Below are 72,089 nucleotides of genomic sequence, written 5' to 3' on the forward strand. Positions count from 1 at the left end.
ATGAGTCCGACGAGTAGTTTTACTTCCATCTTCTTTAGACGTTAGAGCATTCCCTTTTTAGTCTTCATAGTGGATATCTTTCTTTTGACTGTTTAAACGACTTTACTTCAATTAGACTTTTCTTCTGAATGATGAACATTTTGTTAACGTCGATTTCTTCTAATCCATGACATGGACCAATGTCCATATATCCAAATTCATCATGACTTGTCGATTTTCATGAGAAGTAACATAACACACGGCTGAGAATTCATGACGTGTACAAGGCCGCGTGGCCTATCCTTTGACCCGTGATGTTCAGTCCCCAGTGTGTTATTTTCCTCCGCTCTTCGGTATCGATCTTTGAAGCCTAGGGTTTCAGTGAAACTCGTAACTGAGTTGACTATATGACTATCGCCTGATATATATATCTTCAAGACTCCAAATCTATGATCCACGCAAATATTTCTTCCATTCCTGAGTCAGTTTCATCGTGCAGAGAAGTTTTGATCCTACCCTCTTGCCGTCATGTCGAGCAATAGCATTTCTTCTCAATGATCTTCAGTCGAAGCGTGAAATAGCAACGTCTATCTCAGTAAGTTGTACACTTCTTCTTCTTCTTTTCTTGTCTTGTTCAATCGAGATTGTTGATCACAAGAGAATGATTTGTCGTAGGACTGTAAGAAGAATGCTACTCCTCATAATGCAAGGCCTAAGCGGACTGTTAGAGCTCCTGCCCGGTATGGATCGGCTCGTGCTGAAGCTGGATCGTCTGTAAGTAAACCTATGACTCTTGAGATGTACTGAGTGGGATTAACACTCCTTCGTTTCATCGTAGGCGGATGTCCGTGTCGTCGTCGATGCTAGACGAAGAAAGAGTGGAAAGTCCGTGACCGTGGTTGAGGTTGAGGAAAGCAGTAACCAGGCATGTGAAGATTCTGCAGGATCCGTGGAGACTGGAGACAGTGTCCATGCTCGTGAATACCCAACCGCTGGACTTTTATTCGAACCCCATTGATTAATACCTTCCCAGACAATGAAATGGTCGGCGGATTCGTGATTCCCAAATGTATGCGTCTCTGTACACCAAGATCTGGAAGAAGTATGGTCACATTGCTACCACAGAAGTGTGGAAAGGTTTTCTTCCAACCCTTTTAACCACGGTAGCGGGGCTATTGCCGATCATCGAGGAAATGAATCAGATGCACTTGCGAGACGTCAAAACCATGAACTGCACCAATGGGATGAAATGATCTCGAATTGTGAGATATTGCGATTCAATGTAAGCTGGCTCCGTCGTCGTCTTGAGATAATCAAGGTTCATAAGGGCAGAGGCTGCTGATGCAATTTCCATGAATGCAGCTTTACTGGATGAGGAGAGGATACTGGCTCTGGAGTCAGCAAGGGTTGAGAAAGCGGTCGAAGACTTGAAGGCAAAGACCAAGATTTTTCAGAAGAAGCTTGACGAGGCTTCTTACAGGGATTACCGTTGCTGGATGGTTTGCTCTGAGTGAGCATTTGTGGTTGTTGTTTTTTGAGTAAATCTGAGTTTCTAGTTAGGTGAAACAGTTGATCATGGTATGAACGAATTTTGCTCATTTATGAAATGTTTAATGAACAAAGGAGCATTCGTGCTCTTTGGAGGAATGAAATTACATTTTTGAAAATGCTTGAAATGATGAAGGTAGTTTGTTTCATGGATCAGGCATAATAAGCTTTGAGCCATTTGCCATTGATGATGTTTCCTTCCTTTCCTCCATTGATTGCTAAAATTTTGTAGTATCCGCTAGACACTGCTTTGATAACAACATATGGCCCTTCCCATTTAGGAGAGAACTTAGGAGAGGACATGTCTTGTTGAATGTGCTTTGCCGTCTTTAATACCAAATCTCCTACTTGAAATGTTCGAGGTCTTACCATTTTTTGTAGGCTCTGGAGATCCTCTGTTTGTAAGCTTCCACATATTTTTCCACCTTGGTTCTCCTTGATTCCAGCATATCTAGCTCAGCGATTCTTGATCTGGAGATTTCGCCTCATCCCATTGTACACCACTGGATGCTAATCCTGGCTGAGGGAACTTTGATTTCTGCTGGAAGTATGGCGTCGGCTCCATAGACAAGGGAATATGGCGAAGTACGCGATCGAGATCCTTGGTGCAGTTCTGTAAGCCCATAGAGCCATGGGTAATTGCTCATGCCATGATCGAGGATTGTCATCAATCGTCCGACTGATAATCCTGACCAAAGTCTTGTTGGTACTTTCTGCTTGACCATTTCCTTGTGGATAGTAAGGCGTGGAGAAGATTTGTTTGATCCCATATTTATTGAGCAGCTTCTCAACATCTTGATTGGCAAAAGGAGTTCCGTTATCTGTGATGATATGCTTAGGAACTCCGAATCTGCATATTATGTGCTCTTTGATGAAGGCGGCAATCGTAACTCCAGTGGTGCTTCGAAGAGGAATAGCTTCGACCCACTTGGTGAAGTACTCTGTCGCAGTGATGATGTATTCATGTTGTTTTGAAGATGCTGGATTGATTGATTTCCCAATGATATCTAGTCCCCAGAAAGGCCACGGACTATTCACAGAATTCAACGGAGACAAGGAGTGTGGATGAGATTACCATGGGTTTGGCATTGGTGACACCTCTGAACGTGTGCGGCTGCATCATCTTCCATGGTTGGCCAATAATATTTCTCATGAATTTGAAGAAATAGTTTCCTCTTTCCTTGATGTTCTCCATCATGTACTTCCTTCAGGATTGTAGGGATTTCATGTTCGGTTAAGCACCTCAGTAAATTCCCACAAAGCTTTTGCGGTATAAGATCCCATCGAGATAGACGAATCTCTTAGCTTTCTGAATGAGTTTGACTGCTTGCTTCTTTTCCAGTGGTAGTTCGTTATCCCGGAGGTATTTGATGTAAGGGCCCTTCCAGTCCCCAGTGGTGGACTGTCAAAACCTCCAGGTGATGAGGAGGTGTTTGGCAATCAGGACAAGATCCTTGTAAATCTCTTGATGAGTTTCCATAGATGGCCAGTGTATCCCTTCTTTGAAGCTTTCTGTAAAGTGTTACCACTAAACGTTGCCCGCAAATTTCTTCATGTATGCGCTTGAGTTGTGCTTCCGCTTCGTTGCTCCCAAGACATCGTGATAGAGATCCATCAGGGTTTCGATAGTATAGTCCTCCATGGAGCAATAAGTAGTTCTTCAATTCTTTGAGGCTGACTTGGCCTTCTGAAACAAAGCTGCTCAATTCATGAATGATGGGTGCTCGCCAATCGTTTGCTGGAATGTCTTCTATCTGAGTGAGCCAAGTTGAAGATACAGTACGCCTCTGTACAGTGATCGTTTTTCATCTGCCTTCAAATTGCAGCTTGGAGGCGAGAGTGAGGTTCTAGGCAATAGCATGCCTATTGTTAGTCCGTCCAGTATGGACGATCGTTGCGTCAGCAAAATGGTCACACAGTCGCTGAGCTTCGTTCTAAATGGAGAAAGTGTGATTTCCTTGAGAGAATACGTTCCATTCATCTGGTTGACCAATAATTTTGAATCCCCCCTTATCTCAAGGTGTGTTTCTCCTTCTTGCTTGGCCAAGGATAATCCTAATAGGAGGGCTTCATATTCTGCTGAGTTGTTGGTGTAGTGGAAATCTAACTTGAACGAATGTGAGAAAACTTCACCAGATGGAGACACCAGTACTATGCCCGCTCCTCCGGTGTCACTACTAGGGGTGGCAGATCCATCAAAGTATAGAAGCCATGTTTCTTCCTTGATGACCAAGATGTCTGGGAGTTCGTCGGGCACTTCTTCATGTAGTGTTGTTGTGTCTTCCCCTGGAAAAGAAGCGAGCAAGTCTGGGACCGCTTGACCTTTGATGGCTTTAGGTGGCGTGCAAGCTATGTCAAATTCTGACATCTGGAGTAGCCACTTCGCTGGTCTCCCTATCAAGGGTGGCTTTGATAGCAAGAACTTTATGAGATCAGATTTGGAGATGAGTACGACCCTGTTAGATAGTAAGTAATGTCTGAACTTCTGGATTGAATGTACCAATGCCAGGCATGCCTTTTCGGCCTTTGGATATCGAAGTTGAGCATCTCTCATTGTGCGGCTGAAGTAGTAAATCGGTCGTTCGACGCCTTCGTCGTCTTCCTGAGCGAGGAGTGCACCGATGGCGACGTCACTGGAGGCTGTGTAAAGAATCAGAGGTCGTCCCTGCAGTGGAGACTTCATGACGGCCGGTGACAATAATATCTGTTGTATTTTATGGAAAGCTTCTTGTTGAACAACTGTCCAGGTGAAGCTTGCTCCTTTCTTCAGCAGAGGTGTGAACGAAGCAATGCGTTGAGCTAATCCAGGAATGAAGCCTCGAATATAATTTACCTTGCCCATAAAGCTCTGTAGTTCCTTCACGGTACGTGGAGGAGGCATGGTGGTAATAGCTTTTTCCTTGTCTGGGTCGACTTTGATCCCTTCAGCCGTGACCAGGAATCCTAAGAATTTTCCGGAAGAAACTCTGAATGCGCACTTTAAAGGATTCATTTTTAATTTGTATTTTCTGCACCTTTCAAACACCTGCATTAGAACTTCGAGATGAGATGCTCGAGTCTTCGATTTTACCACCACATCATCAACATAGTCTTCTACTTACTTGTGCATCATGTCGTGGAATATGGCAGTCATGGCTCGTTGATAGGTGGCACCAACATTCTTTAATCCAAAGGGCATTACAGTGTAGTGAAAATTCCCAATGGGAGTACGAAACGCAGTCTTGTTGGCGTCATGTTCATACATCTTGATCTGGTTGTACCCAATATAGCCGTCCATGAATGAGAACATACCGTGACCACTGGTTGCATCGATGAGCATGTCAATGTTGGGTAGAGGAAAATCATCCTTTGGAAAACATTTATTCAAGTTCCTGAAGTCGACACAACATCTGATTTGACCATTTTTCTTCTTAACAGGTACCACATTTTCTAGCCACGTTGGATGAAGAATAGGCTTGATGAACCCTGCTGCCAACAGTTTCTGGATTTCGACCTTGATTTTCTCCTCGACTTTGTGTCTAAATTGTCTGGGCGGTTGTTTGACAGCTTTGGAACCAGGGACGATGTGCAGGTGATGGGTGACGAGTTTTTCATCCATACCCGGCATTTCTTCGTACGTCCAGGCGAAAACATCTTGATATTCTTTCAATAATTTTACAGCTCAGTCCGTTCCTCTGGTGATAGCACTAAACTGATCAAGATTGGCCTTGGATCGTCAGTGGTAGAGTCAGTGCCGTCCTGTAGTTTTCGTGGGGCATCTTGGACTTCTTCTTCAAGTGATAGCTCACTCTGATACGATTCTTCATGGTGGGGAGACTTTTCATCGTTCTCCCCGATTAATTGTTAATCTTTCCGTCGGTGATAAATGACTCTCCCTTCTACGTCTCGATCGGTCGTGAAGTTTGTCCCTGGAGGTGAGACTTGATCATTATGGCGTTTAGTCGGTGTAGTAGGTGACTTGATCATTTTAGCAGCTGAGGATGACGGATCGTTATCAACCTTCTCGATAGTCTTCCAGCTTGGAAGTGGAGTACTGCGAATCCTGCTTGGAGGTTCCGGGACGCCTTTTTGAGATTCAAGGAACTCAGTATCATAGACGGGAGCATAAGGAGATGATGAAGCCGGAATGCGAACGATCTTGTTATCAAGCAGGGCCTTCATGCATTGATGGTATGTTGAAGGAACCACCTTGTTATCATAGAGCCATGGGCATCCTAGTATTATATGGTAGTCAGGTTCTTGCTCGATCACATGAAACTTTGCTTTCGATCGAATCGGCCCCACCCTCAAATCTATGTATGCATATCCATATGTATGGCTCTGACTTCCTTCAAATCATGTCATTAGGATGGGATAGCGAACGATTTTACCTTGTGGGAATCTGGCGATCCTGAGAGTCTTCATAGTGACAATGTTGGTAGAAGCACCGGTGTCAACAAGAGCTCTTCTAAATTCGGTGCATTTGATGAAACCAGTGACATACAATGCTCGGTTGTGTCCTTCATCTGTCATGCGATCTTCTTCTCCAAAAGAGATTTTGTCGATCGAATGCCCAGGCACTAGGGATACTTCTTCAACTGATGGTGTTGTTGCGTTATTTGCACGTTGGATGATATCTGGTTGAGTGCTGAAAATGTGTTTGTGCGCTGATCCCTGGAGAATTGCAGGAGTTCACATATATTTTCAATCAAATGTGTGACCTCTTGTTCCACCGGCTTCTCGTATGTGGTGAAGCTGTTGATTTGAGGGTCATATGACGCTTCAGTCCCCGGTGTTGAGGCTTCTGGAACGGAGATACCGCCTAACTCGGACGTTAATCTGATGAGAAAGTTGAGGATGTGGTTTATCGTCTCCTTCATCAGGTACATGTTCCTGGTATGGACCTCTAGTATTTGAGCCAACTCTGCCAAAGTCTGGATCCCTCTGCCTTCCATGCAGCCAGGTGTAACATGAGGAATGTTTCCGTTTGAAATATTCTGATATGAATTAGTTGAAATAGCCCTAAGACCAACCATCTTGTGAGATTGTTAGATTGCAACCGAGAGAATGACCTCCCACTGTGGTCGCCAATCTGTAGATGGGGAAAAACGATTTGCTGGTTTTTAAGGAATTGAGGAGACGACCGTACGGAGGAGACTCCTCGAACCGAGCGAAATGTTAAACCTCACACAGATGCACCGCTGCAAATGGGGTGCTTTAGATTCGAGAGATCAATCTTTAGTACTCCGGCCTAAATCAAGACAATGACCGTTCCAGAATAAATTCAGTCACAAGATAGGATGGGTTGATCTGTAGGAGGGAAGCTGAGAAATGTGTGGAATCAATGGTAATCAAAGATTGTGGGTGTGTGAATTCTGAATACGATAAGCTCTGAGTAATTGAAATTGCTCAATTGAGAGTAGTTGCTCAATTGATGAGTTGATGATCTCGTGTTGTCAGTTTGACGTGAGATTGATGATACTGATGATGCCGATGATTCAATCATGATTCAGAGACTTATTTATATTGCTGGAATTGTAGACACCATGATTCCATGAAGTGTGACAGTTGATGGAATCAAGGAGTGGGGAAGTGGAGATCGTGTTTGAAACCAGTTGCTCAACGTGTGGAGACTTGGTCGATTTTCCACCCACTACCTCGTGAATTCCTTCAACTGATTGCACGACTTGCTCACATTCCATCGTGTGTTTGAACACACGTGTCGTAGACCGCTAGACCAAAACCCTAAGTGATATCCCCCAAGTGACACGATTTACGTCTCGTGGTTTGTTAGTCAATTGATGACTTCGTGGTTTGATGGGACGACGAGCCCATGTAGTTTCTGAGTTGAACATGTCATGAGATAGAGGTATAGTTCTTACGATGAAGTGAGAAAGTATTGCTCATTCGATGGATCGTTGAATATTGATTTTTGAACCAATATCCCTTGGTTTGAGCAAATATTTATCATCTGAGCAAGTGTTGCTCATGTGATGAATTGTTGAATATTTGATCGTCTGAGCATGTGTTGCTCATCTGATGGATTATTGGCAGCATACCAAAAATATTAATTAGAATACTGGTCGTTGAACCGAGCATAATTAATAAAATTAATGACCATGAGGTCGTCGTAAAATTATTAAGGTTGGAATCTGGAATGATGATCCTTGGATTCAGAAACCCTAATTTGATCAATTGATGATCAATTCATGGTTCGTCAGAATTTCAACCATGGGACGAAGGAGGGAGCGACTACATGGGACCGTGGATCAACCATATAGTGTCCATATGCTCACGTGAGCAAATACGAAGAACTCCTGAAGAGTTGACGATTTGTTGGTGGAAGAATGATTAAATGCCGGCTTAATCATTTATTCAAAATGCCGGCTTAATCATTTATTCAAAATACTCGTCTGAGCCTTAGGCGAGAAAACCTAATTAATTATGACGAGGCGAGTGACCGACCATGGAGTCATGAAACCGGCCCTAGGTTGTCACGTGACCGCCTGACGATCACTTCATGAAAATCCAAAGTGTTTGGAAGAGTTTTGGACATAATACGAGCAATTGTGCAAATTAGGTCAAAACTGTGAAAATTGATGGGATCGGCACCCGTGAGCCAATCTTGATCGGTCAAGATAGTGTGCCCGTGTCCCCAAGGCGTCCGCATCTCAGTCCTGAGAATTTTGATATTTTCTGGCGTGCAATTGAGCATCCATTCGAGAAAATATGCCAAAATTAGGGTTTCAACGAAACTGAGGAAAACACCATGAGATGATGAAAAATAATTATAAAATAAGGAATGAGGAGGCGTGGGACCGCCGTGGTCAAGGCATGGTCGGCTGGTCGTGACCACGGTCCCGTGGTGCCTTTTCCTTAATTTTATAATATTTTGATGATTTTATGAAAAATTCATGAATTTTGAGAAATTTGATGAATTTAGGGAGTTTCCATGAATTGAAGGAGTTTTCATGAGTTCAGGGAAGCAAAAAATATTAAAATAATAAAAACAAGGGCGTGTGGGACCATGGAGGTGCGGCCGGCCGGCTAGGGTCCGGTCCCACGAGTTTCCCTAATTTTTTAATATTTCTAGGTATTTTGATGATTTGAGGGAATTTTTCCTAATTTGAGAGAAATACCATAAAATCAAGGAATTTGATGAATTCAAGGAAAAATAGGATAAATAATAATAAAATAATAAAGCAAAGGGCGTGTGGGACCGGCTAGGGCATGGCCGGCCGGCTAGTGGCCTGGTCCCACAAGTTTTTCATAATTTTATTTTATTTATTATTATATGATGATTTGTGCAAAATACCATGAAATCAAGGAGTTTTTTCATGAAATTAGAGAAATAATAATAATAATAAAATAATAAGGAACCGTGGGGTGTGGGGCCGGTTGGGACCAAGGCATGGCCGGTTGGCCAATGGTCACGCCCCACACTCCTTTCTTTAATTTTATATTATTTTTTATGGTTTTATGGAAGTACCATGAAACCGAGGAGTTTCCTCGAGACGAAGGAGATTTGATAAAATGAGAGAATTTTCATCAAATCATGGAAAATTATAAAAATGCATTAAAAATATAAAACTGGCGTGGGATTGACCACGACACGGTCGGTCGGTCGTGTGTCCGTGCTCCCAACACCCTGGTTAATATTTTTAATTATTTATTATTTTCTTCTCTATTTTGCATAGGTTCATCGTTTCGTTGTATTTTTGAAATACTCGTTCGTGCGTTGACTGTTAGTGTATCGTCGTTGAATACACCTTCACCATTTGAATCGGGGCTTACTTAGAGGTAGCTCAGACGCCCGGTTTTTTATTATTTATTACTAATTATGGAATTCGGTGGAGAATAATTCACAAAACTGAGCAGTAAGATGTTTATTATTAATTCATAAGATCAGCTGAGGATTCGACTACGAATTCAGAATAATAAAGTGAGCATTACCATTCCATGGGATCGTATATTCGATTGTAGAATCGGAGTAATTAAGATTTATCTATTACCATTTATGAGACCAGTTGTGGATTCGATCATGAAATCGGAGTAATGAGATAATATAGTTATTGCTATTCTATGAGATCAAGCTGTGGATTCGATCATAGAATCAGAACAATTGTTATTGCCATTCCATGGGACCAGTCGTGGATTCGACCATGGAATAAGATAAATAATAGATGATTCTGGGAATTCAGTAGTGAATGTCACGGCAGAATTAATCTTAATTAGGAATAATTAACTTTGTGGCTCTATACTAGCAGAGCAAGCTTTCTAGGAGCATTATTATCCCGATATGAACTTGTCCGTAAGTCATATCCTTTATATAGTCAGGGTAAACTTGTTGTTTGTTCCTAAAGAAGTTATCGCTCTATACTAGCAGAGCAAGCTGTCTAAGAGTCGTCCATCTCGTGATACTATATAGAAATAATCACCGAAAGTATTCATTATTCATGAGATATGTCGTTGTCCAGTCGTGAGACTACATATATACATGTACTCTGAGAGAAAGTACTCTCCGTTGAGAATTCGATGAGAGACCCGTATCTCGATACTCACGTCTGATTACTGAATCAGAGCTTCGTATAATTATGAGTTTATGATTTTATCCTTTGTCAAAAATCCACCATCTACACTCGTTTGCGTGTTTAGTCCGCGAACCTAGTCCGAGATTTTCTGCTGAGTTTGGAAAACTCTGCCGGTTGCCTTAAGTCCGCGAACTTGTTTGCGTACTTGAGTGGGTTATGATCTAAAGATGTGCTCAGAACATGAAACTTAAATTACTAAGAAATGCAGTATGCAAACCGTGGCTAAAGTTCATGAGCCGATTCAAATCGAATCGAATCATCTTTGTTTCAATTGTGTCTTGTGTAGTTACATAAGATCTCATAGCAATTGAACAACTCTCTAACTAGTTCATTTGAGTCAATTGAACTAGTTATGGTGAAGAAGATCAAGGTTAATATGAAATTCTCATATGGTTAACCTTTTGGGTTACTATGTTGAACCAACATACACGTACACGTTTGGGCACAGTTTTCACAAACCCAGTAAACGTATATCTCAAGTGTGTGTGACAAGCTAAGTTTTCGATCTAACGGTTGAGAAATATTAGCTTGAATCTAAATCAGGTTTTCATCTAACGGTGAATATTGATTGCTTTGTACCTAAGGCAAAACCCTGATTTGAAGACTATATAAAGGAGACATCTAGCATTGGGCAAAACTAATCCCCACACGTCTGTGTGATACTAGTGCGCTCGCTAGAGTCGATTCTCCTCTAACCTTTGGTTTTCTTCTCTAAAACCAGGTTAACGACTTAAAGACTTCATTGGGATTGTGAAGCCAGACCGATATTACTTTTATCGTAGTTGTGTGATCTGATCTTGCATCTTCTATCGTACGAGTACAATCTTATTGATTGGATTGAGATCGTGAGAGTTCTCCGATAGGCAAGATAAATAAGTCATAAACATCTTCGTCTCACTGTATGTGATTCCTCGACGTACTCTTGTTTATACAAGTAATACTATTGTGAGGTGATTGATTAATCTAGGCTGTTCTTCGGGAATATAAGACCGGATTATCAATTGGTTCCTGTTTACCTTGATTTCATATCATAAGACGGAACAAAAACCTAGTGTTCTTCTGTGGGAGACAGATTTATCCTTTGATAGACTTTTCTGTGTGAGATCAGCTAAGGGAATCAAGTGCGAAGTATCCTGCTGGGATCAGAGGTGTAGGAGTGCAACTGTACCTTGGATCGGTGGGAGACTGATTGGGGTTCAACTATAGTCCAGTCCGAAGTTAGCTTGGAGTAGGCTAGTGTCTGTAGCGGCTTAATACAGCGTGTATTCAATCTGGACTAGGTCCCGGGGTTTTTATGCATTTGTGATTTCCTCATTAACAAAACTTCTAGTGTCTGTGTTATTTATTTTCCGCATTATATTTTTTATATAATTGAAATAATACAGGTTGTGCGTTAAAGATCATCAATTAGAAATTCAACCTTTGGTTGTTGATTGATATTGATTGATCCTTGGACATTGGTCTTTGGTACCGTCCAAGTTATCTCTCTTTGATAAAGACTCGCAGATTTCCATTTGCTTGAGTAAAGATCAAATCGAGAGATTGAGATATAAACTCTTTGATATATCTTTTTATTGATTGATTTTAACTGTCTAGTTGATTCTCATAAAAAGTATATTGGAGTTTGTCCATACAGATTGCTAAGCGAAATATTGGGTGGTGTTGTTAGACCCCCACTTTTTCAATTGGTATCAGAGCAGGCAAACACGTTTAAGACCTTACAAGTCTGTGTTTGTAGCGATCTGACTCTATGGACAATAGTGCTATCTCAATAAATGCACCACCAGATCCAGGGATTTCAGAATTCTCTTCCATGACTGATTTAATAAAATCTGGAGAATAATTCTATCTAAACCTCCAACAGGTTTAAAATCCCTTGGAGTGTTTTCAGGGATTGAAAAGAAGCTAGAGAGCTCATCTCTTGATGTTGAGTTATACCTCCATAAAGAGCAAGAATCTCTTGATAGGATAAATCAAGTTATGATGAATAATATTCATGTTGAGGTTGATATTGATTTACTAATCAGTGAGAGCAATGCTCCTCCTCTGCGTAATCCAATCAGTTGTGATAAACTAAATGAATAACAAGAGGAGTTTAAATCTCAGTTATCTGAGTGTATCACCTTAAAGCATGAATTGATTCGTTACTCAATTCCTGATACGTCCTATCAAGATAGTAGCATTGTCTTATTTTATGAAGAATCTAGGACGTCTCTTTTTATCAAAAGAGTTTCGCAGTACTAAAAACTATCTGCAGAAGTTGTTGTTTATAAGTTGGAAAACAAGAAATCAGAAACACAAATCTTTTTGGGTTCTCTTGAAGTTCTTTGATAGACTTATAAAAACAGTTCCTTGGGTGTTTCTCAACACTACAAGATTTAAGAGTTTTTGGAAAGAAACTCTTTCGTGGTGCAATGGTGAGCAAGACATTGTTCACCTGAACACAACTTGTTTGTGTTGAAAGTGCATCCTCACCAATAAATGCCCTGCTATGTATACGGTGACGGAATCACAACAACTGGGGCGCACAGATTATATTCGGTAAGGATGTAGAATTCAATTGGACTTTTCTAAAAAGGTATGTCTATAAACTTGAGAAAGTTTTATGTTTTTATTACTTGTTTGAGTACTTATAATGATCCATGTACCTTGATTATCGTTCATTTCTACCTAACTTGATATGTGTTTAAGGTTCTTAAATGTTTAGGTTTGAAAACATTAGTTCGGGATGTTTGGACTTCATGGTACACATACCAAGTATGGATAACATCATTTAAAACCAAAATCCAGGGGTTTAAGTTCGCAAACCCCGTCTGCATACTGCTCCAGGATACGAAAATTCGTTTGCAAACCCGTATGCATACTTGACGTCGATATTCGGTAAACTCATTTTGGCCGTAACTTCTTCGTTCGAACTCATATTTGCCTCATTATTTTTGCAATCTCTTCCTCTTTGAATTCTCTTCAAAATGCTGATGAGAAACCTTGGATTTGGATGAGTTAAGATTGGTATTTGTCCTGTCTCTTTTTCTTGAGTATTTTGCTCCGTTGCGTTGCACTTGTTCCACTTCTCTTGAACTTGGGCACTTGGATTCTTGGAATACTACTTTTCTAAGATAATTTGTAGCTTTTACAATAATGTTGTTGGTGAATCACAAAGAAGGAAGTTCAAGAATGGAAAGTAGTACGTAGTGCTACGGAATTCTTGAATGTTCACAATCATCCTTTGTGAACTATGGTGCATAGTCGTTATTGACTTTGTATGTTCTTCTTTGTTAAGAAAATCTTTTTATACGCCTTTGGTAGCTATTGTTGGTGTAAATCCATGCGAAAAAGATTGATTCTACCCTATAAGGACAAATCATTTTGTATGTGCATTACGAGTTTGTCTTGTTGCCTAGGAAACTTCTTATGAGAATTTATTCTTATTTTTGAGAAGGATTACTAGAGTTTGGAATAGCCATTATTGTGATTACACATTGCTATGTCCAACGTTTTCATCTTCATGTTTTCAGTTTTATTGGTTTAAACTCTAAACTTGTTTGGAAGATGATTTTTGCAGTATTAATCTGTTTGATTTTGAAGTATTGCAATATTTTTATGGGATATGTATTGTTTGCGTCCGTGAACTTGAAGGTCCCATATGTTGTCAAAAGTAAAGTAGTTCATAAATTGGTATTTGTATTGATGACAGGACGAATGGACTTTTGACAAATACAAAAGTTATGCCTATGTTTATAAGGGTTTAGATTATTCCACTACAACCACAGTAGAATCTATGTGTACAGGTGGGTTTGAAAACCAAACAGTTGATGATGTGATGACATTTTTGAATGAAATCGCCGAAAAGACCCAACAATGGGAAAATAGTAGGGAACCCCAGTAAAAAAATTCTTTTAGGCAGAGGAAACATTAATAGGGTAGAAGGAAATTTTGAATCAGATGCCAAAATTGTTGCTATAACATTAAGGTTAGAAGCTTTAGAAGTGGGTCAAACTAGTGGTTTTCGGATCATTATGTAAGGGGGAGTGGTTTCCATGTGAGGTAGAGTATTGACTAACGGGGAGTGATACATATCACCATAGTATTATTGTTGAAGTTGTGATACAATTGGACTTTGACTCTGTGTAATGATACTATGGCACTGTATAACAATGATTGAGAACTATTGCTTTCTTGTTGTTATAGCTACGGATTTTAAACAACGATGATGCTAAACTTACAACCTTTGGGATCATTGTAGTACTTGGAATTAACGAAGATTTCGAGTAATGTTAAAGATTAGGCATGTGGAATAGGAGCTACAAAAGTTAATTTATTTATATTTTGTATTCCATATGTATTAATAGTTTTGCCACTAAAATTGACAAAGGGGGAGATTGTTAGAGCATTGCTCGGTCAAACTCGCATGCGTTGCTATCTCAAGCATGTTTGTCAATGTTAGTGATCAAAACTATAAGTCTTGATTTCTAGACTACATAGCTAAAGGTCTCGGACTAGGATAGAAAGTGTAGTTGAGCTCAATACTCCATGGCAATCAGATTTGCGTCCTAATAGACGATGTTTTGTGCCTAGGGAAAAACTTGTTCAAAAAGGCAGATGTAAGTTGTTCATATTTTTCGATTGACCCAGAAGCCAAACTATATAGCCACGATTTGGCTTTATTTTTCAAGGAAAAAGGGAATAACCTAAGTTTCAAAGCATTATCATCGAGGTTTCTAATTTTTAGGGTACTACAAATTTCCTCAAAGTCCCTAACATGGAAATAGGGGTTTTCATTTTTCTTTCCCTAAAAATATAGGGAGCATCTGTAAGGTCCCAGGTTTAATTTCATAATTTGCTTCCGTTTCAGCTAACCTGATATACGAGGGACGAGTAGTCCTAGTCGGATTCAACAAAGCTTTCAAAGTTGCCATTTCTTGCTCTATCAGAGTAATATGGATTCTCTCCTCAGTAAAGAGGAGGTTCAAAAATGGATTTTTCAAAAATCGGACTTTCTAAATTAATGTAATCGAAATTCTTAGAATTAATAAATCGTCCTAAAGAGTCTCTTCTCCGTTCTGGCATACAAAAGAATTTCCTAAATTGGAAGGGTAAGCAATCACAAATCAAGGACGACTCAACCAAATCAAACCTATTGATTTCTAGCTAACAAAAATCATGATGGATCCACTTAGATTGTTTCTAGACCAACTTATACTCTTCCAAGAGGCGACTAGGTACAATTTTAGCAAACCTTGTAGGACGATCCGAATAAAGTAAGTCGAAAAGAAGCAGGAGAAGCTCTGAGGAGCTTTGATACCCCCACCTCTTTGGCAAGGCGGATTCAACAAAGTGTAGTTGAACTTTGAGCCAGTAATCGACTTCCAGTAATCTTCCTGAACTTTGAGCTAGGCTAACAAGATACCCAATACGATCCTTTTGAACGACTTTCCTATAAATCTTTCGACTAACTCCGAAATACTTTTCTAGAGAATCAACTAGACAGTCAGACTCAATCTAGATAAAAAGTATCTCAAGGAGTTATTATCTCAATCTCTCGATTTGATTTCTACTCAATAACGAGTCTTTATCAAAGAGAGATAACTTGGACGGTACCAAAGACCAATGTCCAAGGATCAATAAACTACAATCAACAACCAAAAGTTGGATTAGAGAAGTTGATGATCACGAACGCACAACCTGTATTATTTCTATTATATAAAATATAATGCGGAAAAGAAATAACACAGACACCAGAAATTTTGTTAACGAGGAAACCGCAAATGCAGAAAAACCCCGAGACCTAGTACAGATTGAATACACACTGTATTAAGCCGCTACAGACACTATCCTACTCCAAGCTAACTTCAGACTGGTCTATAGTTGAACTCCTTCCAATCTCCCACTGATACAAGGTACAGTTGTACTCCTACGCCTCTGATCCCAGCAGGATACTGCGCACTTGATTTCCTTAGCTGATCTCACCCACAACTAAGAGTTGTTGCAACCCAAAATCATAATAAACGAATCTGTCTCACACAGAAAAGTCTATCGAAAGGATAAATCTGTCTCCCACAGATAAACCCTAGGTTTTGTTCCGTCTTTAGATATAAAATCAAGGTAACATGAACGAATTGATAATACAGACTTATATTCCCGAAGAACAACCTAGATTAATCAATCACCTCTCTAAATTCCTTCCTTACTAAACAAGCGGATTGTCGAGGAATCACAAACAATGAGACGAAGATATTTGTGACTTCTTTATCTTGCCTATCGGAGAACTATCACGATCTCAAGCCAATCAATCGATTATACTCGTACGATAGAAGATGCAAGATCAGATCACACAACTACGATAAAAGTAGTATCGGTCTGGCTTCGAAATCCCAATGAAGTCTTTAAGTTGTTAACTCGAGTTTAGAGAAGAAACTCAAGAGTTAATGGAGATCGACTCTACCGAGCGCACTAGTAGCACACAGACGTGTGGGGATTGGGTATGCTCAATGCTAGATGTCTCCTATATATAGCCTTTCAAATCAGGGTTTTGCCTTAGGTACAAAGCAAACTCTATCCACCGTTAGATGAAAACCTGATTTAGATTCAAGCCAATATCTCTCAACCGTTAGATCGAAAGACATAGCTTGTCATACACACTTGGGTACACGTTTACTGGGTTTGAGAAAACCATGCCCAAACGAGTACACGTATGTTGGTTCAACATGATAACCAGAAAGGTCAACCATATGAGCATCTCATATTAATCATGTTCTTCTTCACCATAACTAGTTCAATTGACTCAAATGAACTAGTTAAGAGTTGTTCAATTGCTATGAGATCTTATGTAACTACACAAGACACAATTGAAACAAAGATGATTCGATTCGATTAGAATCAGCTCATGAACATTATAGCCACGGTTTGCATAAAGCATTCCTTAATAAATAATTTTTCATGTTCAGATCACATCTTTAGATTATAACCTCTTAAGCTAATAAACAAGTTCGCGGACTTAGCTAATCAGTTGAGTTTTCCAAACTCAGCAGAAATTCTCGGGTCGACAACTTCCGCCAGTTCGCGGACTTAGCACACAAACGAGTTTTGGAAATCCCAGCAGAAATTCTCGGTCGAGAACTTCCGTCAGTTCGCGGACTTGGCAAACCAATTCCACAATCCTACCGATTTCTCTTGATCAACAAAGTTCGAAAACTTCAGTTCAAGGAATATATGGTTATATAATCTAAACTCTCATTTCAATCATTGAAACATTCTCAAAGGGCGATATTCAGTCGTGAAGAACAACAAACCTTTCTCGTCAGAGCAATTTCCAAAGTGATTGAAACTTTCATGACCTTCGTCACTAGGTGAAGATAAACCTGATCAAAGCGAAACTCTTTACCATCACATGATTTCGAGTAAAACATAAGCAATGAATACTCAGCTCGAAATATCAAGTGTATATGATCTAGTCTATATAGCATACGACTTTTGTCTCATAAGAAGTATGAGAAGAATAGATAGACTTTCGAGTGATAGATAAGTTCAAGTCTTCACATACATTTTTGTTGATGAAGTTCCACGGTTCCTTGGTGTAGATCTTCATCGTTGTCGTTGAATCACCATGAAGTCCTTGAGCTCAACTACACTTTTCATATCCTAGTCCAAGACTTAGCTAATAGGCTAGAAATCAAGACTTTATAGTTTTGATCACTAACATTGACAAAGATGCTTGATATAGCAACGCATGCGAGGTTGACCGAGCTACGCTCTAACAAGTCTGGAACGGCCATTTCTTGGTTTAGGCCAGAATTGTACAAATTGATCTCTCGAATCAAAAGCACTTCCGTGCAGTGCATTTGTTTAGGGTTTAGATTCGTTTCTCATCCACACACCCCAAATTACCAAAACCAGCGGAAATAGTTTTCATCCATAAACAATCTCTAGCTTGTTTGTCAAGTGTAGGTGATCAAAACTATAAGTATTGATTTCTAGTCTACTTATAGCTATGTCTCGGATTAGGATGGAATGTGTAGTTGAGCTTTAGACTTTACGGCATTCACCGATTGAAGACGAAGATCTACTGAGGAGAGCTGGGAGGATCTTCATCAACAAAAGGTATGTGGAGACTAAACGTTATCTATCACTTAGGAGTCTAATCTATTATACCTCATGTTGAGACTAAGTCGTATAACTATATAGGCTTTTACATTATACACATTTGATATTTCGAGATGAGTTTAAGTCACTTATATCTTTCTCAAAATATGTGTTGGAAGCTTTTTCCTTTAGCTACATTCATCATTATTCTTGACTAGTTTAGTTGGAAACAATTTATTTGTTGGAAACTAAATAAAGAGTCAAAAGATGATCATGTGAAAATTTCCTTGAAACATCTTACATTATTTGTGTGAGACAGTCATTTGATGTAGACTAGGAGTGTTTCGTATTGATCATTTGATCACTTGAAAACTTCTTATAAGTTAGTAGTTTGTGTGAGACAACTATTATCGTCTTCTAAGGATGTTTCAATGATTGAAATGGGAGTTTAGAACAATTAATCATTGTCTGGATATAACACAGTATGCATACCAGTGCGCAAATTGTTGTGGTATGATTCAGGTCCGGAAACCAAGTTTTCATACCAGTATGCGAACGGTTTTAACTGTTAAAAGCGCGGGTACTCTGTTCAGCATAGCCAATTGTGGAGAGATGATTAATGCTTTCTACAGGAAATACTTTTTTTTTTATGAGCAGATTACTCTTTCTGACTTAGGAAAGATGGCTCAGAAAACTACTAAAAATCCAAATGAATATGTACAAAAATTCAGGATTCAAGCTTTGGATTGTCACGATCCTAATGTTACTGAGCAACAACTGGTGGACTTGTGCATCAACGGAATGATTCCAGTTTATAGAGCCTTGTTGGAAAATCTCTGATTTCAAACCTTTTCAGAACTTCATGAAACGGCCAAGATCTCTGCAACCACTGCTCCAGCTTTGTTAGAAAGAACCAAAACTGTCAAAGTCGAGGAACCGAACGCTCGAAGCAGCACCAACAGGCGTTTAATCAACAAGCAGTACAACGTTGAAGCTTCCATGAATGTTTTTGAAGGGAGCAAGAGAAAAGCTGGGGCACAACAACACAAGAATGCTCCTTCAACGTCACACAAACGAGTTTTGGAAATCCCAGCAGAAATTCTCGGTCGAGAACTTCCGTCAGTTCGCGGACTGGGTCTGCGGACTTGGCAAGCCAATTCCACAATCCTACCGATTTCTCTTGATCAACAAAGTTCGAAAACTTCGGTTCAAGGAATACATGGTTATATAATCTAAACTCTCATTTCAATCATTGAAACATTCTCAGAGGGCGATATTCAGTCGTGAAGAACACCATACCTTTCTCGTCAGAGCAATTTCCAAAGTGATTGAAACTTTCATGACTTTCGTCACTAGGTGAAGATAAACCTGATCAAAGCGAAACGCTTTACCAATACATGATTTCGAGTAAAAGATAAGCAATGAATACTCAGCTTGAAATATCAAGTGTATATGATCTATTCTATATAGCATACGACTTTTGTCTCCAGAAATCAAATAATGAACAGGACAGAACCAACTCTAACCAAGGCAGATTTCACGCTCTTGTTCCGCAAAAAGAGCAAGTGTCTGATGGAGTTGTGGAAGGTATGTTCCTCATCCATAACAAGCTTGGTAGGATCTTGTTTGATTCTGATGCAACCCATTCTTTTATTGCTACGACTTTTGTGAGTGAATTAACCATTAAAGTGATGCCATGTGAAACCCCTTTGTCGGTAATGTCACCTTTAGGAAAAACTACCTTGATTGATCAAATATTTAGGGGATGTAATGTACAGTTAGGGAGTTTAGATTTTCCCACTGATTTATTTGTGCTTGATATGGTTGGTTTTGATGTTATTTTGAGGATATATTGGTTATAGGCGTATCATGCAATGCTTGATTGTCTAGGGAAATCCATAGTATTTTCCATACCAGATCAGCAAGGTTTCTTCGTTGTTACTACTAAAAAGGAGGCTCCTCCTAAAGCTTACTTCTGTGGGGTACATGAAGAAGACTGTACTGTTCAGGTTGACCCCTTGTATTCTTTACCCGTAGTGGCAGATTTTCCAGATGTTTTTGTAGAGATTCAAGGGTTACCACCGCACCGAGAAGTTGAGTTTTGTATTGAGTTAGTGCCAGGTACAACACCTATTTCCAAGGCACCATATCGTATGGATCCCATTGAAATGCGTGAACTTAAGGAACAGATCCAACAATTGATAGACCAGGGATTTATACGCCGTAGTACTTCACCTTGTGGAGCACCATTGTTGTTTTTCAAGAAGAATGACGGTTCACTTCGTTTGTGCATCGACTATCGTGAGTTAAACAAGGCTACAATCAGAAATAAGTACCCGTTGCCGCGGATTGAAGACTTATTTGATCAATTACGTGGAGCTTGTTGGTTCAGCAAGATCGATTTAAGGACTGGCTACCATCAGCTGAGAGTTAGGGACAAGGATGTCTCTAAAACAACATTTTTATCAAGATATGGCTCTTATGAGTTTTTGGTTATGCCTTTCAGACTTACTAACACACCAGCTGTATTTATGGATTTCATGAATAGGGTGTTTAAGGAACTTTTGGATAAGTTTGTCATTGTCTTCATCGATGACATATTAATATACTCTTCTAGCCGTGAAGATCATGCTAAACATCTACAAATGGTATTTCAAACTCTTCGTCATCACCAACTGTATGCTAATCTCTCTAAGTGTGAATTTTGGCAACAAGAAGTTCAATTTCTTGGACATGTTGTATCAAAAGAAGGCGTAGCCGTGGATCCACACAAAGTTACCGCGGTGTTAGATTGGAAGCAACCTACATCTGTAACAGAAGTGCGAAGTTTTCTGGGATTGGCTGGTTATTACCGTAGATATCCTCCATCAGAACCTATTACCATTTCTGAGGTAGTTTCATTCTTTACTTCTTCAAGTTTCAGTTGACACCATGGGTCTTTGGCTTGAGTTGAAATGATTCTCTCGATCAAATTTGGTTGTACTAGTAACCGTCCTACAAATGTTTGTTCTGATTTTCCTGAGGACAAAATGAAATCAGCTTGTGCGACCTCTTGCAATAACTTTCATTCAAGAGACATAAGAATAGCGACAACACCACGCAGTTTTCTACTTAATGCATCAGCAACAACATTTGCTTTCCCAGGATGATATTCAAGAGAAAACTCATAATCCTTTAACAATTCCATCCACCTGGACTGTCTCATGTTAAGTTCTTTCTGAGTAAACGGATATTTAAGGCTTTTATGATCAGAAAATAACTGAAATTTCTCCCCTAATAAATAATGTCTCCAAACCTTTAAAGCAAATATTATTGTTGCCAACTCCAGATCATGAGTTGGGTAGTTTTTCTCATGTACACGTAGTTGTCGAGATGCATAAGCTATGACTTTACCATCTTGCATAAGTACACAACCTAACCCATGGAGTGAAGCATCTGTATAAACTGTTAGACCACCACCATCAGTCCGTGGAAGTGCCAAGACAGGAGCAGAAGTCAGCCTCACTTTTAGGGTGCTAAAAGCTTGCTCACATTCATCTTTCCAAACAAAGGGAACCCCCTTCTTAGTCAGATTAGTCAACGGACATGCTATGCTTGAAAACCCTTGAATAAAGCTCTGACGCGGAAGATGATCGACCTTTCGAGCATTTGGGAAAAGTCGAAGCCTTAATGAAACTCACACAAAAACCTGGGGAGAACGCCCATGAATTCGTCGGGAGGTTTCGCACTCAGGAAAGTATTATTCCTCATGATGCATATGTGTTACCAACTTTCAAATATGCTACCCTAGTCCGGGGACTTGTTCAAAACCTAGCTTCCTCCGTCGTCCCAGTGATGGGGTTTAGCTCATCATCATGGAAACACACTCAGAATATGATTTCATTGCTCGAAAATGGTTTGCAAATGATGAAAAATGGAGAAATGATTCAAAATCGGGTTGCAACAATTATGTATCCCATGCTACTGGTCCAGTTTAAGGTGACAAATCCACTCATTTGAGAATTATTACAACTAGACATTCCTGTTAACTCAGGTATTAGGTTTTGAATGTTATTAGCTTGCCTGAGTAAGGAACCTTTTGACAAATTCATGTGTGCTTTTCTCAGGTTTTTGTGTGAGTTCCATCAAGGCTTCGACTTTTCCCAAATACTCGAACGGTTGGTCATCCTCCGAGTCATAGCTTACTTCAACGGAAAAATGTGCAACTGAAGATGAAGATATCACAGCTTTTCCATCATGAGTCCATGATCTCCCAAGAACCATGTCATATCCCGGATTCTCTAGACTCCATGATAGTATTCAACCCTATGTTAGAAATTTCATACCTCACAACCATAAACCTATGAGCACTAGAATGCTCAGGATACCCTACAAAAACACAATCAGCGGTTTTGGGTCCTATCTTATTTGTCTTAGGAGGAGGGATGGCCACCTTTTCCAAGCACCCCCACACTTTGAAGTAATCATAAGATGGTTGTTTGCCTTTCCATAACTCATGCATAAAGTACCTCATGGAACAACAACATAGATAATCAAAAAATAATCAACTTGGTTGTATAATGCTCAACATAGCATTACATACCTAGCCGATTCTGATCCTCATACTTATAGAGAAGCCATGACTTGTCCTGAAGCTCCATGGTGGAAAGAAGATTCCTTTAATGAAATGGATTCCATCCGAGAAAACGGTACTTTTGAACTTGTAGATTTACCTGCAGAGTGTAAGGCCATAGGTTGTAAATGGATTTTCAAGAGAAAACGTAAGATAGATGGAACTGTTGAAAAATACAAGGCTAGGTTGGTAGCTAAAGGCTACAGACAAATACAAGGTATAGATTTCTTTGACACATTTTCACCAGTGAGTAGAATTAGCTCCATTAGGATGTTAATTGCTATAGCTTCTGTCCATAATTTAGAGATACATCAAATGGATGTAAAGACAACGTTTCTTAATGGTGAGTTAGATGAAGAAAATTATATGGAACAACCTGAGGGCTTTGTAGTTAAAGGTTTTGAAAAGAAAGTTTGTAAACTGGTTAAATCTTTGTATGGATTGACACAAGCACCTAAACAGTGGCATGAGAAATTTGATCATGTGATGATTTATAGTGGTTTTAGAATTAATGAATCTGATAAGTGTGTTTATACTAAACTTGTCAAGGATGCATGTGTGATTGTATGCGTGTATGTTGATGATATGCTTATACTAGGTACAAACATGGATGTGATTAATTCCACTAAGAAACTGTTGAATGAGAACTTTGACATGAAAGACTTAGGCCCCGTTGATGTCATATTAGGGATGAAGATTAGAAAACTTCTAATGTCTATAGTCCGAGTCAGTCTCATTATGTTGAATCCATACTTAAGAAATATAATCAGTTTAACTGTAAACTTGTGTATACTCCTTATGATTCTAACTGTAAACTCAAGAACAATAAGGGTGTAGCAGTTAACCAACTTGAATACTCGAGAGTCATAGGAAGTATGATGTATTTGATGAATTGTACTAGACCAGACATTGTTTATGTTGTGAGTAGGTTAAGCAGGTATACTTGTAATCCAGGGAAGATACATTTGGATGCACATATTAGAGTGATAAAGTACTTGAAGTACACAATGACCTTTAGTTTTAATTACGAAGGATATCCGGCCGTCCTTGAGGGATTTTGAGATGCAAACTGGATAACAGGATCAAAGGATTCTAAGTCTACGAGTGGATATGTATTCCCTCTAGCAGGTGCGTCTGTATCTTGGAAGAGTTCCAAGCATACATGTATAGCTCGTTCCAATATGGAATCGGATTTTATTGCGTTAGATAAAGCAGGAGAGGAGGCCGAATGGCTAAGAAACTTTTTATAAGATATTCCTCTCTGGCATAGGCCTGTGCCAGCTATATCTATACACTGTGACAGCAAATCTGTGATAGGTAGAGCTAAGAGTAGCTTCTACAATGGAAATTCTATACATATTCGTAGAAGACATGATACTTTGAAAACACTAATCTCAACAGGCGTTATTTCCATAGATTGGACGCAGTCCAAGGAGAATATCGCGGACCCTTTGACGAAAGGTTTGTCCAAGGAGATAGTTAATAAAGCATCAAGGGGGATGGGGCTTAGGCTCAATAATTAAACTTGCCATGAAGGATACTCAACCTTGCTGACTGGAGATTCCAAGATCAAGGTTTCGAATGAGACAACTAATTCATGGTGGGTAAAGGTAAACACTATCATAGAATTTCATTCTCTGTCCCTTCCCTATAGTGTTGATGTGATAGTGTGACTGCATGTGGAGGATGAATTTTAAATAAGTCTTAATGAGTTTCATAGTTTCAATTTAAGATTGAAGTGGGGTGTAGCAGTAAACACTCTTGATGGAACTCACTTATATGAATGTGGAAATGGGGCCGCTTCCTTTGAGAATTGAGCCAATTCTCTCGAGCATTCTGAGAAACATGATATGTCTAGGGACAAATTGGACAAAACGACACGAACTTAGCAACACTAGGAGAATATCATGCGTGGTTGTTGTCGCGAATTACACCAACACTACCAGTTCAAGACTAGGTTCACTGTTTAGCGAGTAGTTCCGGTAACTTCTCACTAAGTAAGGGTTCAAGACCTCATGGACACCTTTGCCTAAATGGTATTTTCCTTACTCTGATTTTTTCGTTTTCCGAGATTTCATTCATGTGGGGTATTGTTGGAGAAAAATGAGTTTTAATAAAAAATGTTTTGGAACCGTGGCTATAAAGTTCTTGAACTGATTCGAGTGAATCAAACAGATATTGCTTCGATTGTGTCTTGTGTAGTTACATAAGATCTAAGCAATTGAACAACTCTCTAACTAGTTTATTTGAGTCATTTGAACTAGTTATGGTAAAGAAGAATATGGTTGATATGAAAGTAATCATATGGCTAACCATTGGTTAATTATTGTTGAACCAACAAATGTTAAAGTTTGGGTACGGTTACATAAAATCAAAATTTAACATTTCATTTGTGTGTAACAAGCTAAGTTTTCGATCCAATGGTTTAGAAATATTAGCTTGTATCTAATCAGGTTTTTTCATCTAACAGTGAATACTGAATGCTTTGTTACCAAGATAACATTGGTTGCAAACCCTGATTTGAAAGACTATATAAGGGAGAACTCTCGCAACTGGGAAACCTAATCCCCACACATTCTGTGTGATACTAGTTGTGCTACTCTAGAGTCTATTCTCCTTTAACATTTGGTTTTCTTCTTCTAAAACCAAGTTAACGACTTAAAGACTTCATTGGGATTGTGAAGCTAGACCGATACTACTTTTCTTGTAGTTATGTGATCTGATCTTGCATCTTCTATCGTACGAGTACAATTGTAACAATTGGTTTGAGATTTATCTCCAATAAGAAAGATAGAAAAGAAATCACAAACACTTCGTCTCATCGTTTGTGATTCCACAATATCTTTTTCGCTGCGTCGATTAAGATTATTGTGAGGTGATCAATAATACTAGGCTGTTCTTCGGGAATATAAGACCGGTTTATTGATTGGTTCATGTTCACCTTGATTTATTAAAAGACGGAACAAAACTCTTAGGTATATTCGTGTGAGACGGATTTATATATTACCGTAGACTTTTCTGTATGATACAGATTTTTTTATTAAATTCTTCGACTTTGGGTCGTAGCAACTCTTAGTTGTGGGTGAGATCATCTAAGGGAATCAAGTGCGTAGTATCCTGCTGGGATCAGAGACGCAGGGAGCGCAACTGTACCTTGGATCCGTGTGAGATTGATTGGGGTTCAACTACATCCAGACCGAAGTTAATTTGGAGTAGGCTAGTGTCTGTTGCGGCTTAATACAGTTTGTGTTCAATCTGGACTAGGTCCCGGGGTTTTTCTGCATTTGCGGTTTCCTCATTAAAAAAATTTCTGGTGTCTGTGTTATTTCTATTCCACATTATATTGTTTATCTTTATAATTTAAATAATACATGTTGTGCGTTGAAGTTCAATCAATTAGAATATCCGACCTTTTGGTTGTTGATTTAAATTGATTGACACTTGGATATTTGTCTTTGGTACCATCCAAGTTATCTCTCTTTGATAAAGACTCGCAGATTTCTATTTGCTTGAGTAAAGATCAAATCGTGAGATTGAGATATAAACTCTTTGATATACTTTTATCTAGATTGAGTCTGACTGTCTAGTTGATTCTCTAGAAAGTATATTGGAGTTTGTCCATACATATTGCTAAGCGAAATATTGGGTGTGGTTGTTGTACCCGGCTTTTTCAATTGGTATCAGAGCAGGCAAACACGTTTAAGACCTTAAAAGTCTGTGTTTGTAGCGATCTTGAGTACTATCTCTAGTAAACGCGTCACCAGAAATAAAGGCTTTGTCTTGTCTATTTCTATTAAAGAGAAATATTCTTCAATCTCTAATATAGAAGAACCTTGTTATCAATCTAGACAGACAGAATCTGACATGTGGTTTTCCGATCTTCCTTCAAAAGACTCCTTCTCTCTAATTGAACGAGAATGTGAATTTATGTTAAATCATGTTAATGTTCAAGCAGATCGGTTGAAAAAACATGTCAAAATTCTTCTTGGAGAAATAAGAGACTATGATTCCAAAAACTCTAAAGCTTTGTCTTTTCTTAAAGCAAGTCTTGAAAGAGATATCTTGGAAGTTAAACATCGCTTGAGCAAGCTCTCTATTCAAGGATGTTTCAGAAAGTTCACTAGGCCTTCGTCATCAACTATTACCGTGACTAAGGAAGATCCAGGAGAAAAATCAGTGTCCTCTTCTTGTGAAAATAACATGCCTGTACCCTCTTGCCAAAAATGGTGCACATCACATGAAGAGAGGAAATCCTCATAGAGTGTTGAGATAGTACTTTCTAACGTTCAGAAAGTGTGTCCGTGTCATGTTACAAGAGGACCAGTCAGGCAAATGAGAAACTTCGGGTTGAGTAACAATCCCCTTGTTCATCTTCAACCTACCTTTGATGTAATATTCAAAGGGATAACTGACTTTCATATGTCTAAACCAATTGGTTTCAGTACTCATCCTGTGTATCCTACCAGGAAAGTCAGTTCTATGATTTCCTTAAATGCTCTGACCCAGAAAAAATGTCTTAACAATCTAAGAGAAGATCAAAATATTCCTATCTTAAAAAGGGGAGCTAATGATACTTTCTATGTGAACAAGATATCAGGAAAAAGCCAATTTCCTTCAAGTAAGAATCAATTCTCTGGGTCATATTTCTATAAGGATGAATTTTATGATTTCCATTCACATCATAATGGTTTTCCTCCAACAGTTCGTAAGGAAAAGGATAACCAAGAGCAATGTTCATTTAATGAGCCAATGGCTCGTACTTGTGTTAAATAATCCCAAGGTTGAAATCCCACTTGTGAAATCCTAACTAAATGAGAATTGATAGGTATACTTCTTGTAAAGTGTCACTGATTATCTAGCTAATCTCTTATTGTTCTTAGATGGATAATTAGTCAAACACTTTTACATGAGTATTTTTGTTTTCCTTTTTCTTGTTTTTAGCTTTGTTTTCAAATGCGGTGTTGAATTCTAAAAGGCATGGACTTTCTCATGTGGGCTTTCTGAACCATCCTCTTACGGGTACGCTAACGGTTTTGAGGTCTCTCACGGACCAAGCTTGTGAACCCTAAGTCTCTCGAATCTTATTTATATACCCATCCTGTTGAGTTGAACTTCTCACTCTAGGCTTATTATTATCAATGGCTTCTTCTTCCTGCTCTTGGGATTTACCTGAAGACCTTGTTGATAATGCGGTATATTTCGAATTCGATAAAGAGAAGAGAACCTTTGTTGAAGTCGAAGGATCTTTTTCTCAATCTCTTGATTCCTATTCGGATATAAAGGAGGTTGAAGAATATTTCGTCGGATATAGTTCTCGACTTCCTAAAAAACTTTGAGGATGCAAAGCAGCAACTTGTTGATACATTGAAGTATCTTGATGTGGTAAGAACTGAGTTGAAAAAGGTTAATTCTTACCTTGTTCTCATGAAGACCTGTGTTAAAGAACTTCCCAACAAGGATATTCTCTCCAAAGTTGCTGAAGATGCTGTCGTTCACAAGATCGAAAATCTCAAGACTCATGAGGATCCAGAACCGTCTGTCTGACATTAGTTCGTGTCCGGTTTTGGCATAGGAGTCTGTTTTCTTGTTTTATCTTTGTTTCGTTTATTTTCCTAGTAAATCTTCTATTTTCTTGTTTTTGTTTAGAAGAATAACTAGAGTTAATAATAGCCATTATTGTGATTACACATAGCTATGTCCAACGTTTTCATCTTCATGTTTTTAGATTTATTTGGTTAAATTCTAAATTTGTTTGGAAGATGATTTTTGCAGTATTAATCTTTATGGTTTTATATATTGCAATATTGTTATGTGATATGTGTGTTTACGTCCGTGAACTTTGATGGTCCCACACCTTGTCAAAAGTAAAGTCTTTCATATGTCGATATTCCTATATTGATAAAAGAATGAATAGACTTTTGACAAATACAAAAGTTAATCCTATATTGCCAATCATTGATGGAAGATAGGTTAAAATCTTTTGTTTTTCAAAGATTATGTCTATTTTGTGTCATTGTGCAAATGGTGATGAAAAATAGAATGAATCCTTGTGTATTCCGCAATATTGATCTTCCCTGATCCATATTTTATGTATTACTGTGAGGCTCTATAATGTGTCTTATGTTGATCACTAAACAACCAAGTTGATTATTTATGATTAGCTTAGTTGTTGTTCCATAAGGTACGTTATGTCGAGCAATTACCAACTAAATTAATCATCTAGTTTGGTTATTTAGTTGTTACTCCGTAAGTTTTCTTATGTTGAGCATGACCAATTAAATTGATTACTCTTTTGTGATCAGTTTAGTTGTGCATTCCGATTATATTAATTATGGGTTTTCTTGTGATTAATCTAATTGAGTATTTTTGAGTCTCCATAAGTTTTCTTATGTTGAGCATTACTAGTTAAATTAATCATGAATCTTCTTGTGGTTAATTTAATTGAGTTGTTGGATGCAAATTCATACTTGTATGTGATTTGTTATGTCCAAATAAATCCTTCTTTTCCTTCGAAATTAAAGTCACTCGTGTTGTTCTCTCAGGAATGACATTTTATGGGGGAGAGTTCGTCTTGAACTTGGGCTTAATTGCCAAATCTTTTTGGGGGTGGAATATTGTAGGGGTTATCTTGTATCTTTATAGACTCCTTGATGAATGCATTTAGCTTCGGATTTATGATTGCATCTAAACAAGATGATATATTTTTACTTTCTTTTGGTCAAGAAATGTCTCTTACGGAAATTTCATTAGGATCCCGTTTTTGTACCTTTGCCAATTTTATTGACAAAAAGGGGGAGAATCAATATGTAGTTCACACTACAAATACATATGGTTTTCGAATCATTATGTAAGGGGGAGTGGTTTCCATATGAGATGGAGTATTGACTAAGGGGGAGTGATGCATATCACCATAGTATTGTTGTTGAAGTTGTGATACAATTGAACTTTGACGTTGTGTAATGATACTATGACACTGTATAACAATGATTCAGAACTATTGTTTTCTCGTTGTTATAGCTACGGATTTTCAACAACGATGATGCTGAACTTACAACCTTTGGGATCATTAGAGTACTTGTAAATGACGAAGATTTCGAGTAATGTTGAAGATTAGACATGTGGAATAGGAGTTAAAAAAGTTAATTTATTTATTTTTTGTATTCCATATGTATTAATAGTTTTGCCACTAAAATTGACAAAGGGGGAGATTGTTAGAGCATTGCTCGGTCGAACTCGCATGTGTTGCTATCTCAAGAATGTTTGTCAATGTTAGTGATCAAAACATTAAGTCTTGATTACTAGCCTACATAGCTAAAGGTCTCGGACTAGGATAGAAAGTGTAGTTGAGCCCAATAACTCCATGGAAATCATCATACAAGACGAAGGACTACTCAAGGAACTGGTGGATCTTCATCGACTAAAAGGTATGTGGAGACTTGAACTTATCTATCACTCAAAAGTCTATCTACTCTATCTCCTACTCTTGAGACAAAAGTCGTATTGATATATAGACTTTCATTATACACATTTGCTATTTCGAGCCGAGTTTAACTCGCCTATGTATTTCTAGAAATATGTGTTGGTAAGCTTTCGCTTTAGCCGAATTCATCTTTACCTAGTGACGAAAGTCATGTTATGTTTCAATCACTTTGAAAATTTCTCTGAAGAAAAATGGTCTGCGAATAACGGATATATTCGTCCTCTGAGAATGTTTCAATGATTGAAATGAGAGTTTAGATTACATAACCATTGATAGGATATAAGCATTGTTGTGGAAACACATATATGTATAAGTCCTTATTCCTTGAACCAAAGTTTGCGAACTTTGTTGATCAAGAGAATTGGAAGTGGCGTGAGCCAAGTCCGCGAACTCAGTCCGCGAACTAGCGGAAGTTCTCAGCCCGAGAATTTCTGCTGGAGTTTGTGAACTCCTTCCATGAGCTTAAGTCCGCGAACCCAGTCCGCGAACTTGAGTTGGTTATATCTAAAACTGGTTGTTCTTGAACTAATATTTAAATAAACTAAGGAATGCTTTTGCAAACCGTGGCTATAAAGTTCATGAACCGATTCGAGTGAATCAAACCGATTTTGCTTCGATTGTGTCTTGTGTAGTTACATAAGATCTAAGCAATTGAACAACTCTCTAACTAGTTTATTTGAGTCATCTGAACTAGTTATGGTGAAGAAGAATATGGTTGATATGAAAGTGATCATATGGATAACCATTGGTTAACTATTGTTGAACCAACAAATTTTAAAGTTTGGGTACGGTTGCATAAACCCAAAATTGAACATTTCATTTGTGTGTAACAAGCTAAGTTTTCGATCCAACGGTTGAGAAATATTAGCTTGTATCTAATCAGGTTTTTCATCTAACGGTGAACATTGATTGCAAACCCTGATTTGAAAGACTATATAAGGGAGAACTCTCGCAACTGGGAAACCTAATCCCCACACATTTTTTGTGATACTAGTTGTGTTAAGCTAGAGTCGATTCTCCTGTAACCTTTGGTTTTCTTCTTCTAAAACCAGGTTAACGACTTAAAGACTTCATTGGGATTGTGAAGCCAGACCGATACTATTTTTCTTGTAGTTGTGTGATCTGATCTTGCATCTTCTATCGTACGAGTACAATTGTAACAATTAGTTTGAGATTTATCTCCGATAGGCAAGATAGAAAAGAAATCACAAACACTTCGTGTCATCGTTTTTGATTCCACAATATCTTTTTTCGCTGCGTCGATTAAGATTATTATGAGGTGATCAATAATACTAGGATGTTCTTCGGGAATATAAGACCGGTTTATTGACTGGTTCCTGTTCACCTTGATTTATCAAAAGACGGAACAAACTCGTAGGTATATTCGTGGGAGACGGATTTATCTATTACCATAGACTTTTCTATGTGATACAAATTTGTTTATTAAAGTCTTTGACTTTGGGTCATAGCAACTCTTAGTTGTGGGTGAGATCATCTAAGGGAATCAAGTGCGTAGTATCCTGCTGGGATCAAAGATGTAGGGAGGGCAACTGTACCTTGGATCAGTGTGAGATTGATTGGGGTTCAACTACAGTCCAGACCGAAGTTAATTTGGAGTAGGCTAGTGTCTGTTGCAGCTTAATACAATGTGTGTTCAATCTGGACGAGGTCCCGGGGTTTTTCTGCATTTACGGTTTCCTCGTTAACAAAATTTCTGGTGTCTGTGTTATTTCTATTCCGCATTATATTGTTTATCTTTATAATTGAAATAATACAGGTTGTACGTTGAAGTTCAATCAATTAGAATATCCGACCTTTTGGTTGTTGATTTAAATTGATTGACACTTGGATATTGGTCTTTGGTACCATCCAAGTTATCTCTCTTTGATAAAGACTCACAGATTTCTATTTGATTGAGTAAAGATCAAATCGAGAGATTGAGATATAAACTCTTTGATATACTTTTGTCTAGATTGATTCTGACTGTCTAGTTGATTCTCTAGAAAGTATATTGGAGTTTGTCCATAAAGATTGCTAAGAGAAATATTGGGTGTGGTTGTTGTACCCCCGCTTTTTCACTATGTGACTTAAGTGATTTACCATTTTATCTCAAACTTCTCACGACTTGACATCGCATGTGTACAGTTTGTAATGTGCGATTTTCTGAAAGATATGCATGTATGTAGGTCATTTTGAGATCTTAATTAGTTTTAGCATATTGTTTTGTTGGATTTCTTTGTTTAGTTATTTTCCTTTCATTGTTGCTTCTAATTTAAATAAATGCGTAAATGCAGATGGTAGACTAAAGCTATTAGCCGGTTCAAGGATGAGCTATTATCCAAAAGGGCTTACAGTTGTTGATGATAGAGGGAACTAGAAGTTTTCACTCCAAAATTTTTTGAAACAAATTGAAGTTGATGATCTAGGAAGGATTTTTCTCCAAAAGGTGTAATATCTACGCTCTATTAAAATGTACATATACTGTATTTCAGTAGTGGATTTTAGTTTGATAATTGGTTCTGAAAAAGCGGGGGTCAAACAACACCACCCAATATTTCGCTTAGCAATCTGTATGGATAACTCCGAAATACTTTACTAGAGAATCAACTAGACAGTCAGACTCAATCTAGATAAAAAGTATCTCAAGGAGTTAATATCTTTTCACCTGTTTTGATTTACTCAAGCTAAAACAATAGCGAGTATTTTTAATCAAACACAAGGAATAACTTGGACGGTACCAAAGACCAATGTCCAAGGATCAATCAATATCAATCAACAACCAAAGGTTGGATTTCCAATTGATGATCACGAACACACAACCTGTATTATTTCAATTATATAAAATATAATACGGAAAAGAAATAACACAGACACCAGAAGTTTTGTTAACGAGGAAACTGCAAATGCAGAAAAACCCCAGGACCTAGTCCAGATTGAATACACACTTTATTAAGCCGCTACAGACACTAGCCTACTGCAAACTAACTTCGAACTGGACTATAGTTGAACCCCTATCAATCTCCCACTGATACAAGGTACAGTTGTACTCCTACGCCCCTGATACCAGCAGTATACTGCGCACTTGATTCCCTTAGCTGATCTCACCCACAACCAAGAGTTGCTGCAACCCAAAATCACAGACTTGATAATAAACAGATCTGTCTCACAGAGAAATGTCTATCGAAGGATAAATCTGTCTCCCACAGATAAACCCTAGGTTTTGTTTCGTCTTTTGATATAAAATCAAGGTGAACATGAACCAATTGATAATCCGGTCTTATATTCCCGAAGAACAGCCTAGATTAATCAATCACCTCTCTACAATCCTTCCTGACTACACAAGCGGATTGTCGAGGAATCACAAACAGTGGGACGAAGATGTTTGTGACTTCTTTATCTTGCCTATCGGAGAACTCTCACGATCTCAAGCCAATCAATCGATTGTACTCGTACGATAGAATATGCAAGATCAGATCACACAACTACGATAAAGTAGTATCGGTCTGGCTTCACAATCTGAATGAAGTCTTTAAGTTGTTAACCTGATTTTAGAGAAGAAAATCAAAGGTTAATGGAGATCGACTCTAGCGAGCGCACTAGTAGCACACAAACGTGTGGGGATTAGGTTTGCTCAATGCTAGATGTCTCATTTATATAGCCTTCAAATCAGGGTTTTGTCGTAGTTACAAAACAATCCATATTCACCATTAGATGAAAACCTGATTTAGATTCAAGCTAATATTTCTCAACCGTTAGATCGAAAACTTAGCTTGTCACACACACTTGGGTATATGTTTAATGGGTTCGTGAAAACCATGCCCAAATGTGTAAGTTCATGTTGGTTCAACATAGTAACCCAAAAGGTCAACCATATGAGCATTTCATATTAACCTTGTTCTTCTTCACCATAACTAGTTCAATTGACTCAAATGAACTAGTTAAAGAGTTGTTCAATTGCTATGAGATCTTATGTAACTACACAAGACACAATTGAAACAAAGATGATTTTATTCGATTGAATCGGCTCATGAACATTATATCCATGGTTTGCATAAAGCATTCCTTAGTAATTTAATGTTTCTTGTTCAGAGCACATCTTTAGATCATAACCTCTTAAGTTCACAAACAAGTTCGCGGACTTAAGTTAATCAGTTGAGTTTTCCAAACTCAGCAGAAATTCTCGGCAAGAGAACTTCCACCAGTTCGCGGACTGGGTTCGCGGACTTAGCACACAAACGAGTTTTGGAAATCCCAGGAGAAATTCTCGGTCGAGAACTTCCGTCAGTTTGCGGACTGAGTCTGCGGACTGGGTTCGCGGACTTGGCAAGCCAATTCCACAATCCTCCCGATTTCACTTGATCAACAAAGTTCGAAAACTTCGGTTCAAGGAATACATGGTTATGTAATCTAAGCTCTTATTTCAATCATTGAGACATTCTCAGAGGACGCTATGTAGCCGTTATTCACAGACCGATTCACGTCAGAGCAATTCTCAAAGTGATTGAAACTTTCATGACTTTCGTCACTAAGTGAAGATAAAATTGATCAAAGCGAAACGCTTTACCAACACACGATTTCGAGATAAAAGATAAGCAATGAATGCTCAGCTCGAAATGTGAAGTGTGTATGATCTAGTCTATATAGCATACGACTTTTGTCTCATAAGAAGTAGGAGATAGAATAGATAGACTTTTGAGTGATAGATAAGTTCAAGTCTCCACATACCTTTTTGTTGATGAAGTTCCACGGTTCCTTGTGTAGTCGTCGTTGTCGTTGAATCGCCATGAAGTCCTTGAGCTCAACTACACTTTTCCTATCCTAGTCCGAGACTTAGCTATGTAGGCTAGAAATCAAGACTCATAGTTTTGATCACTAACATTGACAAACATGCTTGAGATAGCAATACATGCGAGGTTGACCGAGCTATGCTCTAACAATCTCCCCCTTTGTCAATTTTAGTGACAAAACTATTAATACATATGGAATACAAAAAAGATAAACTTTAGTGGCTCTTATTCCATAGTCTAATCTTCAACGTTCCCTGAAATCTTCGTCCTTCCAAGTACTCCAATGATCCCAAAGGTTGTAAATTTAGCATCACCGTTGTCGAAGATTCGTAGCTATAACAATGAGAGAAATCGATATTCTCGATCATTATTATACAGTGTCATAGTACTATTATGTAACATCAAAGTTCAATTGTATCACGACTTTAACAATAATACTATGGTGATATGTATCACTCCTCCTTAGTCAATACTCCATCTCGATCATGGAAACCACTCCCCCTTACACAATGATCCGAAAACCATATGTATTTGTAGTGTGAACTACAATATTTCTCCCCCTTTTTGTCAATAAAATTGACAAAGGTACAAGAACGGGATCATAATGAAATTTCCACAAGAGACGTTTCATAGACTAAAAGAAAAATACATACCAACTTAATTTAGATGTAATCATAAAGCCGAAGCTAAATGCATTCATCAAGGAGTTTTAAGATACAAGATAACCCCAATAAAATTCCACAGCCGCACTCCCCGCAAGATATTACCATTAAGCACAAGTTCAAAAGAACTCTCCTCCATTTGATGTCATTCCCGAAAGAACAACAAGAGTGACCTTAATTTCGAAAGAAAAGAAGGATTTTTACTTTGGACACCAAAAAACATAGGAATGATTTTCTATATCCAAAACTCAACCAAATTAATCACAAGTAAACCCATGATTAATTCAATTGGAATACGCAACTAAATCAAACCACAAAAGTGATCAATTTAATTGAAGGTGCTCAACATAAGTAAACTTACGGAGCTACGACTAAGGTAATCATACGAAGACGACTAACTTAATTGTTCACATACTCAACATAAGGAAAACCTTACAGGAATATACGACTACATCAACCAATAGAACATGATTAGTATAGCCGTTCATATACTCAACACAAGAATTTGTGGAATATATGAAAACTAAACTAGACTAATTACAAGAGAACCTATAATTAATCCAATTGAAAAAAAAAATAACCAAATTAATCACGAAGTAATCAATTCAATTATTTTGGGCTCAACACAAGAGAACTTATGGAACCCCGACTAAGTTCATCATAGAGTATGACAACCTTAACCGTACATGTACTCAACATAAGAAAGAAAACTTATGGAATACAAACTAAATAACCAAACTAGTTGATTAATTTAGTTCCTAATGCTCAACATATAGCATCTCATGGAACAACCAACCAAATCAATAAGAAATCGAATTAGTCGTATCGTGCTCAACATAAGACACACAACGGAGCCTTCACGGTAAAACATAATAAAATGGATCAATGAAGATCAATGCCGTGGATAACATACAAGGATCTATTCTATTTTCCATAATTATATGCATAACAATATAATAGACTTTATCCTTGTCAAATAAAAGATTTTATCCTATTTTCCATCAAATACATGATTACATAGGTTTAACTTTTGTATTTGTCAAAAGTCCATTCGTCCTTTCATCAATACGAATACTAATTCATGAACGACTTTACTTTTGACCGCAATATGGGACCTTCAAGTTCACGGACGCAAACAATACATATCCCTTAAAAATATTGCAATATCACAAACCATTAAAATACTTCAATAAACATCATCCTCCAAATATTTTTAGAATTTAAAACCAATAAACCTAAAAAAATAACATAAGAAGATGAAAACAAAAATATCTATGTGTAGTCACAATCATCGCTATTTAAAGCACTAGTTATTCTTCCTACTAATCCAAAAACAAGACATCCTAGGAGACAATGCCTTTGAGAAATTCAGCATCATTCCCGAACTCCTTGTTGTCAACAACCATTGGAACATACGGTTCACGAAGATAGGAGTTTATATCAACGAACTATCTTGGCTGATTATGTCGTACCAGGGCTCTCTGAATTTCTAAGGACTTTGATACAAAAGCCTTTATTTCACGAATCTCCTTTCTTACTTCCTTCAACTCATCAAGAACATCGGAAAACTTCTGAGAGTTAGAAGGCACATCCCTGGGATTTCTTGTATTCCTTCTTTTTCTTTTCGGGGACTTGGAAACATGAGATTTTTCTTTTTCCTTGATTGAAGATTTAACAATCATGTTGACATCTTTCCATCTGATGACATGGTGCTTTGAGAACAGTTATAAACAACTGGATTTGTGTGATTGAATCACTTAACTCAACAAGCAGTCTTATATAGGATGTCAAAAAGGAAAAAGGAATGCAGGGTTCGAAACCTAGAGACAGGTTCGTATACGCCCAACTCTAAAGCCCTATAAAGAGTAGAATTGTCGATAATAACCCTTTCTTTTATTTGATAGACAGAAAATAAGAAATCTAAGAAAAGAAGGAAAAACTTTAGGGATAATTGGTGTTTAGTATTCGGGTTTTGGCCAACACTAGGATTTGGTCTAACATTTGTCCAACGTTAGTGCTTGGTACCTAGACCAGACCTTGACCAATGTTGACTCGGTTAAATACTAACTTCTATTTAGATATTATTAAAAAAGTAAATAAATAAATAAAATACATAAATTGATGGCCTATTTACTATAATAACCTTCACTTTCCACCTTTTCCCAAGCACCACCATCTCCTTTATTTCACTCATCCGCTACATCAACTCAGCACCACCACCTTCTATGAAGCAGCATCTTCTGCAACACATCACCCAGAACCACCACAACATTCTTCAATTAAACCACATACCCAATCTGCCAATTTCAATTCAAAGTCCTCTAGCACCCTTTGTACACAATAATGGAAGCAATACATCACCAGTTATTCTTCTTCTTTCTGTGTTCATCACCATCTCAAGCAGCAACTTCAAATCCTCCCTAATTCAACTCAAATCGAACCATGTTACTGCCCATTTCAGGCTCGAGTTTAACCCAAGCTTCATCTGATTCTTGTCTATGAATTACCATTTCCACCATAACTACGAACCCATGATAATCAAATAGTCAATTTAATTCACAGTATCATCTATACTTCAATTAAGAATCAAACCCATCACAAATTGGAATCAAACCCATCATAAATTGATCAATTTCACATCAATTTCCTATCTAAACATCAACCAATTGAAAACCCTAATTCAACTTACCATTTTTAAGGAGAAGAAAATCAGGAAAAGATTGAAACCTAACAGGAAAAGGGAGGAGGAAGTAATCAAATCACCACCAGCAGAACATCAACGAGATTAGAGTTACGAACAACAACACAAGTAATCAATCACCTAACTTGTAAACCTAGAACATCACAGATTCAACTCTAACTCATATGAATTCAAATCCAACCTCATATGTATTCTTCTCAGTTCTCAAAGAAGCTTCAATTCAAGTATAAAACCATGTCTTCTCCATCGATGCTTCAATCATCAACTGCAATTTATCTTGCTCGATCTTCATTTTCCTGTCTGCAATGCATAAACCCCATCGGCCTAAAGCTTCAGTTGCATCTATCACTCTCATTTGGGCTTCTATTTACAGAAGTTAGGGTTTTGATTTAGCAAATTAGGGGTGGAAATTGGAATTTTGGTTTTGATTCAATGAATTTGAGATTATGATTTAATCAGTAAACAAGGGTTTTCTTCGATTGGGTAAGTTGGGATTTCAATTTATTGAAATTGAACTTTTGATTTTGGAGAGTAATTGATTCCATGGTTTTGTGACTGAAGAAATCAGGAAACAAGTTAATGGGGTTTGTGGCTGTGTTCTTGATATATGCGGAGCTAGAAGACGAAGATTGAGATGGGGCGGAGGAAAAATAGTCAAGTATATGGTTATTAGATTTTGCGTCCCATCCATAGATTAAATGATTTTCTTTGGAACCATTGGATGTTAGACCCACCTCAAGGCTAGACTTGTAATATCAATATTTTACAGATTTTTAATTTACAAAATCATTTAAAGTTAGGTCATAGACAGTCAACTCCGGTCAACATCCAGTCCAGGTACCAAGCCCTAACGTTGGACAAATGTTAGACCAAGGCCTAGTGTTGGCCAAAACCTGAGTACTAAACACCAATTAGCCCAAAACTTTACTGAAGCCTGAATCATCACTCGATCTCGTCTCTTTTCGATCAGGCACGTGAGACAAGATTTTCCCAACAACACAATCAAGTTGTGTTGCGATGAACAATGATTTTTCCATCTTTTTCCTCAAGGGAGGAATCTTCAGACTTTTGTCTATCAAAACGATTCGACCATATTTTCTTTTAAAATGGTCTTACTCTATCCCTGGAAACCAACTTCTTAGACGAAGATAAGATCCTACATACCTCGGCGGTCTTCTGAGCAAGTTTCAGCTTCCTTGATAATCGATTTGCTCTTCGTTGAAGTTTGCTGGCGTGCCTTATTTGGTGCTTGTACTTGTAACACCTTGATAGTTCGTGTCCCTTCATCGAACAAAACGAGCACGTCAAACTTGGATAGTATTCATGCATCTGAGATGTGCAAGCAGCTAGACATACAGTATATTCTGAAACATTACTAGCAGGGTTTCCAGTTAGAGAATCTTCCATCTTGATTGGGTTTCCTTATTCTCCGAACCCATTGGGGTTGATATATGTATTGCTACAAGTATCAAAATCGATGTTTTCACCAAGGAGCCCTACACTTGATTTCCTATCTTCATCGGAATCATAGGTTTCAGACATTTCATCAAGTGTTACAGCTAGACCTTTATTCCCAGTGTATTTTCTATGATTTAGGCATTCGTTAGCAAAATGGCCAAAACCCTTACACTTAAAGCACTGAGGCATGTCCTCGTCATCAGCCTCGTCAGCATCCCTGTTTTTAGGAGGTACGCGATCGTGAGGTTTGTCTGATGACCTAGGTTTGTCTCTTGAAAACCGTTTACTTCTCTTCAACAGAAGATCCCTAAACTGTCTTGTGATCAAGGAGACCGACTTGTCAAGGTCTTCATCTGAAAAATCATTCTCAGACTGATCATCCTCAGAGACATGAACACTTTTACCTTTGGGAAGTAATTTAGTGCACTTCTGTGCTTTAAAGGCAACATCCTTACCGACTTTGGATGTATGCTCATGGTCAAAGATCTTTAGCTTCCCAACCAAGGTGTTTCTGGAAAGATTATTGAGGTTATTCCCTTCAACGATGGCATGCTTCTTAGACTCGTATCTAGATGGCAGCGATCTGAGAATTTTCATCACAATGTCCTTTTCAGGAATAGTCTTACCCAATGCAAAAGATGCATTAACAATTTCAGACACTTTGTGATTAAACTCATCAAATGTTTCTACATCTGTCATACGAAGGTTCTCCCAATCGGAATTAAGGTTTTGAAGCCTAGCTTCCTTTTCACTGGAGTTTCCTTCAAATACGTTTTTTAAGATATCCCAAGCATCTTTAGACCTAGTGCAATTAGACACATGGTGTTGAAGACTTGGGGCAATGGCATGTATGATAGCATTTAACCCTTCAGAATTCTGCTTTGCAGCAAGAATCTCGGCAGCATTATATTCACCAATATTCTTGGGAACAGTTTCATTTCCAGCTGCAACAACGGGCTCATCATAACCATTCACCACATATACCCATGATTGAAAATCACGCGATTGAAGAAAAGCTCGCATAGGAATTTTCCACCATAAGTAATTGGAGCCATCGAAAACTGGTGGTACGTTAATAGAGATAGCACCTCTGTCCATAGAGTAAGATCGCTACAAACACAGACTGAGAGGTCTTAAACGTGTTTGCCTGCTCTGATACCAATTGAAAAGGCGGGGGTCTAACAACACCACCCAATATTTCGCTTAGCAATCTGTATGGACTAACTCCGAAATACTTTACTAGAGAATCAACTAGACAGTCAGACTCAATCTAGATAAAAAGTATCTTAAAGAGTTAATATCTCTTCACTTGTTTTGATTTACTCAAGCTAAAACAATAGCGAATCTTTTTAATCAAACACAAGGAATAACTTGGACGGTACCAAAGACCAATGTCCAAGGATCAATCAATATCAATAAACAACCAAAGGTTGGATTTCCAATTGATGATCACGAACGCACAACCTGTATTATTTCAATTATATAAAATATAATGCGGAAAAAAATAACACAGACACCAGAAGTTTTGTTAACGAGGAAACCGCAAATGCAGAAAAATCTCGGGACCTAGTCCAGATTGAATACACACTGTATTAAGAAGTTATAGACACTAGCCTACTACAAACTAACTTCGGACTGGACTATAGTTGAACCCCTATCAATCTCCCACTGATACAAGGTACAGTTGTACTCCTACGCCTCTGATCCCAGCAGGATACTACGTACTTGATTCCCTTAGCTGATCTCACCCACAACCAAGAGTTGTTGCAACCCAAAATCATAGACTTGATAATAAACAGATTTGTCTCACACAGAAAATTCTATCGAAGGATAAATCTGTCTCCCACATATAAACCCTAGGTTTTGTTCCGTCTTTCAATATAAAATCAAGGTGAACAGGAACCAATTGATAATCCGGTCTTATATTCCCGAAAACCAGCCTAGATTAATCAATCACCTCTCTACAATCCTTCCTGACTACACAAGCGGATTGTCGAGGAATCACAAACAGTGTGACGAAGATGTTTGTGACTTCTTTATCTTGCCTATCAGAGAACTCTCACGATCTCAACCCAATCAATCGATTGTACTCGTACGATAGAAGATGCAAGATCAGATCACACAACTACGATAAAGTAGTATCGGTCTGGCTTCACAATCCCAATGAAGTCTTTAAGTCGTTAACCTGATTTTAGAGAAGAAAATCAAAGGTTAATGGAGATAGACTCTAGCGAGCGCACTAGTAGCACACAGACGTGTGGGGATTAGGTTTGTTCAATGCTATATGTCTCCTTTGTATAGCCTTCAAATCAGGGTTTTGCCTTACTTACAAAGCAATCCATATTCACCGTTAGATGAAAACCTGATTTAGATACAAGCTAATATTTCTCAACCGTTAGATCGAAAACTTAGCTTGTCACACACACTTGGGTATACGTTTACTGGGTTCGTGAAAACCATGCTCAAACGTGTACGTTCATGTTGGTTCAACATAGTAACCCAAAAGGTCATCCATATGAGCATTTCATATTAACCTTGTTCTTCTTCACCATAACTAGTTCAATTGACTCAAATGAACTAGTTAAAGAGTTGTTCAATTGCTATGAGATCTTATGTAACTACACAAGACACAATTGAAACAAAAATGATTCGATTCGATTGAATCGGCTCATGAACATTATAGCCACGGTTTGCATAAATCATTCCTTAGTAATTTAATGTTTCTTGTTCAGAGCACATCTTTAGATCATAACCTCTTAAGTTCACAAACAAGTTCGCGGACTTAAGTTAATCGGTTGAGTTTTCCAAACTCAGCAAAAATTCTCGGCAAGAGAACCCGCCAGTTCGCGGACATAGCACACAAACGAGTTTTGGAAATCCCAGGAGAAATTCTCGGTCGAGAACTTCCGTCAGTTCGCGGACTGAGTCTGCGGACTGGGTTCGCGGACTTGGCAAGCCAATTCCACAATCCTCCCGATTTCACTTGATCAACAAAGTTCGAAAACTTCGGTTCAAGGAATACATGGTTATGTAATCTAAACTCTTATTTCAATCATTGAGACATTCTCGGAGGACGCTATGTAGCCGTTATTCACAGACCGATTCACGTCAGAGCAATTCTCAAAGTGATTGAAACTTTCATGACTTTCGTCACTAAGCGAAGATAAACTTGATCAAAGCGAAACGCTTTACCAACACACGATTTCGAGATAAAAGATAAGCAATGAATGCTCAGCTCGAAATGTGAAGTGTGTATGATCTAGTCTATATAGCATACGACTTTTGTCTCATAAGAAGTAGGAGATAGAATAGATAGACTTTTGAGTGATAGATAAGTTCAAGTCTCCACATACCTTTTTGTTGATGAAGTTCCACGGTTCCTTGTGTAGATCTTCGTCGTTGTCGTTGAATCGCCATGAAGTCCTTGAGCTCAACTACACTTTTCCTATCTTAGTCCGAGACTTAGCTATGTAGGCTAGAAATCAAGGCTCATAGTTTTGATCACTAACATTGACAAACATGCTTGAGATAGCAACGCATGCAAGGTTGACCGAGCTATGCTCTAATAGGTTCTTTGTTCTATATCAAACTAGTATAACACGCACGCGCGATGCGCCTGCCTTTCCATTTCAAGACCAATTTTCTTTTCTAACGTGTCAATGGATACCCCTGTTCTCGTTGGCATATGTTCCAAGATAGGGATCCCCGTTCACCTCATATCCTCCTTGCATACTGACTAATTACCAATTAAAAATCCACTATTAAAGAAAATTATCTATCAATCCAATCCCATTTCCAAGTACAAATGATATGTTCATAATCCCTCCTTGGAGCATTAATATCTATTTAATATCCCTAACAAATAAGTAAGCAAAAGTAATAAACCAAATATATTATACCACGATCGACCACTGTACGAATAGCAATATAGCATTTGCTGCTGCAGTTCGGGCTCAAGCTTGTAACAATTTATAACTCAATGAAATGACTGAAAACCACTTCCACCAAATTATTTTGAAAATTGAGAAATTCTCTTGAGCAACTATTGATTGTTGCACCATTATGTTGGGCAGTATAAGTTTTGTATCCAATTTCCAAGATCAATCCATATTATCCAATATACATTGTTTGTTTACCTCATGTATGTACCTGCAGTTTATATGTACGCCTGTTAGAACCTCAACGGGATTAGAAAAGAAAAACTACAAAGGAACATTGTAATAGTAGTAGCAGTAGTGAAAATAAGTACAAAGGTTTGTAGCATCTACCTAAAGTGAAACATAACAACAGTAGTAAGAGTAACTAGCAAAAGGTTCTTAACGCAAAAATTGGGACATGCATTCAAGAGTAAGAGTTAGTAAGAGTAGCTAGCAAAAATTTCCTAGTAGTGTTTTTATTTGATTTTGGATTGAATAACAAAGTGTGAAAGAATCAAATGTCTTTCCAGTATTGACATTTGATTGACTGTAATTGTTCATAAGAAACTCATTGTTTTGTATTTGATGAGGACTGGACGACTAAAGTAGGCTTCAAATTATAGGTTTACAGTGACTATTCAAGCCTCATTATAACAGGTAGATGGTTTCTTGTTGGAAGATGGAACTAATCTCAATCCTAACGGGCAAACACAATAGTCTAGTAAGTAAACAAGTGGGATAAGAAAGTGAAAATTACACTAACTCTCATTATCCAATCAATTGCAAAAAAAAAAAAAGTTAGGCGAAATTTCATTTCTGATTATGTATGGAGAGAAAATTAGGATTCTCATAATCATGATATTTTAATGTAATCCAACACATAATTGAATTGGTTACATAAAGGACGATTTGTTCAATGGATGAATCAATATCTGCATTGACCAAGCAAGAATAGTTTAATCATAAAACGAAATTGTGTAGCCATGTTTGCGAAACTATCAATAAATCGATTTCTGCAGTGGTCAGGCAAGAATGGAAACTTTATTAATATCAGGAATTGGTACTGATCCAATAAGCCCAAAAATAAAGTAATTTTTTTAATGACAAACATTGATTTTATTCATTCAAATATTTCTACACAAACTACTACCAAGTTTCTACCAAATTTTCTAGATAATCGAAACTGGTAGATGGTTTTAGTCATTGATTTTGGTGACAATGGAAAAAGAAACTCAATTGGTTCCATGGTATATTTTCAGTCAATCAAGTTTCTTTATGCAACACAAATGTAACCCTCGCTATAACAGGTACATGGTTCCTTGTTAGAAGTTGGAACTAATCTTAATCCTAACCGGCAAATACAAAATATCAGTATTATTGAGTCACTATTGAATTTAACTAAAATTCCCTACTGATTTCTGACCGGGATTCAACTTATTTGAGTTTCTTTATGCAACACCAATATCGTACGTCTTAAGCTTCAAACTTAATTTGATTAAGGAACCAAATTTGAACAGAGAGTATGTTAAGGAAGAGAAATTGAAACCAATATTCTAAATTCAACTAGTATGTTAAGGATGAGAATTTTACTAACCAATTTAGCAGAAGACAATGAGCATTGTGAAGCCCTTTGAAGTGGAGAGAATAACTTGCGAAACCCTAACCCCAAATTGAGATTTCCAACTTTTCTGTAATCGAAGAAGTAAGTTTCCAATTGACTGTAAATTTAATTCAATCAGTTTACCCCATTTTCTCAAACTCTCTCAAAATTTTGGGTTCTAGGTTTTGATTTGAACTTTTGGAGTATTTGTTGTTATGAGAAGATGATAAAAATCTAAAACAAACTAGAATCAATTCAATCAATTCATGTTAGTGTGAGGAATTGATGAAGGTGATAAAAATCAAGAACAAAGAAGAGGTTACTATCGAGAAGAATGAAACCGAGGAAGAAGAGGGAAGAGAATTTTAGCAGAGAGAAAACATGAAGATATCATTAACTGGAATATGATGTTGAGAAAATTGTTCTCAATAGGATTCGAACCTAGCGTCTCCTAACATTATTAATGCGCCGAATGACAAATTCACCCTTTGCACTCTTTTATCATTAGCTCCTGCATATTGTCATTTTGATTTTCAAACTTTATATTCAGAAATTATGTTGGTAATTAAAAAAAAAGCTTCACCAAAAAGGAAGGTTTCACCAAAAATACCTCTTTTCTTTATAGTGGAAATTGAATTATCAATATACTATGACACAGTTGCCTTTTTGGGAGGGACAAAGAGCGGCCAGGATGGGTTCTGGAAACACAACTAGAGGCCCTGATTTCGTGGTCCAACAGAAGGAAGGTATCCTCCGTCTGTTTACTTAGTTGTAAACATATCCACCGTTCTTTGTTTTTCTACGCCATACAGAAGGGTCTGAAAAACGCTGCAATTGACACATACACGTATTGATCCTTAACCGCTTGCAAAGAAAGTAGGAGTGGTTTTTCTAACTTACTTATACATAACCGATCCACTATATATCATCCCCATTTTTGATTAAAAGCAGTTTCAAACTCTCCATCTCTATCTTCCTCTATTCCCAAAATTCTCCTTTTAAATTCAATTGTGGTAATTTCTGCCTTACAATTTGATGATGATATTGAATTGCTTTTCCATTCAAAGCACCGTTTTGGTAAAGTTTTCTGTTTTTCTGACATTTACTTTTAAAATCTCTTTGTTCTTTGCAGGTGTGTAACTATCACTGATCTCTCTCAAGGTTCATAACTACAACTATTAACCCGGTTCCTGCTCTTGATACCGAAGGAAGGACGCAGTTTTCTAGGACTAATGGATGTCAAATGTAGGCATGGCTGGACAACGCACCGGATGACAGAAAAAACGACTTCCTCTTTAAGAATTCTACAAGGAAAAGTTCGTCTACCATTACTCCGTGAACCACCTACAGCCTTGACAGAAATATATGACGGTAACGACGCCACATCAACTTCGTTTCGGAAACACATTCCAGAGTATGATGCAGCAAATGCATTTTCCAACCTCGGGTGCAAATTAGATACAAAAGCTTTGAAATGAAGAGGTTCGAGACTTCAACACCAGTAATATTTGGTCGTGGAGAATGAAATGGATATTTCATAAAACAAAAATGTTGGAATTCTATGCCAACAATATTTTCTTTTCCTATACTTTTAATATTTGTGGGTTTTTACTGTTGAATACGTGTCATGTTCATTTTCTCATGTCTTCTACTGTTGAATACATGTCGTCTCTGGATTCTTCGTTTTCTCTTCCATCCATTCTCTTTTCATTTTAGTTTGAAGAGTATGTCCGATGGCAAGTGCAAGTGTGCAAATAAAGTGAGTTTGCATTCTCCTGGTGCGGTGACTTATTGCTGGGAGGAATTATCAACTTCAAGGGATTGTTCATGCATTTTTTTCACTGTATATTATGAAAGTATTCATTGAGTTAATCTTTGCAGTTAAATGATTTTACAGGTTTGATCTTCCTTGAAATCCCGTGAGGTTTCTTTGCGTTATTTTACGCAAAAAAAGTTATCTTTTGCACGAACAGTTCATATCTCAATAAATTGCAATTCTATTTGTTATATTTTAAAATACGCAAATTTATTCTTAGTTTGTTTAATTGAATTGAAGGAATTGTTATCACCTGCTCAACCGTCACCTGTGTAGGATTTCTTCCTAATCAGTGAAAGATGATCACTATCAAAATATTACCGAATCTTATCAATTGCCTATGTCGATGTTCACATTATGTTTTTTTTTTCATTTTTCATATGCATTTCAAATTTAATGTTGCATTATGTTCCGAGTTGTTTAGTGAACGCCTGTGTAAAATTAAGTTACTAAATAGTGGACCTAATGTTTTGGACAATAATCTTCTTTTCTCGGCATTAAGTGATGATAGTAAATACGTAAAGGGAAGAGATTGTGGAGAATGAGGTGACATTACGTGGAAATAATAATAAATTATTTGTAATTAGTATTAAAAAGAAAAAATGACATTACACATTGTTAAGATTTCTCTTTTAATAATGAATCAACTGTGTTTGATGTTGCCATGAATGTGCTTCTCCTTGCCATTTTTTTTCGTTGTTGTTGTTGAATTGAATTGGACATATAATATACCTGTACTGCGGGTGCTTTCATTTCCGTTTGAAATATTCGATTAGTACCGATAGTTTACAGCGCAGTCTTGGATGATAGAATCTGTCTTGCTATTAGAGCCGGTTAAGACTTGCTCAAACTCTTCGAAGCCGGTCAACACGTGATCGCCAGATTGTTATACATTATGTGATCAGACGAAGTTTGCTGGACCAAGTAACCAAAATAATATCATTTTGCATTGAATTAGAAAGTTATTCATATTTCTTTTGTAATCAAAAGATATTAACAACTACAACAAGAATGCAAAACGACCAGCAAAGTTATCAGTTTAATTTATGGAAATCAATATCGAACAGGAAAGGGCTACCGAAATATCGAAGGCGCGGCAAAATCATGAAATTCATCGCGGCATGACTATTAACAAAATCATAAAGTCCGTCGCGGCATGACTATTAACAAAATCATCGCATACGCGTTGCATATGCGATGACTATTAAAAAATCACATGGACAATCGGTGAAGTATGTGGAGATTGATTTACGTAGTCCAGTATTTAGCCATGGTCAGCTATATGTCGCATTGTCTAGGTGTACTGCTGCAAGGAAAATTACTTTATTGTTGCAAAATGAATCAAATGTGTTTTTAGGTCCGGTAAAAAAAAATATAGTGTATCCCGAAGTATTATTGTAGAATTTGATGCTTCTTTTAATTTTCTAGATTGTATCGTACATGTAATTTATAATATTTCTTTACATTGGATGGTTTTATTAGTTTGTTATTGTAGTATTTCGTGAAAAAAAAATCCCCTCATAAGAATATCCCCAATGCTTGCACCAATCCGGGTTTGGTGAAAACACAACTATTGAAAACACAACCATTGTTAAGATTTCTCTTTTAACTATGACACGGTTGCCTTTTTTGGAGGAGACAAAGAAAGGCCGGGATGGAGTCTTGGAAAGAAAAATAGTGGTGTGGATGAATTTTGAGCTCATCCACCGTTCTTTGTGTCATTAAGAAAATCTTGATCGCTCATCACTAATCTATAACAGACTGGTTTTTTGGACCATCCACGTATCTCCGCAACTCCCATTTCGGTTACCATTTGTTTTTCTGGATTTTCAACTCCCCATAATTCCCTTACGAAACTACCTGAACCTCCAAGCCTATTTTTTCTTCTCAAAAATTTTAGTGAGATTTGGGAAACGCAATTTCTTCTATCAGATCTTCTCTCAGATTTCTTCTCTCACATAAAACTGCTATCCAAAATTAATTTGTTTTCGAACATCCCAGAACAGCATCAGTCTCACCAATTCAACATGTAAGTTTCGCCTCCCTTCTAACTTCCGTTTACAATTTTTGCCAATGGTGGTTGCCGATTGATTCATGCAAAGTTGATTAGAAGAAATCGATTCTTCTTTCATTGGGTTTTCAATTTCGGTTTCCATATTAGCTACACGTTTTACGTATGAAAATGCCTCTCATTTTCTCTGTTTATTTTAAGTTTCGATTTCCCTTTTTAATGCTACCGATTAATTCAATCAATTGGTTCTTAATGGTTTGGGTGGAAAGTAGGTTTTTCCCATCACAGAAGAATCCTTATTCTGTCAAATAATTTTAGAAGGATTTACAATGATTTTGAGTGGAAAAATTAATCGTTGATTTTAATGTTCCAATTCTTAAGCTTTTGTGAAGAAATTTTTGTTTGTCAAATTCTTAGGAACTGATTTGAAGTATTATTAAGGTTGGATCTTAGTGATGAGTTCTTTGGGTGTTGCCTTTCACGCGAAATAAATGGGTCTTATATATTCCAAATGCGAGTTGAACTTATATGGTTTTAGATTTAACATTCATTTTTAATTTGGGGTTCTTAGTATCACCTGTACTTTGTTAACTGAATTCGGAATCCTAGAGTTCTGATCATGTTTTTTTTTTCCTTTCTAGCAGACAATTTTGAGTTGCATGACAAGAAGAGGCTGTTGCACCTTTTTTGGTGTTATATCAAACCTAATTTGATGTTGTTCACAAATGGTGCCATTTCAATGACCTGAAGTGGATTGGCTTTGCGGCTTAAATAGTTTTGTATCTAAGTATGTTTCAGTAACTATAACTATCTTTGTTGAGCTCTATTATGAGCTGTTGTGTACAGATGATAACCTAAATAGGAGTAGATTTCAAAGGTTTTTGCATGATTGTCTCATTAAGATGAAAACAATTGGAAAGTTGAAAATGGCATACCTAGATTTTTGTAATCCAATTAGGGATTACTTTTCCATACTAATTTGTATCATACAAGCTTCTTTCGTTCTATGTATCTGAACATCTATTTGTTCTTAATTTATCGGAGTACGGATATTTATAATGCTTATTTTTCTGAACTTGCAGGTTGTTCCTCCTGCTGAGTATCTAAATTGTCTTGCTGCACTTATTCAAGCCATAACGTTGACGCTGAAAGTAAATTCTGGCCCATCTACAGTTGCACGAAGGTTTTATAATGTTTCGATCACTCATAATATTTGATTTGTTATTTGATTTTTTTTTAATGCCAGTAGCTACCCAAATATAGAGCAAAATGGCATCACGAGTGACCTGCACAATCCGTTTCCTGACATTTGCAACCTTTCTGATGCAGATGTGTTTGGTTTCTTAAAAAAAGACACCAACATCTAGGTGCTTCAGAGGTCCGGTGGGCAATAAACCCGAATGCGCGAGATCACAATTGAAAATCTCAGGTGAACTCACTTTAGTTGTTCAACACTGAATTTCTCATTCTTAAATCCGTTAGTGGATATGCATAATCAAAATCTTATTTCATATAAAAAATTTAACTAGACGTGTGGTGCATAGTTAATGAAACTAGGATATCAGAACGGTACATTGACGAATGGTGTTCTGATTGAGGTATTGACCTATGTTGGTTTGTATTCATTAAGGTTGCCGTTTTTTTTTTCTTTTTTCTTTTAGGTGATAAAACATTTAGGGTTTTGTTTTAAACTATTGGGTATAATTTTTTTTTCAGTTTTGCTAGATTCATGGATGCAGTGAGATATGTCCACAATTGCATCTTTAACACCCTTAATCGCACGAAGAAAGTGATGAAAACTGTTCCATACAAATGGCAATCCACAGTGCCTGTTACATTTATGCACAACTACATCTATCAAACCAGCAATCACAGGAAGATTGTACGAAATAGTGTGACCGGCCCGGAATTTGGAATACCATCCTCAACTACATCCTCAACTACAGGTGAGTTTGTAACAAAGCTAATTCAGTTACACAAAGAGAAAATGCAAAAACAAAGATGGGATGCAGCCATGCAAGTAGAAAATATTAGCACATCAAAAACGAAAGGAACGAAAACAAGAAAGAATACATCAAAGGTACTTTTTAAAGATTGTATTGTTGATTCTGATCATATCTTATTTTGGTTTAGGCTATTGAAATTTGAAAGTCTGTGGCTGAGTTTTCAGGCCAAAAAAAGTGTGGTGCAGCGAAAAACAACTAATGGTTTCTTCTTGGACACAAATTATCCATGTTTATCTATATATGGCGAGGTATGCTAATTCATTGGCACACGGTTAGTTCAACAATGATTAATACCTACTTCTTAGTGTCTCACACTTTTTAATTGCTGTAACAGATGGATCGTGACTTAGATTACGCGGTAAGAAAATCCAATAATCATATTTTTAGATGTCTACCATTTTAGCTTTCTGACTGTCATATTAACGGAAACTCTCGATTTCACAAGATTAAACATTTAGCAAGGAATGGTGTTCTGATTTACTTCCATGATATGAAGGTTTGTTCATCTTATGTTTTCTATCAGTTTTATTTTATTTTATTTTCCATGAAATGTGATCTATTTTCAATGATTTGATGATAAAAGCCGATTGAGGACCGGCTGATTGTGACTGATTCGGGGAAGGAAAAATACGTTGCTACTCCCGAGGTAAACGATATCACATTTTCAAACATTCTTACCAGTAATTTTGTTTTTTATATACACAAAGTTACAAATTTTTGTAGAAAGACCGGCAAATGGGAGACAGAATTTATCTTAGTTTGCACTATGGGCCTCAATGGAAACAAAAACATAAGGTACTACTCAGATCATTCCCATTAATTTTTTTCTATCAATTGAAGCGAATTTGCTAAGACTGCGACAATGAAATTATTTATGAAATGCACAGAACTAATGAATTGCTTATACTCAGATTGTTGTACGTGCTCCTCATTGGCGACACATGCTCCTCATAAACACTTTTACATTCTCAAACGTGGTGAAGAAAATGTACCCTACAAATGGAAAGACGTCAATTTCCCATATATGCAATGACTATTAATAAATCACAGGGACAATCGGTGAAGTATGTGGGCATTGATTTACGTACTCCAATATTTAGCCATGGTCAGCTATATGTCGCATTGTCTAGGTGTAGTGCTGCAAGGAGAATTACTTTATTGTTGACCAATGAATCAAAGAAAGGCCGGGATGGAGTCTTGGAAAGACAAATAGTGGTGGTGATTTTGTAGTCCAACAAAGGGAAGGTTTCCTCCGTCCGTTTCCATAGGTATAGACTTATCCACCGTCCTTTGTGTTTCCAAAAACACAAATCCTAGAAAATTGAAAACCGCTCAGTCCAGATTGAACGGACGCAAAGCAACCTCCCTTTGTTTCGCCCCATTTTGCTTAGGTATCTTTTATACCGGTTGTTCTTATAACTTCCCAAGATATGCCAAAACTGCAAATCGTTACGCTATTAGTCTAAACGGCAAAGAAAATAAGGATTACGTTATCTTAAAACTCAAGTTTCAGTTTGTGAATCCGAATAAATTTCATTTTCATACATTATCATCGGATATCGTGAATGTAAAAAAATATCGGATCGTCTCAAAATCGAAGTTTAAGAGAGGCGATTCAATCATTTTTTCGTTCAGATTGTTTGTTTCTCATAGTTTCGGTTAGGATCTGTAAGTAGTTTCTATCATTTTATCTATTATCATTTTCTTTTCTTTTTTGATAATTATGAGATACTGGATCGTTTTGTATTTGTCGAATCTTTGATTCGATTGTTTTGAAATGGAAGGGATAATCCACATGACGTACAGGGAGATCAGCAGTTGCCAGTTTTTTTAGATTTTCAGTTTCGAATTTGCTTTTCTGATCACTTATTCACTGTCAATATTGTTTATTTTAGTTCTAAATGATTGTTTTTTCTTTTCTTTTTGGGTGATGTTCAGTTTTTATCATTTATGTTCATTCATCCTATTTGTAATTGATTTCTTAATGTTTGTTTACAGTAATCAACTTCAATATTACGATCAAAATGTGAACTTTAGCCTAAAATCAGGTTGTTGTTTTTTGAATTCATATCCTATGTGTAGTTCAAGAATGGTAGATCGTATAGGTTGTTGCATCCTTGGAAATTATAAAGCTTCACTGTGCAACTTCAACGTCAAAACTTCATTATACGTGCAATTTGGTAACTTTCTTAATTTTTCTATGAACAAATTTATTTTTCTGAACTATTTTTTGAAATTATTTTAGAAATTTTCAAAAATAACGTTGTATTGGGTTGGGAAATTTTTAGTAGCTAATGTGCACACGTCCATTGCGACCAATTTGTAGTAGTTGTATCATAGTTGTATCATGTAACTTCGGCTTGCATCAGAGGTGGTTGGTTCAATTTATGAACTTGGTTGTATCATGGTTTGTTCTGGAGATGACTACCCTTCTTTTTCTTTGCATTATGACATGATATAGAGAGACGTCTGTGTGGTACACTTAGAAACTGTAGTTACCCTTGCATTAAAGGACGAATTTGTTTTAAAAGCACCGTCATGAGAAAAATTGAAGGTCACATAAATGACTTCCTGTTTATGTAGTTGACTTCCTGTTTATGTATGTACTGCCATACTGTAGACAAGGAGAAGCTCCCTACGTAGGACGAGAGCTCCATGAACACTACCACACCTACTGTGGATGCACATAGGGCACAAAAGCCATTACTAATCTTTTTATTATTAGAAATTGATCAAATTAGGATAGTTCGCTACTGTGCTCTCTGTTAAACTGAGTCTCATTATGTTTGCAGGAGGGTTCGTGGTGTTGTCTTGGACCTTGGTGTAAGCTCAAGATGTAACTTACTCTGATGCTTTTCAGTTCTATTAACTTCAGGTTTATCCTAAGCAAGAACATACATCATTTTCCAAACTAGACGTATACGGATTGAACAGCCTTTGGCTTCACAACATCTAGACCAAATTGAATAGTTTCTGTTGCTTATTATGGTGTACTGCTTCTTTAAAAAATGATGGTTTAATGTCTTTCTGGTGTCCAAATGATGTCCAAATGATGGTTTAATGAGTTTTGGGAAAGACAATTACTGGTCAGTTTCCATGGATTTCCAGAAAGTCTCAACTTATCCACCGTCAGTTTCCATGGAAAGATCCATACCTTCCACTGACATCTATTTTCATTTCAAAAGAGTCGTATGGATTAAGTCTTCAACGTGGTTTGCGGTTTTAAAGGTGATAATAAGCGAGTACATAACCATTAAGATGGCCTAAAACTCTTCAACTTCGGTAAATTGATTAACGGTTAAAAGAATGGCATAGTATCGGAGTGTATGAGTCGGTATTGAATGGATACAAAAGTTAAGGAAAAAATGAAAAAATGAAAAACTAATAACTGTGCACACCCACTACCTTGAAGTTTCATGATTTGTATCTTTCCAGTAGTGGGATCAGTTCAAAACGATGAAGTTTTCTTGAGATCATTACTCTATAAATAGACTGATTAGGTGTTCTTAAAACAAAATTATAAAAGTTCATTCTCTGGAAGGTTTAACATGTGAGTACTAGTCATTACATCGAAAATTATATTCTGCACTCTGTTCGATTTGATTTATTGGATTTAAGCTATCCTAGTTTCAAATCTGGGAAGAAAGTGAAAAGCGACTAGATTTACCTCAAAGAATTTTTTTTTAGGTGATCAAATATTTGGATGAAAGACACATGAAAAACTTACTATCATCCATCAATTTATTGATCTAATGATGGCCTTTAATTACCCATCTTATAGTTTAACAAATCCCATAACCAGGATGACAAATTAAGAAGTTTTCCATTTTTTCATGGTGGGATGCGGATCATCGATCGACTGTCTGATTAGAGCTTATATATAAAAAAAAGGATTATTAACCTTCATCTTACAACACCTTATACACTAACTACATTTTTTATTAATGAATGCAGGAGACACACGAATCATGAGAATCAAACAAATGATGGAGTTCACATGCTCTATAATGGACATAATTTGACTACCCAAGTTATCGTAAGCATAATTTTGGAAATTTGGTTGAGTTGTTTGTTTTATACTGTTTAATTTTATTTTTTTTAGTTAACATACTTTAATTTTTATGTTATCAGCATCCGTCAGTTGCATATAGGACAGTGATTCTCGAGAGGTTAAAAGATGTGCATAGTGAGACAACAACCGAACAGCTACCGCGGTGTGTTGTTGCGGGTCCACCGCAGGCGAGAAATAATCTAACATCGACAACATCATCTCGAAGATCAGCATCCCAAAGGCGACGACGTGAGATAGAAAAACAACACAAAGAGATGAGAGAACAGGAACATCGTGAGAAAGGAGCACAAATTGAAAGAGAAGCAGATGCAGAACGACGACGAGCACTAAAGGGAAAGGGAAAATCTATTACTGAAGAGGTGCGCATACATAGTAATTAATTGATTTTATTGTTAAAATTTGAAAATTTACAAATTTATTTACCAAAACTATAGAATCCTCCATGCAAACGGATGCGCCCGAGTGGTATACAGATTAGAGAAAGCGAGGTTGTACCACATGAGCATGAAGATGCAGAGTCATATGAAGAGGTGAATTAACTTGAACGTTAAATAATTTACTCGCGCACATATATAATTATCATTTTTAAGTTCAAAAATAAAAGAATCATAATGGTTGACAAAATTTACAATGCAGTCGGTTGTATTACATAGGAGAGTTGGTAGCACATCAGACGCTCAAAACACTGAAATGTAAGGATTTAAAAATTTAGATTGCATATATTTATTTAGTTTTTGCATAGGGTAAGCTAGATTACCTGATTATCACTATGCATGCCGTCTATTAATGTTAGAGAAGATGATGGGGTGTCGGATACTTACGAAATTGACGAAGTAGATTACGACACTGACGAATTACATGATCCAAATACTTTTATCAATCAGGTAGCTTTTGTTGCACTGGATGGCAGAAAAACTTACAAATTCATCTTTAATAAACCCAAAATTTGGGTCATGTTGTCTCCAAGGAAAAGTTTTCCTACCGTCACTGCGTGAACCACCAGTAGCCATCAGAGAATTGTTTGACGGAACCGACGCCGAATCAATTTCTTTTCGGAAATATATTCGAGAGTATAATACAGCTAATGCGTTTACTAGCCTTGGATGCAAATTAGATACAAGAGCTTTGAAAGGGAGAGGTCCGAGACCTTTCTCAATACATGGGGAGTTGAGACATTTAACCGGAGGTATTATACCGGCTCCTGGGACTGAGAGGATGACGGTTTACTCCCAACTGTACATCTATGATCCAGCCTTTTCATTGTTTGTCCGTGGCGAAAGAAATCCTCAGTTAAATATGAATGTCCTACAGAAAATTCAGAATACTATGATCCAATTCAATGTTTTTTATACCAAGTATCGTCAGGCTTATGCAATTTTAGACCAGATGAGTCCGGCCGACCAGAATATCAGAGTTTCACTTCAATATAACAAGTCGACTGATAGTAGGTGTTATAATCTTCCGACAACAGATGAGATTGCGGTTATCGTTCCATAAAATACTTATAAGGAGACTGGGGTGTGAGATATTATATTGCATTTGAGAGAAAACAACGGATTGAAACAAATTTCGGAGTGTCATTCGGCATACTTTCCTTTACATTATGTTTTACTATTTCCTTTTGGTGAGCTGGGATGGTCACCAACAATGAGGCAATGGGATGCAGTCACCAAAACCTATACGAAAACAAAATTATCTCAAATGGAGTATTACAGTTACCGCATATTTAAACGTGCAGAAGAATATTCAACCATCTTAAGAGCCGGAAAACTTTTTCAAGAGTTCTTAGTTGATGCATGGGCTGCTACAGAGCAAAGTAAGTTGGCATGGCTCAGATTCAACCAACCAACTCTGCGTTCTGACATCTACAGTTGCATTGCAGATATGACAAATGCGGATTTAAATCCGGTGATAGAGGTAATCCTGTTATTTTACCATCTTCACACACTGGAAGCGGGAGGAATATGTACGAGATATACCAGGATTCGATGGCTATTACACGTTTTCATCACCATCCAGATATTTTTCTTACAATGACTGCAAACCCAAATTGACCAGAATAAAAAATACACTTTTACCCAATCAGAGTGTCACTGATCGTCCTGGTTTGGTAGCTCGAGTTTTTGAGCTGAAGAGAAAAGCATTGATGAAAGAAATAAAGGAAAAAAAGGTGTTCGGCACGGTGGTCGCCCATGTTTATACCATCGAGTTTCAAAAACGTGGGCTACCACATATGCATGCTCTTATATTTTTGAAAGATTCGGAAAAAATTCGTACGACAGACATGGTTGATAAATTTATTTCGGCTGAATTTCCTAATGAGATAAATGACCCAATACTGTTTGATACCGTAAGCAAATGTATGGTTCATGGTCCATGTGGAGAGCGAGATCCATATGCAGCGTGTATGGAAAAAGGAAAATGTACAAAAGGATATCTTAAGAAGTACACCGACACAACAACTTTGGACGAGGGTAGGTATCCGAGTTATCGTCGTCGTCGGGATGGAATAGAAGTAACTGTCAGAAACAACGAAAGGCGTATAATATAGATGTTGTACCCTATAACCCGCATCTGTCAAGAATGTTCAATTACCACATCAATGTGGAAATATGTGCAGGAATAAGAGCTGTAAAATATATTAGAAAATACATTTACAAAGGTGGTGACCGAGCTACGATGGTTTTGGGAGAACATGACGAGATTCAACAATATATTGATGCGAGGTACATTGGACCACATGAGGCTGTATGGCGTTTGATTGAGTACCACTTGCATGAAGAATATCCTGATGTACAACGGTTGGCAATTCATTTACAGAATAGGCAACGAGTTGTTTATAACACAAGGAAATCAATGACCTCGGTTATACGAACATCACAGGAACATATGACGAATTTGATGGGTTATTTTGAATATTCTGCTAAAAATCCTAATGCTCCGGCATATACTTATCAACAGTTCCCGCAACACTTTGTATGGTGTAAAAGGGTTAAACAGTGGAAAATTAGACAAAAAGGATTTGCAATTGGAAGAATGTATTTTGTTACCCCTAACGCTGGAGAGTTGTACTACTTACGTATGTTACTCACAACTGTTAGAGGTGCTAATTCTTTTGAAGACTTGAAGACTGTAAGTAATGGAGACGTAGACGAGGTGCACAATACATTTCAAGATGCATGTATTTCACTTGGGATTTTAGCACATGATGGAGAATCGGAAAAATATCTTCAAGAAGCAGTGGTTATGCAAACTGGAAATCAACTGAGGAAACTATTTTGTATTATCCTATCGCAATGTAATCAATCAAGACCGGAGGTGTTGTGGGCGAAATTTGGAATGAATATATGTGATGATCTACCACAGAGATTGCGAACAAGGTTTAACATCCAGAATCCAACAGATGAACTGGCAATGGATTACGGATTATACCTGTTGGATCAACTGCTTCAACGATCTGGAAAAAAACTAGAAAAATATGAATCAATGCCGAGACCAAGACATGATTGGGGTCAAATAGTAGGTAACAAATACATTTGGGACCATAGACAACTTCAGTTTGCATTAAGTGATTCGGTGATTCAGTCAGATATTGAGAAATTGAATGTCGCACAACGTTCGGCGTACAATGCGATAGTGGATTCTGTGAATGATCGCAATGGACGAATGTTTTTTCTGAATGGCAGTGCAGGGACTGGAAAAACTTTTTTGTACAACACAATAGCAAGAAGATGTCGTAAAGATGGAAAAATAGTCTTAACTGTTGCTTCATCTGGTATCGCTTCACTACTTCTTGATGGAGGTCGAACGGCACATTCCACTTTTAAGATTCCATTTGAAGTCCAAGACGATAACAGTATTAGTATTAGTAAAGACTCGGATTATGCCCAGCTGCTTAAAGAAGTAAGATTGATCATATGGGATGAAGTTTCAATGCAACATAGATTTTGTGTGGAAGCAGTTGATCGCCTACTACGAGATATTCGCAGTGATGACAGACACTTTGGAGGTGTAACAGTCGTCTTGGGTGGAGACTTTAGACAAACTTTACCAGTGGTCTCGAATGCAAGTCGAGAACAAACTGTTGGAGCATCTATAAGAGGTTCATTGCTTTGGGATTACATTACTGTCTTGACGTTAAACCAAAATATGCGATTGGAGCAGGAATCGGAAAATTTGGAGTTTGCTGACTACTTGCTTGAGGTAATGAAATTTCATTGAATAAAAATATATTTATCGTAGACATAGCTATTTTAAATCCGATTAATTGGTATGTAGATTGGAACGAACCCTAAAGAGGTTGTTAATTTGCCATCGACAATGGGTAGATGTCAAAACATGCATGAGCTAATATCTTCGGTGTATCCTCTGTTGGTAATAGACGAACCAATGTCACCCAAATACTTAACCGAGAGGATCATTTTATCTCCACTTAATGAATACGTCCATAAGATTAATATGGATGCATTAGAAAGATTACATGGGGAGACTTACACGTATTTTGCTGCTGACAAAATGATTCGGGATGATCATGGAAGGGATTCGGATTTTACAACTGAATTTCTCAACAATTTAAGTCCACCAGGAACACCTCCATTTAAGCTGGACCTCAAAGTTGGATGTACCATCATGTTGCTGAGAAATCTGGCACCGAAAGAAGGCCTTTGTAATGGTACAAGACTGGTGGTGACGAGGTGCGGACGACACGTGATTGAAGCTAAAATCATAATGGGAGAAAAAGCTGGTGAAGTAGTATTCATCCCTAGAATAACTTTTCAACCTTCAGCTTCAGAGCTAAACATACAAATGGAAAGACGTCAATTTCCCATACGCGTTGCATATGCGATGACTATTGACAAATCCCAGGGACAATCGGTGAAGTATGTGGGAATTGATTTACGTACTCCAGTATTTAGTCATGGTCAGCTATATGTCGCATTGTCCAGGTGTACTGCTGCAAGGAGAATTACTTTATTATTTCCAAATGAATCAAATGTGTCTTTAGATCCGGTAACAAAAAATGTAGTGTATCCTGAAGTATTATTATAGAATTTGATGCTTCTTTTAATTTTAAAAGAAGTAATGGTACATGTAATTTTTAATATTTCTTTACATTGGATGATTTTATTAGTTTGTTACTTTAGTATTTGGTGAAAAACAAACTCCCAGCATAAAATATCCCCAAGGCTTGCACCAATCCGTATTTGGTGAAAACACGACTAAAATTAAAACAACAACACGCCGAAGGCGTACGAGAGGTTGAGACCAGTCCAAAGTCCTGGTTGATACCCTAGTTTTTCTATATGGCTAAGTAAGTAATATACTCTTGATTTGTATTAAGACATGCATGCCTTCGAAAAATATCATATACTGGAATTGTATACGATGAACTTGTTAGCTTTCAGACATCCATTCAGTTACAAGCATCAGCAAGAGATTTTTGTTGCTGCTGAGGGTATTGTATACTGGACAATTTTTGTATTGTGGGAAGAAAGCTAATCTTATTTTTGGAAATGTTTTGCCATAGGAAATGTTTTTCCATTAATGACTGAAATGTGCAGTATAGAAGTAGAAATGGAGTTGTTGGTGTTGTTTTCCATGAATCTGGAATTGCAAGTCTGGATTGTTGTTTATGAAACTACAGGTGATGATCAATTGTTATTGTTTATATGTTTTTTATGGGATCAACTTCTACTGTTGATCCTTTTTTTTTGATCGACTACCGTTGTTGATCCCCTAAATTGGATCAACTTATACTGTTGGTTTTATTTTTATTTGGATCAACAAATGTTGTTGATTCAAAAATATCTGAACCAATGATGGCGGTGGCGGCGGCGGTGGCGGACTAGTGGTGGTGGCGGCGACGAAGTAGTGGTGGTGGAGGACTGTTGGTGGTGTAATGGTGGTGGTGAAGGAGTGGTGGTGGAATATTAGTGGTGGTGGCGGTTGGTAGGAGGTGGTTGTTGAACGGTGGTGGTGGAATGGTAGTTGAATGTTGGTGGTGGTGGTGCTAGTGGTGGTGGTGAAGTGGTAGAGGAAAAAATTTATTCCATTTTGAAATAAAGAAAAATATTATATAGGTGAGGGTATTAAGGTAATCTAATTTTAAATAGATAAGGGTATTAAGAAGTAGAGACATATTTATTGTTGTATAAGGATATATTTATTGAGGATTAAAAATAGGGACATATAAATAATGTACCCTTCTTTACATTAGTAAGATAACGAAAATATGGTCCAATGTCTATTTTGCTATAAGATTTGTGAAATCGACCCAATTGTAATCCTTCTTTTATCTATAACATTTCATCGTTAACGCTCTATAAGGTTGTATATCAACCTATTTAGTATCGTTTATTTTTCAATACTACGAAGATTTTGATGTACCAAATCTTTTTAATATATTTTTCTTCTATTTTATTAATTGTACAATTTACTTATTTGAGAATATTTGTAAGCGGTCTGCGAGTTATAATTCCAAAGGAGTCACTATCCATCTACAAAAAACCCGCCAAAACAAAAGTAACATAAAAACCCCAAAAAACAAAATTTTGATGAAACCCCATAGAATCATAAAATTTGATGAAACCTCATAGAATTTTACGAAACCAATTTTTGGTTTCATCATAAAATTTGATGATACCAATTTTGAAATTTGGAGTTTTTGTATCAATTTTTTTAAATTTTGGAGTTTTTGTATAATTTAGTTTAAGATGGAGTTTTAATGAATCTCGACATTTGAGTGGGGTTTTTGTACCACAAGTTTGGTCACCTTGGATTTTTATAACTAGTTTTGTAAATTATAACCAATTATAATGGATTTCAAAGAGTACAGAGTGGTTATTATACCATGATGCACATGGGTAAACTATCACGCACTGATGCATCAGTTCTTGCTTCAATGCTCGGAATTGAGGGGTAGGAAGGGGTAGGACATTATCAATAATGCGAAGGGCTCACTGTTAGTGCTGCTCAAAATTTATTTAGGACGATTTTTTTAAATAACTTCTCACTTGTTTTAGTTAGTATGTAAGTCATCGTACTTGGGTCTGGATTATTTGTGATGGGTTTTTCTCACCTTTATGTATTCCTTCCTTCTTTGGCAATAATTTTTCTAAGAACTCACAATTGTTGGAATATCAATTTTAATTTAGTACAATGAACTCACAATTGTTGGAATATCAATTTTAATTTTGACCGGTACATAGATAATTTCCTTTTCTGTAAGATATTTACATTATCACGACTTGGTGTCATCGAGGTTTATTTTTTATAAAATACGGATTTATTTATTTTTTGAAGTAATTAATAGGAGGATGCATCCCCAAACTGCAACCACCAAACGAAACTTCAATAGCCAATTATATGCAACAGAAAATAGAAGGTAACGAACGCTAAGGGACCTGAAAGTACATATGATGACAATGGCAGGGAAAAAAACAAAGTGGTCTTCATGAACTCATCATTTGTTTCTCTCGGCTTAAAGTGGTACATGTTGATAGGAGGCATCATTTTTCTATTCGGTTATCAAACTTCCATTGGCTTTGTTGACGGTGGTTTTTAACTTAGGACGAAAACCGTAAAAGTCTGTCTACCTGACCCAATATCAGAAGTAGTAGACCTTGATATATCTATATTCCGCAAGGAATTTGGAAAATATATCATAATATGATGAGTTCCTATGTCTCTCTTCACATTATATTAAAATTCAAGCTCCTAAATGAATTGTTCACTAGTATAGAGCCTAATGAGTATTTAAGCTCCTAGCTGCATTACTCACCAATGTTGGAGCCTGCCTAGTGTTTTCCTATGCTATGTTCGCAGCTGAACTCTCAATATTGGCATGACATGACGATTAATGTTCACTCGCAGCGGAGTAGCATAAATCTCCCGAAGTGTCAGTATTGAGACCTGCGTGAAAACACTCACATAGGCTACACCACCCTCTCACAAAGAGATCAGCGTGTTCACACTTTTTTATTAAAAGTTAGCGCGATCGAACGCGTTTAAATTCCTTAAGGAAGATCTAGACTGTCCGTATCAGTCTTAAAAAACGATCGCGGCCACACGACTTGGCCATGCAATTTAATAGGCCTAGCCTACTCCTAGTGGAACTAGGCGATCATCATGATGACCACCGGCGGACCCACTAATACCCCGACCGGTCGGACTCCAACTAGCACACTCCAACGTCATCGAACGCTAACCCCAAACATGGGTGATCGCGCTATTGAAGAAGAGAGCTCAAACGAGCTAAGAACTGCCAAAGCAGTCTTAGAAACATCATGACCGTCCAACTTTGCTAGCTTAGTTGGACGGCTTAGATTTTCCTTCAAACGATCTAAGAAGTGCTGGCGTGTTCATTGGCGGCCCAATTTCTCCCTTGGTCGATCGACCTGCCCATGGCAAGTCCAGAGAGTGTCAAAACGTTTTCCCAAACTAGAGAAAACGCGCTATTCCAAAACCCTAATGGCAACCACCCAAGAAGTTGTGCTTTATGAGATATTTTCTTTATGGGTTGCGGCATGATACAACTATCGTTTTTTCTTTTATTAAGGCCCTTGGGCAGCTCATTTCCTTCTATTCCAATAATCTTGCGGATACGAACGGCACTAACCCGATCCTCGTGGATATCTTTGGTTCTCTTTATTTATTCCCCTATGCAGAAAAAGATTAAAAATGGAAAAGATACTAGAGGCAGGAAAAACCAAAGGCTCATCAAAGGAGACACCGAGGATTACCCCGGTCATGACCCAAAGCAAGCAGAAAGGAGACAAAGCTAAAACAGCTACTCAGAGGCAGGATGCTGCAGAAATCACCTCACCTATGAACACTAACTCCATTGCAGTCGCGACTCTCAAAGCAGCAGCCACAAAGAACAACGCAACTGTTGCGGCCCTCCAGGCTACAGAATCTAACAAGACTTTGTTTCAAACCAAATCCGTCAACAAAAAGAAGGGGTGGCAGAATCTATGACACATCAGCCCGCACATCCACCAGTCTTCGGAATGCCGTCAACCAACGGTCAGAATCAAACCATACCAGTGGTTTTAGTACCGCGGGTGGAAGCTCAACCGAGGGGACCAAACTTGGAGATACCAACAATTGAAGCTGATCCTCGGCCACCCTTAATACACACAGTAGAGGAAGGGGGAACTATGGCCGTAAGGGTACAAGTCGGAACTCCCAATCAGGGATCAAACCAGTCCCACCGACTGATGGTAGAGCTCGAAGAATTGAAAAAGAGCCAGCAGGTCTACGCAGATGCCGTAGCTCTTCTGGCCAGGGAGAACCAAGACTTGAAAGATAGGATTGCCCAAAGCACGAAGACTAGCCAACAAATGGACGAAGAAAATTCTAAGGCACCAGAGCCTAATCGAGATCGAAGAATCATCCTAGCAAACGCCGCCAGGGGAAGCAGTGCATCCGATCCAGAATATTCCGCCGAAGACTTAGACTATTATGACAGTGAAGTTCGAAGAAAGAAACGCTCAACTGAGCATGAGAACGTGGGATATTACCGCGCAATGGAGGAGCTGATTGATGAGATGATGGCTGAGATCAGGCAGTTAAAAGCCAGACAATGCGGAGGAAGGCTTGAAGAGGTGATGAAAGAAGCTAACTCCACGCCCCTAACTCATCGCCTGGAAAATACCCCCATTCCGTTAAAGTGCCCTGTCCCAACTTTTGAATGATATGACGGATCCAGTGATCCCGCGGCACATATCCGGTATTATAATCGTATCTTAGCCCGATGGAGTCAAAACGACGCCGTCCTCTGTAGATATTTCCCATCAAGTATGAAGGGATCGGTTTTGTCTTGGTTTGACAACCTGCCACCTGATTCCATCAACTCCTACGATCAACTCGCAGAGAAATTCTTGAGAACCTACATGTACAACAAAGCTGTCAACACCGGAATGGATAAACTTTTTTCTCTGGCAATTGGTTACAAGGAGAACACGAGGGAATACACCAACAGATGGCACAAGATCTGCCAAGCCATAGGGAGCGTGGATCCCGTAGTAAGCATCAACTGCTACAAGTGGGGATTAAACCGAATGAGTTCACTATTTGTTGAGATCCACGGAAGCGTACCTAAGACAGAAGGAGATATTCGAATAATTATTGAGAAGTACGCTCGTCTTGAAGAAATCCAGCGTGAGAACCCGAGGGCACAAACGCAGAGGTCTCACCGTACCAATTTCGCAGAACAAACCAGACGGGCCAAAAGAAATAGCTCAGTGGAACGGCCTCACGAAGATAGGAAGGAACAAAGAGATGAACGATGAAAAGACGATCGAAAATTCAAAGATCAGGTTTACACGAAGCTCAATGCTAGCTACGCTCGGATCTTGCGAGAGATCAAAGGAAGGGAAAATTCGGAGTGGTCGTGGTCTATGGGAAAACAGCCCCAAGAACCGAGAAGTCTAAAGATTACTGTGAGTATCATTGCTTCAATGGACACCAGACCGAGAAATGCAAAAACCTCAAAATAATGATCCAAAAATTGATTGATGCTGGCGAACTCAAGCAATACATACGAAAGGAGGTCACCGAGGACAGATCCAAACGAACCAAGCAAGTCCAACTTCCAGAAGGAAATCGCACAATCAACACCATCTCGTGTTCCGAAGCCGCATGGCCCTCACTTACAACGCAGATAGGAAAGAGGCTACGGAAGCAATTCGAAGACCACTGCGAATTATATAAGATTGATGGCGTAGAGGTGGACGAGCACGAAGAGTGGATGGACGCACCTATCATCTTCGATACTGAAGATATCGAAGAAGATATGGAAGACCATAACGATCCCTTGGTCCTCACACTACCAGTGGCCGGATGTAACCTCAAAAAGATCCTCATCGACGGGGAAAGCTCAGTGAACGTTCTATTCTACGACGCCTTCAAACGGATGAAGCTCCATGATGAACAACTAATGACCTCTTATTACACCATCTACGGGTTCAAAGGAGCGCCCACAAATCCATTGGGAGACATCGTGTTGCAGGTGAACGCCGGGCCCATGAAAGTAGAAACACGATTCAACGTGGTTGACGCCCCGTCCCCCTATAACTCCATTATTAGACGAAAATGGGTACATAAACTCAAGGGAGTGGCAACAACTTACTACCAGTATCTCAGGTTCCCTACACCCGAGGGAGTGATGGAAATCAAGGGAGATCGGGTCTCTGCAAAAGAGTGCCAGACCACTCAGTATCGTATCAACAACAAACATGAAGAGCAGCGAAAAACCCAAAGGATCAAAAATAAAGAAGCTGCGAAAGAAAAGGCCATAGACCTGTTCCTCAAGGAAACCACAAGGAAGGGCTTGAAAAAGGATGATAATGTCCTTAACACAGAGGCAAGTACTTCAGCAGCCAACGAAGTACAGAAACATACCAAATAGCAATTAAAGAACGTCTCAGTCCTTGGGGACCCGAAGTCGGTGTTCACACCAGTGGAGCCCGTAAAAGAAATCAACATAGGAACGGAAGAAAACCCGAAGATGATCAAAGTAGGGACCATAATGGACGAAAAAAGAGAAGATTACTTAACCAAATTACTTAAAGAATACGCGGATGTATTCGCTTGGAAGTTAGGAGACATGCCGGGGATTGATCCGAAAATAATCCAACACGAGCTGCGCATCAAACCAGGCACGCCACCTTTCAGGCAGAAAATAAGAAAAGTTGCACCAGAGTATCATAAGGCAGTAGAAAAAGAACTTCAGAAACTACTAGAAGCAGGCTTCATCAAGGAAGTCAAATACCCTACATGGATCTCCAACATGGTCGTCGTTCCTAAGAAAAATTGAGGGGTTAGGATATGCATCGACTTTACTAACCTCAACAAGGCATGTCCAAAGGACAACTATCCCCTGCCGAGCATAGATCAACTGGTTGAAGCAGTGGAAGGATACGAAGAGATGTCATTCATGGACGGATATTCTGGTTACAACCAAGTAGACCTGGAAGAAGAAGATCAACTACACACAGCATTCTACACCCCGCATGGCCTTTATTGGTACACTAGAATGCCCTTTGGACTTCGAAACGCAGGGGCAACGTACCAAAGAATGGTCGATGCTATCTTCAGGCCATGGATTGGTAGTACCCTAGAAGTCTACGTTGATGACATGCTCGTCAAAAGTAGGCTGCGCAAAGATCACCACCAGGACCTGAGAGATATTTTCGAAGCAATGAGGAAACATCACATGAAAGTAAATCCAGAAAAATGCACTTTCGGTGTCACCTCAGGGAAATTCCTCGGATATCTGGTAACAAAAAGGGGTATTGAGGTAGACCCCGCGAAGATTCAGGCCATAGTGGAAATGCCATCTCCGAAGAATTTAAAAGAAGTGCAAAAGCTCAATGGGTCCTTAGCAGCCTTGGGCAGATTTATTGCCCGATCCTCGGACAAATGCAAACATTTTTTCAATATTCTCAAAAAAGGGAGTAAGTTTGAATGGACCGCAGAATGCGAAGAAGCCTTCCAAAGAATCAAGGAACACCTGGCTTCAATTCCAATCCTGCAGAAGCCTGATCCTGATGAGGTTTTGGCATTGTACATAGCAGCGACAGAAGACGCAGTTAGCGCAGTGTTGGTCAAAACCAATACGAAGATAGAACAACCTATCTATTATGTCAGTAAGACCCTCAATTCTGCGGAAAGGAATTACACGAAGATCGAACAACTCATCCTGGCATTGGTATGGGCTACTCAAAAGCTGAGAACCTATTTCCTAACTCACTTCATCCGCGTCCCATGCAAAGCACCACTGGAAGCAGTCCTCAAAAGCGCGGGAAAAGTAGGTAGAATAGCCAAGTGGAACACCCACCTGGACCAATTCAACATCATTCATGAAATTCAACATTCCCAAAAATCCCAAGTTTTGGCGGATTTCTTAGCAGACCTCCCCTGGACAACGATGAAGAGATTAGGGGATACCAGAAGCCGACGAGGAAAGCAAGGATCCATTGATGTCCTCGAACCCGCGAGTCAAAGACAATGGGAAGTCTTCGTTGATGGTTCCAAAAATAAGGAAGGGGCAGGAATAGGCATTGTCATCACCACCCCAACTGGAGAAAGGATCGTACAGGCACTCAGGTTAGAATTCAAAGAGATACTAACAACATCGTCGAATACGAGGCAGTCGTACATGCCCTCCGCTTAATAATAGAGATGGGGGTAACTGATGTAAGACTGAAAAGTGATTCGCAGCTTGTCATACGACAAATAGGGCTCGAATACAATGTGTACGACGACACCCTCTCAGCTTACATGTCCTTGGTCCAAACATTGACATCACAAATTCCGAACATCAAGTTCCGGCACTTATGCAGAAGGGATCTCAGGCACGCGGATGCCCTAGCATATATATCATCCATGCTGAAGGACAAGAGTATCGAAGCTATCAAAATAACAAGGGTATACGAGCCTTCGATTGCATCACAATTTTCCTTTGCTACAAATCAAGATACAGTGGAAGAAAATATCGAAGATCAGGTGGGAGAAGACATCCGTGACGATTTTGACGAAGAAGATATCCTGTCAAGAGCAAATCAAGAGGAATATTTCAACAACGAAATGATTGGAGAATGATGATCCATGCGTTTCTCAAGGATGGAACCTTACCCACGGATCACAAACAAACCAGGAAAATACTCTCCAAAGTAGGAAGATATGATCTTCGGGATGGGATCCTGTACAAGAAATCTTTCCTTGAATCGTTACTACGTTGCTTATCCAAGAAAGAGGGGCATCGAATTCTAAACGACATCCATTATGGTGACGCAGGGAATCATAGCGGTATGAGATCACTATCCGACAAAGCAAAAATACAAGGATATTACTGTCCCACAATGATACAAGATGCTGCAAGAATGTCCCGACGATGTGAATTCTGTGGATAGTCCGTGGCCATTTGCAAAATGGGGCATAGATATCGTTGGGCCTTTTATCGAAGGATCAGGGAAAAACGATTTTTTATAGTAGCCACGGACTACTTCAGTAAATGGGTGGAATCCAAAGCCTTAGCCAGGATCAGAGACGTGGACGTGTTTACTTTCATATTCCAAAACATTATTTGCAGGTTCGGCATACCAGCGGAAATCGTGTCTGATAATGGTAAACAATTACAGGGGGAGAACATAGACATGTTCTTCGACACTTTTAAAATAAGGAAAAAAAAGTACACCCCCATATACCCTCAAAGCAACGGACAAGCGGAAGCTACTAACAAGACCCTCGCCCTTATCCTCAAAAAGCAATTAGACGAGCACAAGGGGCGATGGTATGAACATCTACACAATGTATTATGGGCATACAGGACAACACGAAGATCTGCCACTGGGGATTCCCCATTTCTCCTCACTTGTGGAGCTGAAGCAGTCATCCCAACGGAGATCGTCATGCCAACCACAAAGACCGAAGCATGGGAGAAAAATCTCATAACAGACATGATGTTAGAGAGACTGGACGACCTGGAAGGAAGGAGGGAAGCAGCATTGCAAAAGATGGAAAATTATCAACGGAGACTAGCGAGAGAGTACAACAAAAAGGTTAAGCTTCGAATTTTGTAGAAGGGCAGTATGTTTTAAGAACAATCCTGCAGTATCAACGAGAGAAAAAATGGGGAAAGTTAGCACCTACATGGAGAGGACCTTTTATAATACACGACATTGCGGGAAACGGTTCCTACTATCTTCGCAATCTGAAAGGCGAGGTCCTCCGGCACCCTTGGAATGCTAAATGGCTCAAACCGTACTACCCATAGGGGCAGCGCAGCTTTTCATCTGCGTGGAGAATACCATAAGAAGAAGGCAGCGTAACCGCTTTACATGTTTCTATCTCTGGACGAGGAGTAGCAGACCTCAACCTATCAATCAAACAAACTTTTTGGGAAATCTTCAAGCAAACGAAATGGTCAAAAGGCCCGCTGGATGAACGCATGTACATTACATAATAAATTAACAATATTGGGGAAAGTAGTTAATCTACAATCTCTCAGGGCTCCCCTATCAGTGTCTATGAGTGTAAGACCAGGGGGAAGGCACCCAGGAGAAAGAGATACCCAACCAATTTTAAGGCAGCGGGTCGATGGAATGGGTGCATGTAAATATTTTCAAATAAGCATTCCATATCCTAGAATGCTTCCTCGGCCTCCACCGTTTGGGAATCCTCTGGCCCAGGATTCGCCAGCGGGGTGACAGGCCTCAAGACGATCACGAAGGTATTTACCTTCGGTGTCGCACCCATACACTCTCAACTTTTTACAAAGCAAGTTATTTCTAGTTTAACACTTCACAATACTTAAAATAAAAAGATGAATTGATAACGCAGGTATGCCAAAAGGATGATCCATTTCATAAAGAGTTGATTACAAGATTCAGCAAATAAGATAAAGCAGGAAACACATCAAAAAATGATCCGAAATTATATAATCAACAAGGATCAACTTTCTATGACTAATAAAAGAAATCTACTTGGACTATACAGCTCCATCAACAGGGTTGTCTCTGCGAGATGAAGGTACGCTACCACCTGAAGAGGGCCCAGAAGAACCAGGCAAGGGCGCGGGAAGGAGACGACGCGGATAATTCTTGACAAGACCATGTTCGACTTTAAGATCAAGTTCAATCTTATCTAGGACTTTGTTGGTCTCTTCAGCCAACTGACATCGAGCTTTATAAGTGATAACAGCGGTCCGCTGGTTGGCCTGAGACAGCAATGCAGATAGGCGTTCCGCCTCTTTGGAGGCAATCTCCGCTGCTTCCTCACGAGACGCGGCCAACCCTTTGAAATAGTTGGCTTGTCCTTCCTGCTCCACTAAGGCAGATTGAGTCTTTTTAAGCTCATCATTTTCTGCGTGAAGCTGTCCCTCGAGTGCTGAAAAAAAGAAATACCAAGGGGTTAAAACGAAGAAATAACAGAATCACAGTCGATAAAACGAGGTTATACCTTCGAAATTAGCCGAAGCCTCTTCATACTCATTGACAACTTCCTACCGAGCCTCATCAAGAAAGTCATATTCGTTGGATAGTTTCTTACGAACATCAGGTTCTTCTTCTTAAGCCAAGCCAAGCCAAAATGGCATCTTCACCTTCAGGCATTAGCGAGTAAGGGAAATCCTCTGAAGGAGACTCAACCACAGACTTCCCCTTGGCGGTTATCTCCTCACCCGCGCAAGTCTCGACATTACCACCCTCAGCATGACCACCTGCGTTCTCAGCTTGCTGATCAGTGGTACCTTCTTTGCCAAGATTCCCAAGCACATCCCAATCATCATTTGGGGAAAGCAATGAGAAGTCTTCGGCAAGACCCATGGCAGCATTCACATCAAAGGATTCCCCCGCGGAAAATATCCTACCGAAAGAAAATTTAGGGGAAATAACGGGCAGAGTACCCACACCAAAAATATCATCGCCAACAGGGGCAGATCCACCCCCGTCAGTACCACCAACGGTAATATTACCCTCAGACTCACCATCACCACCCGCGACAACTTCTTCTTCACCATTACCACCTTCGTCATCAGGGTGAGAAGTGTCGGTACGCTCTTCTCCATCGGACATTTCTTCATCCTCACCATACCCTTCGTTTACGGGACTCGTAACCTCCTCATAAACCTCAGCCTCACCGGTAACCGCAGTAGAAGATTGTTTGGGTCCAAGTTTCTTCTTCTTCGACACCTACAAACCAGTATACATCCCACAAAGGCTCATTTTTTCCCTCACTTCAAAAATGAAAATTATTTCAAGCAAGGAAAAAGGGGCAAATAGAATAGAG

General features: G+C 38.3%; 2 protein-coding genes and 2 long non-coding RNA genes across 4 annotated transcripts; 3 read left to right on the top strand and 1 right to left on the bottom strand.

Annotated features, from left to right (window-relative positions):
• Positions 1–43,616: 43,616 nt before the first annotated feature.
• LOC113361486 lies at positions 43,617–45,816 on the bottom strand. The gene is made up of 2 exons (XR_003365143.1): positions 45,388–45,816; positions 43,617–44,025 (listed from the first exon to the last, which is right to left on the bottom strand). It is a non-coding gene; the product is annotated as an uncharacterized LOC113361486 (long non-coding RNA).
• Positions 45,817–49,936: 4,120 nt separating this feature from the next.
• Positions 49,937–50,586, top strand: LOC113362251. Its single transcript, XR_003365657.1, has 3 exons — positions 49,937–50,007; positions 50,303–50,403; positions 50,550–50,586. It is a non-coding gene; the product is annotated as an uncharacterized LOC113362251 (long non-coding RNA).
• Positions 50,587–51,501: 915 nt separating this feature from the next.
• Positions 51,502–53,092, top strand: LOC113361487. Its single transcript, XM_026604723.1, has 5 exons — positions 51,502–51,584; positions 51,672–51,722; positions 51,810–51,872; positions 51,950–52,021; positions 52,138–53,092. The coding sequence occupies exons 1-5, from the start codon at positions 51,561–51,563 to the stop codon at positions 52,264–52,266; spliced, it is 339 nt and encodes a 112-aa protein (XP_026460508.1). The 5' UTR covers positions 51,502–51,560; the 3' UTR covers positions 52,267–53,092.
• A 3,853-nt stretch (positions 53,093–56,945) lies between these two features.
• Positions 56,946–60,347, top strand: LOC113359744. The gene is made up of 4 exons (XM_026603327.1): positions 56,946–57,215; positions 57,385–57,772; positions 57,919–59,501; positions 59,577–60,347. Exons 1-4 carry the CDS (start codon positions 56,946–56,948, stop codon positions 60,345–60,347), a joined length of 3,012 nt encoding a protein of 1,003 aa, XP_026459112.1.
• The last annotated feature ends 11,742 nt before the right edge of the window (positions 60,348–72,089 follow it).

This window comes from Papaver somniferum, chromosome 3 (assembly GCF_003573695.1).
Source record: "Papaver somniferum cultivar HN1 chromosome 3, ASM357369v1, whole genome shotgun sequence".
Lineage (NCBI taxonomy): Eukaryota > Viridiplantae > Streptophyta > Magnoliopsida > Ranunculales > Papaveraceae > Papaver > Papaver somniferum.

Excerpts from the sequence above, each read along its gene's own strand:
- LOC113361487 (XM_026604723.1), top strand. The coding sequence starts at position 51,561 with ATGGATCGTGACTTAGATTACGCG. Across the intron at positions 51,585-51,671 it reads ATCGTGACTTAGATTACGCG|ATTAAACATTTAGCAAGGAA; the intron begins GTAAGAAAATCC and ends CGATTTCACAAG. Across the intron at positions 51,873-51,949 it reads AATACGTTGCTACTCCCGAG|AAAGACCGGCAAATGGGAGA; the intron begins GTAAACGATATC and ends AAATTTTTGTAG.
- LOC113359744 (XM_026603327.1), top strand. The coding sequence starts at position 56,946 with ATGAGGCAATGGGATGCAGTCACCAAAACCTATACGAAAACAAAATTA. Across the intron at positions 57,216-57,384 it reads ATTTAAATCCGGTGATAGAG|AGTGTCACTGATCGTCCTGG; the intron begins GTAATCCTGTTA and ends TTACCCAATCAG. Across the intron at positions 59,502-59,576 it reads TTGCTGACTACTTGCTTGAG|ATTGGAACGAACCCTAAAGA; the intron begins GTAATGAAATTT and ends ATTGGTATGTAG.